The sequence below is a fragment of the Bufo gargarizans genome, chromosome 6 (genome assembly GCF_014858855.1).
Source record: "Bufo gargarizans isolate SCDJY-AF-19 chromosome 6, ASM1485885v1, whole genome shotgun sequence".
In the NCBI taxonomy this organism is placed as follows: domain Eukaryota; kingdom Metazoa; phylum Chordata; class Amphibia; order Anura; family Bufonidae; genus Bufo; species Bufo gargarizans.
In genome coordinates, this window is record NC_058085.1 from 245,070,753 (window position 1) to 245,121,274 (window position 50,522).

A 50,522-nucleotide genomic window follows, 5' to 3' on the forward strand; every position below is an offset into this window, starting at 1 on the left:
CTGGCCTGATAAATTTTTCCATCACATTATATACTGGTCGTATACAGGGGTTATGACCACCCTGCAATCCATCAGTGGTGGTCGTGCTTGCACACTACAGAAGAAAGAACGCTGAATCGGTGACCATAATCCTTGAGAACAATGTGATGGAAAAATGAATCAAACCAGCAAAGGAGGCAATTTGGACAATCACAATACATTAGTAGGTGTCTTGTATTAACTTTTTTAATATACAGAATAATGTGTAATTCTGATTATAAACGTGTAAACTATTGAACTGATCCTTTGCTGGGTTCTGGTAGATATAATACAAAGCTCCAAACTCTGAGAGTGGATGTTATACTGAGGACTTTTAGCGATGACTCTTGGTCACCATTCTATGGCAATATTGCCAACCCTGTATTTGGCATTACATTTGGAACCAATGGAGGTCATATTTAAAAAAAAAAAAAAAAACTATTGTGATTTTTACGGCCTGTTTGTTTGCAGAATTTTATACATGCGAGTCCGCCATCAGAGAATTGAAACTTTATAAAACTGAACAGTGGTTGCAATAAAATTGTCTTATATTGAAATAAGGCAATAAAGAGTTTAGACAGAAGTTATAAAGCAGAAATATACAATATTCATTGTGCTTAACCATACTTTTTTACACTGCAAGAATTTTAGGATGTTACATTAAAATAAAATCTGACCTCTTTCTTCTTGCATGTGTCAAATTATAATTGACTAATTTGTGTTTGTAAAAGGATCATCTGACATTAGAATATTGATAGCCTATCCTCAGAATAGGTAATCAATATCTGATCGGTGGGTGTCAAACTCCTAGGACTCCGATGATCAGTTGTTTGAAGTGGCTGCAGCTCTCCAGCCTCCTTGAAGTTGACCAAGCACAGTGCCGTACCTTGTATAGTGGCTGTGCTTGGTATTGCAGCTTGGGCCTATTTAATTAATGTGACCAGTGAACGTGATGTCATAACACTCACTGGTTCACCATGACCTCTTCAAACGGCTGATCGGCAGGGGTCCTGGGAGTCGGACCCCCACCGATTGGATATAGATGACCTATCCTGAGGAAAGGCCATCCGTATCAAATATCGGACAAGTCTACAGACAATGGGGAGATTTCTGAAATCCTGTCTCTATTTTCCATAGCAACCAATCACAATACAGCTTATATTTTGCGTTCACTAGAAAAATTAAAGCTGCACTGTGATAGGTTGCTATGGGTAACAGATTTTTTTTAAATAACTTTTTAAAAAATCTGATGGATTCCATGATGAACAGTCTCTTTTTAATACTTTAAAGTCAACTTTTGTGGGAGTTTGAGAGCAAGAGTTTTCACATAGCTGTGTGTGGTCCTTAAAATACAGTTCATGTGATGACCACATTTCCCAGATCAACCACAGCTCACCCGACCCAATCTCACTGCATCATAATGATCTATTCTATTGTAGATACATTGAAACAGCACACCAATCTGAGGTTGTGGTACAACTAGAAGGGTTCTTCAACTTATACGCAAAGAAAGTTCAGTGCTCTCAACTTCCTTTGACTGCAGGTCTAATGTGCCATCCACACCTCAGATGGCATCATTTCACTTTGAGGCAGTAAACCCGCTGTTGGGCTTAGAGTCACATAATTTTGGCGCACTGTGGCCAGTCCAGGAAATGCTGCCATCACATGGACCACACACACTTCTTTTTACAGCACAAATTTGGCACACCTTCCATGCCAAAAAGCTGACATGTTCTTGCCGCTTCGGTTTATAGCCAGGACTGCGTCAAGACACTGTACTTTTCTAGTCTCGGCTAGAGTTGTTGCGATACCAAATTTTTGATTCGGTTGCGATACTCTATACCATTCGATACCACGCGAAAATATAAATTATAAAAAATATATAAATTATATAAAATATAAACCAAAAAAGCCACGTGCATTCTGCATTTTAAAAAATGGCGAATCGCGCAGTTTTTTTTTTTTTTTTTTTTTTCCTGATCCGGCGTTCACCGCATAATTTTTTCAAAATATTTTAATAGTTTGGACTTTTCTGACGCGGTGATATGTTTATTCCTTTTATATGTGAAATTGGGAAAGGGGGTGATTCATACTTAATATTTATTTTATTTTTTTACACTTTTTTTATTTAATAACTATTTCCCCCCTTAGGGGCTTAGTACCTGGGATTTTTTTCATCCCTTGTCCTATTCACCCTGATAGAGCTCTATCAGGGTGAATAGGACTTCACACACTCTCCCTGCTTCCCTGTGCATAGTGCACAGCATCAGGGATGTTAACATGGCAGCCAGGGCTTCAGTAGCGTCCTGGCTGCCATGGTAACCGATCGGAGCCCCAGGATTACACTGCTGGGGCTCCGATCAGAAGCTGCCACTGCACCACCAATGAGGGGGAGGGAAGAGGACCCTGTGGCCACTGCCACCAATGATTTTAATACTGGGGGGAGGGGGTACTGTGCCACCAATGATAATTACCCCTTAATACAGGAGGCGGGTACTGGCAGATCAGCGGCAGTTAACCCGTCAGGTGCCGCACCTGAGAGGGTTACCTGCCGCTGATAGCAGCTCCCTGTCAGAGGCAGGGTGTCGGCACCCGCCTCCTGTATTGTGTGTTAAAGTCTGGACCCAAATAAAGTAGTCTTTAAGTATTAGGCTACACAGAGCTGCGCCCAGAGATGTCCCAGCACTTACTATTATTCCTGGGCGCTGCTCCGTTCGCCCGCTGTGCCCCATTACTGTCTCCTCTCCTGCTCCATATGCCAATTACTATCGGAGCAATGGGGAGGAGACCTCAGCTTCTCTAGTGGGTGTTCCTTCTCCCTGGCCAATCGCAGCGCAGGAAGAAGGAATGCCCACTAGAGAAGCGGAGGTCTCCTCCCCATTGCTCCGATAGTAATTGGCATATGGAGCAGGAGAGGAGACAGTAATGGGGCACAGCAGGCAAACGGAGCGGTGCCCAGGTATAATAGTAAGTGATGGGACATCTCTGGGTGCCGCGCTGTGTAGGAAAAGTCCTATCATTGGTGGCTCAGTGCGCCCGCCCCTCTCTCCGTTCATTGGTGGCAGCAGCAGCACAGGGAGGGAGAGACTGCTTCCTTCTACCCTGTGCTGCTGAGGGAACATGAGCGCGCCGTCAGCAGCGCGCTCATGTTCAGAGATACTAGACTGCGCAGCCCAGTATCGGAAAAATGGAAATCCCGGTATCGTATCGATACCAGGACAAAGGTATCGCAACAACTCTAGTCTCGGCAGTCTGACCTTGTGAGCTTTCTAGATTACCTGTTTGTGGAACCACAGACATTTCTAAGGGAGCTACAGTGCTGCCCATAATTATTCATACCCCTGGCAAATTTTGACTTAAAGTTACTTTTATTCAACCAGCAAGTAATGTTTTGATGGGAAATGACATAGGTGTCTCCCAAAAGATAATAAGACCATATACAAGGCATTATTGTGGGGGGGACATTTCTCAGCTTTTATTTACATTTGAGCAAAAAGTGTCCAGTCCAAAATTTTTCATACCTTTCTCAATAATCAATAGAAAAGCCTTTATTGGCTATTACAGCAATCAAACGCTTCCTATAATTGCAGACCAGCTTTTTGCATGTCTCCACAGGTATTTTTGCCCATCTTTAGCAATGAGCTCCAAATCTTTCAGTTGGAGGGTCTTCTTGCCATCACCCTGATCTTTAGCTCCCTCCACAGATTCTCAATTGGATTCAAGTCTGGACTCTGGCTGGGCCACTCCAAAACGTTAATATTTTTGTCTGCTAACCATTTCTTCACCACTTTTGCTGTGTGTTTTGGGTCATTGTCATGCTAAAATGTCCACTGGTGCCCAAGGCCAAGTTTCTCTGCAGACTGCCTGATGTTGTCGTTGAGAATCCTCATGTATTGCTCTTTTTTCATGGTGCCGTTTACTGAGATTAGGTTCCCTGATCCATTGGCTGAAAAACACCCCAAAGCATTAGGTTCCCACCACCATGTTTGACAGTGGGGATGGTGTTCTTTGGGTTGAAGGCTTCTCCTTTTTTACACCAAATGAAGGAAACATCATTGTGACCAAACAATTCAATTTTTGTTTCATCTGACCATAACACAGAAGACCAGAAGTCTTCTTCTTTGTCCAGATGAGCTTTTGCAAAGGGCAAGCAAGCTTTTGTGTGCCTTATCTGGATAAGTGGAACCCAGCACTGTCCAGTGTCCGTTGGATTGCCTGCCTTGAGACATTGCCACCAGATTCACCAGGATGGCCTTGGAGGTGATCCTTGGATTCTTTTTCACCTCTCTAACTATCCTCCTGGCCAGCACAGATGTCACTTTTGGCTTCTGACCACGTCCTCTGAGATTCTCCACAGTGCGGAACATCTTGTATTTTTTGCTCAAATGTAAATAAAAGCTGAGAAATGGCTTTTTTTCTACAATAATGCCTCTTGTACATCGTTTTATTATCTTTTGGGAGACAGCCATGTCATTTCCTGTCAAAAAATTGCTTGCTGGTTGAATAAAAGTAACTAAGTCAAAATTTCCCAGGATATGAATAATTATGGGCAAAAAATTATTAATGAATAAAATTTTTTAAGCAATTTTACTTTTATTCACATTTTTTGTCCTGCTAGGGGACCACGTGAGTGTTAATACAAAACACTGTGATACTTCTGTAAAGCCTCATAGGCTTCCATAGATAGCAGTTCCAGAGGCCTTTATTAGACCTCTAGCTGCCCTGTCAACCATTGCATCCCCTCAATCATGTGACCCGCAGACAGACCGAGGGAACCTGTCTAACGTCTCAGATAAGGGGGTGGCTACTTTCACACTTGCAGCAGAGTGATCCAGCAAGCAGTTCCGTCACCGGAACTGCCTGCCAGATCAGGCAATCTGCATGCAAACGGACAGCATTTGTAGACTGATCCGGATATGGATCCTTCTCTCTGCATGTCATCCGGGGAAACTGATCCGTTATATACAGTACAGACCAAAACTTTGGACACATCTTCTCAATCAAAAAGTTATCTTTATTTTCATGACTATGAAAATTGTAGATTCACACTGAAGGCAAAAAAGTGTGAAACTGAATATATGTCATATTCTAGGTTCTTCAAAGTAGCCACCTTTTGCTTTGATTACTGCTTTGCACACTCTTGGCATTCTCTTGATGAGCTTCAAGAGGTAGTCACCTGAAATGGTCTTCCAACAGTCTTGAAGGAGTTCCCAGAGATGCTTAGCACTTGTTGGCCCTTTTGCCTTCACTCTGCGGTCCAGCTCACCCCAAACCATCTCAAATGGGTTCAGGTCCGGAGACTGTGGAGGCCAGGTCATCTGGCGCAGCACCCCATCACTCTCCTTCATGGTCAAATAGCCCTTACACAGCCTGGAGGTGTGTTTGGGGTCATTGTCCTGTTGAAAAATAAATGATGGTCCATTTATTTTTCAACAGGACAATGAAAAATGTCCATTCTTTGTGTTCTTTAGCCCAAACAAGTCTCTTCTGCTTGTTGCCTGTCCTTAGCAGTGGTTTCCTAGCAGATATTCTACCATGAAGGCCTGATTCACACAGTCTCCTCTTAACAGTTGTTCTAGAGATGTGTCTGCTGCTAGAACTCTGTGTGGCATTGACCTGGTCTCTAATCTGAGCTTCTGTTAACCTGCGATTTCTGAGGCTGGTGACTCGGATGAACTTATCCTCCGCAGCAGAGGTGACTCTTGGTCTTCCTCTGCTGGGGCGGTCCGCATGTGAGACAGTTTCTTTGTAGCGCTTGGTGGTTTTTGTGACTGCACTTGGGGACACTTTCAAAGTTTTCCCAATTTTTCGGACTGACTGACCTTCATTTCTTAAAGTAATTATGGCCACTTGTTTTTCTTTACTTAGCTGCTTTTTTCTTGCCATAATACAAATTCTCGATGTGCAGGGAGAAAGATAATAGAGTTGCGGCACTCACCAGGATGTAAGCAGGTATCTTTATTCAGGCTTCCTTAGAAGTCGATACATTAGGGATTCAGGGGCGGACACAGTGTTGCAAGCGGCAATATAATACAAATTCTAACAGTCTAGTTAGCTGTGTATCCACCTGACTTCTCCACAACGCAACTGATGGTCCCAACCCCATTTATAAGGCAAGAAATCCCACTTATTAAACCTGACAGGGCACACCTGTGAAGTGAAAACCATTCCAGGTGACTACCTCTTGAAGCTCATCAAGAGTGTGCAAAGCAGTAATCAAAGCAAAAGGTGGCTACTTTGAAGAACCTAGAATATGACATATTTTCAGTTGTTTCACACTTTTTTGTGCTGTAGATAATTCCACATGTGTTAATTCATAGTTTTGATGCCTTCAGTGTGAATCTACAATTTTCATAGTCATGAAAATAAAGAACCTCTTTGAAGGAGAAGGTGTGTCCAAACTTTTGGTCTGTACTGTATATATATATTTTTTTCAATTTTTACCGGTCTGTGCATACGTAGTCCTGTAGGACGGAGTCGGCATTGCAGTATTTTTAATGCTGGATCCGGCACTAATACATTTCAATGTAAATTAATGCCAGCACCTGATCCAGAATTTGGGACGGAGATAATACCCCAGTATGCTGCGGTATTTCCTCCGTCCAAAACGCCGTTCAGTGACTAAACTGAAGACATCCTGACCTGATTTCTCTCCATTCAGAATGCATGGGGATGAAACTGATCAGTTCTTTTCTGGTATTGAGCGCCTAGGATGGAACAAAGTGCCGAAAAGAAAAATGCTAGTGTGAAAGTACCCTAAAACTGCATAGATAGGAGTCATCTCCAGCCCTAGCAGCTGTGGTAGGAGTCCAGCTATGTGTACCAGCTCTGTTCCTGCTGCTGATCTCTTTGGTACAGTGGTAGTACCCACAAGATCACGCTGATGTATATACACTCATTGACAAAAAGTGATTACAATATTAGAGCAAAAGGAGAAGTTTATTGTGGCTCCGCAGATCATCACACCAGCGGTTGAGGCAGTGTGTCCCTCCACAGCAAAGGCAGGATTGAGGCGCTCACCAGGTCTCCATACTCAAACCCAACCGTCACAAAAGACGATATGGTGTAGCAGTCCAGATTTCTCATTCGTGACACCACTGCAAACTAAGGAAATGGTGGCTGGCTGTTAATGGCAGGACACATATCGGGCACCGAGCTCAGAAAAAACTGGCACTCCCTTCTTCTTTATAGATTTCCACAAGTTTATTGCAGCATCAATATGTGATACGTTTCGGCTCAGACGCAAATCTTTTTCAAACATATGTATGTAAGTTTGAAAAGGGCTCATGCCTGAGCCAAAACGCATCTTATATTGATGCTGCAATAACCTTGTGAAAATCTACAAAGAAGGGAGTGCAAGTTTGGTGCCTAATATGTGTCTGGAGGCTGTTCGCCGTGTGTGCATGCCATCATGTAACCACTGCTCCCAACAGCTAGGTCAGAACGAGCTTATTGGCGAGCAACACTTCTGCTTCTCTAAGTGTACTTTCACACTTGCGTCAGAGGATTCCAGCAGGCAGTTCCGTTGCCAGAACTGCCGGCCGGATCCGGCAATACGGATGCATTTGTCAGACTGATCCGGATGCGGATCCGTCTGACAAATGCATTAAAATACCGGATCCGTCTCTCCAGTGTCATCCGGAAAAACGGATCCGGTATTTATTTATTTTTTCACAGATCTAAAGCATGCTCAGGCCGGAAGTACGGATCCGGTAATGCGGCAATTTTAATGCTATCATACGCTAATGCATTTCAATGGAAATTAATGCCGGATCCAGCATGCTGCGGTATTTTCTCCGGCCAAAAAACGTAAGAGGGACTGAAGTGATGCATCCTGAACGGATTGCTCTCCATTCAGAATGCATTAGGATAAAATTGCTCAGTTTTTTCCGGTATTGAGCCCCTAGGATGGAACTCTATGCCGGAAAAGAAAAACGCTAGTGTGAAAGTACCCTATGTCCCTGTCTGTCAACTGGGTAAAATGCAGCGAGGAAGCACTTTTATGTCAGCGTCTGCTCCGAACTTACCTCACTGTTGGGCCACCAATTCCACTATCTCTGCTGTGCCCTTGTGATGGCTGGGACTGGATGTGGGATGTGGATCTGTGTGCTGGCCACTGTTAAAGGGTTTCTACCACTTGCTGTGGACACATTTTGTTTTCAGACACTAGCGATCCGCTAGTGTCTGATGTACCATACAAGCCAAGTATTATATTCCTCCGTTCCACCGTTTTCTTTAAAAAAGCTCTTTTATATTTATGCAAATGAGCCTCTAGGTGCTATGTGGGCGTCTTTTCAGCACCTAGAGGCTCCGTCTACCTTCATAAACTGCCGCCCAGCTCCTCGCTCCAGCACGCCCATCTCCTAGTGAAATCGATCCTCCCCCTGCTTCTGGCGTCCGAAATCTCGCGCCTGCGCCGTTCGTCTCTGCGTTCGGCGCAGGCACAGTCAATGTCTGAGCGCTCAGACATTGACTGCGCCGAATGCAGAGACGAACGGCGCAGGTGCGAGATTTCGGACGCCAGAAGCAGGGGGAGGATCGATTTCACTAGGAGCTGGGCGGCAGTTTATGAAGGTAGACGGAGCCTCTAGGTGCTGAAAAGACACCCACATAGCACCTAGAGGCTCATTTGCATAAATATAAAAGAGCTTTTTTAAAGAAAACGGCAGAACGGAGGAATATAATACTTGGCTTGTATGGTACATCAGACACTAGCGGATCGCTAGTGTCTGAAAACGAAATGTGTCCACAGCAAGTGGTAGAAACCCTTTAAAACAGCACATAGATGGGAAATACATTCATATGAAGGCCTAAAAATACAGTGAGGTGCTGTGGGTGTGTGCATAACGCATACAGTGCAGAGCGGTGTGTGCATAACGCATACAGTGCAGAGCGGTGTGTGCATAACGCATACAGTGCAGAGCGGTGTGTGCATAACGCATACAGTGCAGAGCGGTGTGTGCATAACGCATACAGTGCAGAGCGGTGTGTGCATAACGCATACAGTGCAGAGCGGTGTGTGCATAACGCATACAGTGCAGAGCGGTGTGTGCATAACGCATACAGTGCAGAGCGGTGTGTGCATAACGCATACAGTGCAGAGCGGTGTGTGCATAACGCATACAGTGCAGAGCGGTGTGTGCATAACGCATACAGTGCAGAGCGGTGTGTGCATAACGCATACAGTGCAGAGCGGTGTGTGCATAACGCATACAGTGCAGAGCGGTGTGTGCATAACGCATACAGTGCAGAGCGGTGTGTGCATAACGCATACAGTGCAGAGCGGTGTGTGCATAACGCATACAGTGCAGAGCGGTGTGTGCATAACGCATACAGTGCAGAGCTCTGTGTGCATAACGCATATAGTGCAGTGCGGTGTGTGTGTGTGTGTGTAAAGCATATAGGGGGTCATTTATCAAACTGGTGTAAAGTAGAACTGGCTTAGTTGCCCTTAGTAACCAATCAGATTCTCCTTTTATTTTCCAAAGGAGCTGTCCAAAATGAAATGAGGAATCTGATTGGTCACTATGGGCAACTATTTTACACCAGTTTAATAACTGACACCTAAGTGTCTATTAAGTTAATAGTGTTAAAGGGAAGTTGTCACGAATGTAGTGCTGTCCTATCTGAGGGCAGCATAAATTGATGACAGATACCCTGTGCAAAATGTTGGCTTCCTTCTGTTGAGCTTGAGGAGCCCTGACTGCTGGAGAAGGTGTGCGGGCCGCTGGGAGATGCAGTGGTTTCTGCGTAAGGCTGTACAGCTACATTAGCGCCACTGTGTGATGACACTCCTGGGGTGGACATACCACTGCTGTGTCCTGACTTGAGTGCTGCCAGCATTACTGCAGAGGTTAAAGGGGTGGGGGGTATACGTATAAGTGCTGCCAGCATTACTGCAGAGGTTAAAGGGGTGGGGGGGGTAGACGTACGAGTGCTGCCAGCATTACTGCAGAGGTTAAAGGGGTATACGTATAAGTGCTGCCAGCATTACTGCAGAGGTTAAAGGGGTGGGGTGGGGTGGGGGGGGTAGACATATGAGTGCTGCCAGCATTATTGCAGAGGTTAAAGGGGTGGGGGGGGGGGGGTAGACGTATGAGTGCTGCCAGCATTACTGCAGAGGTTAAAGGGGTGGGGGGTAGACGTATGAGTGCTGTCAGCATTACTGCAGAGGTTATGTTATGTTACTAAGTCCTTGTATAGCGCTCTAGAGGAACTCAATCCGATCGAAGCGCTTGTCGACGGCTATATTGGTGGGCCCCTCGTCATCCTACACAAAAAGCCAGGTCTTAACCAACTTCCTAAATTCCAGGTAGTTTGATGTTGTTCTAATGTGTTCTGGGAGGGAGTTCCAGATCTTGGGGGCCAATACTGAGAAACGTCTGTCCCCCCCTTGTCTTGAGGCGGGTTCTTGGCACCGACAGAAGGGAGGCTGAGGTGGATCTCAGTTCTCTAGGAGGATGGTGACGTGTTATCTTTTTTTGCAGGTAGATGGGACCTGTTTTGTAGAGAGCTTTGTGTGTTAAGCAGCACAGCTTAAAGTGCACTCTCTCTTTCACTGGGAGCCAGTGGAGTTCCCTGCGTGCTTTTGTGACCGAATCTGTCCAGTTTAGTTTCTTGATGAGCCGGATGACGTATGAGTGCTGCCAGCATTACTGCAGAGGTTAAAGGGGTGGGGGGGTATAGGTATGAGTGCGGCCAGCATTACTGCAGAGGTTAAAGGGGTGGGGGGGTCAGCCTGTCAGTGCTCACACCATACACCGGTCTGCATGGTGGTCGTCCCAGAAGGAAGCCTTTTCTAAAGATGATTTTCACTTAGGGGTGCACTCACTTTTGTTTCCAGCGGTTTAGACATTAACCCCTTAAGGACCAGGCCATTTTTTGCAAATCTGACCAGTATCACTTGAAGTGCTGATAACTTTAAAACACTCTGACTTATCCAGGCCGTTCTGAGATTGTTTATTCGTCACATATTGTACTTCATGACACTGGTAAAATGAAGTTAAAAAAAAATCTTTTTTATTTATAAAAAAACAATTTTACCAAAAATTTGTAAAAATAAAATACCAAATTTCCAAGTTTCAATTTCTCTTCTTGTGTAATACATAGTAATACCTCCAAAAATAGTTATTACTTTACACTGCCATCATAGCGCCGGAGCCTTGACACGCAAAAGTGTGGGGCCTTTTTTCCTCTACAGGCTTACCTTATTGAGAGACTTTCGCTCCTGATGACACGGGCAGATTATGTCACGTTGAAATGCATTGAACCGGTGATCTCTATCCAGGACACGGCTCTATAGGCAGGGTGCATACTAAGTGTCAGGCAGCGCACCCGCTGACCTGGTAGTGTGAATGCAGTCTGATACTTAGACCCAGTGCTGTTTCACATGAATAGGTAGGCAGCTGAGTGAGCATCTATGGAATCACTCAACACTGTGTGGATGCTGTATGCTGGAATGCCCTGATAGGGTGTGTGATGTATTTCACATACTAAGGCCTCATGCACACGACCGTTGTGTGCATCCATGGCCATTGTGCAGTTTTCCATTTTTTTTCGCGGACCCATTGACTTTCAATGGGTCCGTGGAAAAATCGGAAAATGCACCGTTTTGCAGCCGAGGCCGTGATCCGTGTATCCTGTCCTATTTTTTTGACGGACAACGGATCACGGACCCATTCAAGTCAATGGGTCCGTGAAAGAACACGGATGCACACAAGATTGGCATCCATGGCCGTAGGTTACTTTCATACAGACGGATCCGAAGATCCGTCTGCATAAAAGCTTTTTCAGATCTAAGTTTTCACTTCGTGAAAACTCATTTCCGACAGTATATTCTAACACAGAGGCGTTCCCATGGTGATGGGACGCTTCTAGTTAGAATACACTACAAACTGTGTACAAGACTGCCCCCTGCTGCCTGGCAGCACCCGATCTCTTACAGGGGGCCGTGATAAGCACAATTAACCGCTTCAGGTGCGGCACCTGAAGGGGTTAATTGTACTATCATATCCCCCTGTAAGAGATCAGGGCTGCCAGGCAGCAGGGGGCAGACCCCTCCCCCCTCCCCAGTTTGAATATCATTGGTGGCCAGTGCGCCCCCCCCCCCCCCCCCCCTCTATTGTAATAATTCGTTGGTGGCACAGTGTGCACCCCCCATCGGACCCCCCCTTCCTCCCTGTATTGTAATAATTATTCGTTGGTGGCACAGTGTGCGCCCCCCATCGCCCCCACCCCCCCCCCCCCCGATCATTGGTGGCAGCGGAGTTCCGATCGGAGTCCCAGTTTAATCGCTGGGGCTCCGATCGGTAACCATGGCAACTAGGACGCTACTGCAGCCCTGGTTGCCCTGGTTACTTAGCAATAGTACAATAGTAAAAGATTCATACTTACCTGGGAGCTGCGATGTCTGTGTCCGGCCGGGAGCTCTACCTACTGGTAAGTGACAGCAATGCGCCGCACAGACCTGTCACTTACCAGTAGGAGGAGCTCCCGGCCGGACACAGACATCGCAGCTCCCAGGTAAGTATGAATCTTTTACTATTGTACTATTGCTAAGTAACCATGGCAACCAGGGCTGCAGTACGGTCCTGGTTGCCATGGTTACCGATCGGAGCCCCAGCGATTAAACTGGGACTCCGATCGGAACTCCGCTGCCACCAATGATGGGGGGGGGGAGATGGGAGGCCGCACACTGGCCACCACCAATGTTGTTAATGCTATAGAGGGAGGGGGGGGGCCGATGGGGGGCACACACTGTGCCACCAACGAATAATTATTACAATACAGGGAGGAAGGGGGGGGCGCACACTGTGCCACCAACAAATTATTACAATAGAGGGAGGGGGGGGGGGCGGCCGCACTGGCCACCAATGATATTCAAACTGGGGGTGGGGGGCTGCCCCCTGCTGCCTGGCAGCCCTGATCTCTTACAGGGGGATATGATAGTACAATTAACCCCTTCAGGTGCGGCACGTGAGCAGCAGGGGGCAGTCATGTACACAGTTTGTAGTATATTCTAACTAGAAGCGTCCCCATCACCATGGGAACGCCTCTGTGTTAGAATATACTGTCAGAAATGAGTTTTCACGATGTAACTCATATCCGACAGTATATTCTAACATAGAGGCGTTCCCATGGTGATGGGGACGCTTCAAGTTAAAATATACCATCGGATTGGAGAAAACTCAGATCAGATGGTATAAAACGGACTCCAGACTTTACATTGAAAGTCAATGGGGACGGATCCATTTGAAATGGCACCATATTGTGTCAACGTCAAACGGATCCGTCCCCATTGACTTGCATTGTAATTCAGGACGGATCCGTTTGGCTCCACACGGCCAGGCGGACACCAAAACGTTTTTCATGTCCGTGGATCCTCCAAAAATCAAGGAAGACCCACGGACGAAAAAACGGTCACGGATCACGGACCGTGAAAAAATACTGTCGTGTGCATGAGGCCTAACAGTCTGAGATTGGAACACAACACTGATTCCACTCATGACAGGGCCTCCAGCTTTTTATTCGCTATCAGCTGCTCTGCTGGTTAATGCTAGGTAGGACTGCAAATGAACGCACCTGTGCCGTGTCCTGATTCCTTCTCCAGCAAACGTTCCAGCAGGATTAGGATTTAGTCCAGACTGTACGTTATGTAGTGGGTCTATTACCTTCCTGAACTACATTACTTCAGTCTGGAGCCGGAAATTCACGAAAGTGATGTACAGTTATTTCACGTTTTAACTAGATATTAATAAAAATACTTTATTATTTTCTTTTAAATACGTTCTTCAGGCAGTGTGATATAATTACTTTACATTCTCCATATGTCTACATCATGTTTGGATTATTTTGGGAATGATATTTTATTTTTTTGGGGATGTTGCAAGGCTTAGAAGTTTAGAAGCAAATCTTGAAATTTTTCAGAAATGTTCAAAAACCCAATTTTTAGGGACCAGTTCAGGTCTGAAGTCACTTTGTGAGGCTTACATAATAGAAACCACCCAAAAATTACCTCATTCTATAAACTACACCCCTCAAGGTATTCAAAACTGATTTTACAAACTTTGTTAACCCTTTAGGTGTTCCACATGAATTAATGGAAAATCCAAAATTTCACTTTTTTAGCAGATTTTCCATTTTAATTTTTTTTTTTTCCAGTTACAAAGCAAGGGTTAACAGCCAAACCAAACTCAATATTTATGGCCCTATTCTGTAGTTTACAGAAACACCCCATATGTGGTCGTAAACCGCTGTACGGGCACACGGCAGGGCGCAGAAGGAAAAGAATGCCATGCGGTTTTTGGAAGGCAGGTTTTGCTGGACTGTTTTTTTTTTTTACACCATGTCCCATTTGAAGCCCCCCTGATGCACCCCTAGAGTAGAAACTCCATAAAAGTGACCCCATTTTAGAAACTACGGGATAGGGTGGCAGTTTTGTTGGTACTAGTTTAGGGTACATATGATTTTTGGTTGCTTTATATTACACTTTTTGTGAGGCAAGGTAACAAGAAATAGCTGTTTTGGCGCCGTTTTTATTTTTTGTTATTTACAACATTCATCTGACAAGTTAGATTATGAGATATTTTTATAGACCAGGTTGTCACAGATGCGGCGATACCTAATATGTATACTTTTTTTAAAAATGTATGTACGTTTTACACAATGATTTTATTTTTGAAGCAAAAAAAATCATGTTTTAGTGTTTCCATAGATGTAAGGTGACAAAAAATGGTTTATTTAGCACAGTTTTTATTTTTTACGGTGTTCATCTGAGAGGTTAGGTCATGTGATATTTTTATAGAGCCGGTCGATACGGACGTGGCAATACCAAATATGTATACTTTTTATTTATTTATGCAAGTTTTACACAATAACAGCATTTTTCAAACAAAAAAAATGATGTTTTAGTGTCTCCATATTCTGAGCCATAGTTTTTTTATTTTTTGGGCAATTGTCTCAGGTAAGGGCTCATTTTTTGCGGGATGAGGTGACGGTTAGATTGGTACTATTTTGGTGGGCAAACGCCTTTTTGATCGCTTGCTGTTGTACTTTTTGTGATTTTATTTTTTACGGTGTTCATCTGAGGGGGTTAGTTCATGTGATATGTTTATAGAGCCGGTCGATACGGATGCGGGGATACCTAATATGTATACTTTTTTTCCCCCCTATTTTTTACCAATTATTTTTTAACTTTACTTGGGGAAAATTACGTTTTTATTTTTACTTGAAAATTTTAATTTTTGGGGAGGAAACTTTTTTTTTGTCCCACTTTGGGAATTGAATTTTTGGGGGTATATTCCTTTACAATGCATTCCAATACTTGTGTATTGGAATGCATTGGCTGTATGAGTAATACTGTGTGTATTACTCATACAGCTTCCGGGGCCTGTGAGATCCAGGGGGCTGGATCTCACATGCTCTTCACTGGAAGGCAGTGCAGATGCCTCAGGAAGGCATTGCGCTGCCTTCCATGCCATCGGGTCCCCCCCACAGCCCCATGGGAACCCGATGGCACCACCGCCGCACCAGATAAAAGCCGCAAACCGCAGGTCTGAATTGACTTGCGGTTTGCAGCAATCGCCGACACTGGGGGGTTACGGGACCCTCCTGCGCATTTAGCCGAGGTGCCTGCTCAATGATTTGAGCAGGCACCTTGTTACGATCACTGCCCGCCGGGCGGCGGTGATCGGAACAACACGTGACGTACCGGTAATGGCTGTGTGTTGAGGGCACACCAAATGTACACTGCTATACAAGCCGCACACGGACTGCTTTACACTGTATCACAGTGTCAGATCTTCAGTGCTGTCCCATGAAAAGATGAAATAAAATATTTACAAAAATGTGAGGGGTGTAGTCACTTTTGCGAGATACTGTAAATCGTGCTGTGGTGCTTGTAATGTATACGGTGCAGAGCTGTGTGTGTAATGTATACGGTGCAGAGCTGTGTGTGTAATGTATACGGTGCAGAGCTGTGTGTGTAATGTATACGGTGCAGGGCTGTGTGTGTAATGTATACGGTCAGTGCTGTGTGTGTAATGTATACGGTGCAGGGCTGTGTGTGTAATGTATACGGTGCAGAGCTGTGTGTGTAATGTATACGGCGCAGAGCTGTGTGTGTAATGTATACGGTGCAGGGCTGTGTGTGTAATGTATACGGTGCAGAGCTGTGTGTAATGTATACGGTGCAGGGCTGTGTGTGTAATGTATACGGTGCAGGGCTGTGTGTGTAATGTATACGGTGCAGGGCTGTGTGTGTAATGTATACGGCGGAGAGCTGTGTGTAATGTATACGGCGCAGAGCTGTGTGTGTAATGTATACGGCGCAGAGCTGTGTGTAATGTATACGGCGCAGAGCTGTGTGTAATGTATACGGCGCAGAGCTGTGTGTGTAATGTATACGGCGCAGAGCTGTGTGTAATGTATACGGCGCAGAGCTGTGTGTGTAATGTATACGGCGCAGAGCTGTGTGTAATGTATACGGCGCAGAGCTGTGTGTGTAATGTATACGGCGCAGAGCTGTGTGTAATGTATACGGTGCAGGGCTGTGTGTGTAATGTATACGGTGCAGGGCTGTGTGTGTAATGTATACGGTGCAGAGCTCTCTGTGTAATGTATACGGCGCAGAGCTGTGTGTGTGTAATGTATACGGTGCAGAGCTGTGTGTGTAATGTATACGGCGCAGAGCTGTGTGTGTGTAATGTATACGGCGCAGGGCTGTGTGTGTAATGTATACGGTGCAGAGCTCTCTGTGTAATGTATACGGTGCAGAGCTGTGTGTGTAATGTATACGGCGCAGAGCTGTGTGTAATGTATACGGTGCAGAGCTGTGTGTAATGTATACGGTGCAGAGCTGTGTGTGTAATGTATACGGCGCAGAGCTGTGTGTGTAATGTATACGGCGCAGAGCTGTGTGTGTAATGTATACGGCGCAGAGCTGTGTGTGTGTGTGTAATGTACCTCCCATACATGTGACCGATCACATGCTCATGACGTCATCAAAGGTCCTTGACCCCCACCAGGATTTAGTCTCTAATGTCAGGGTTTGCGCCTAGAATGTATGGGCTTCTGAGCGAATGCAGCCCCGCCCACAAATCGCTGTAAGAACTCGCGTCCACCACCATAACAAGCCTCACTCTAAACCTAGTTCAGACACACACAAAAAACCGCACAGAACATCTAGAAAAAGTCCCACAGCTCTTAAAAAACAGAACATTCACCTAAACCCTACTTTTTACCTCCACCTATCTCAGTCACATGATCTCGTCATGTGACCTAAACCTCACAGGAACCCATACACACTAGGCTTTTGTGATATTGAGGCTTGGAACCCAGACAGGAAGTTTGTGATAAGCTAATATCCGGTGTGTAAGTTCTGTCAGAAGCTGGGGCTTCCATTTCTCGATTAAATGTCTCCTTTGTCCAGGGCACCCTAAAGACTGGCGCGTACAGGTGAGAGCCGCCGCTGTCTACAGTAGACGGGGTGCTGTACACGTGTACTGGGCAGGAGGCCGTCACATCGACGGGCCAGTCCATTCTAGCAGCGCCTAATGACTGGTATCAGTGCTTGTAGGAGGCACCATTATGTGTGGGATAGGGTCCTGTGCGACTGGGGAGGGCAAGTGTTTTATTACATTCATTATAATGTTATCTATATGGGTGTATATTATATTGGTATAGATGGGTGTCTGTATATTATATTGGTGTATAGATGGGTGTCTTTATATTATATTGGTGTATAGATGGGCGTCTGTATATTATATTGGTGTATAGATGGGTGTCTTTATATTATATTGGTGTATAGATGGGTGTCTGTATATTATATTGGTGTATAGATATATTATGGTGTATAGATGGGCGTCTGTATATTATATTGGTGTATAGATGGGCGTCTGTATATTATATTGGTGTATAGATGGGCGTCTGTATATTATATTGGTGTATAGATGGGCGTCTGTATATTATATTGGTGTATAGATGGGTGTCTGTATATTATATTGGTGTATAGATGGGTGTCTGTATATTATATTGGTGTATAGATGGGTGTCTGTATATTATATTGGTGTATAGATGGGTGTCTGTATATTATATTGGTGTATAGATGGGTGTCTGTATATTATATTGGTGTATAGATGGGTGTCTGTCTATTATACAATTTATTTTATGCACTTATATAGCGCTGACATATTCTGCCACGCTTTACAGACATTTATAGGTTAATGTGTTGTATATTGTATAGATGTATATAGCTGTGTGTATATTATATTGTGGTATATGGGTGTATATTACATCGCTTTATACTGGTGTGTGTGCATATATACACAAACACATTATATTGGTATTTGTATCATTGTTCTGTAGGTGTGTGTGTATATCATTACATATAGGTCCTAGGAGCATATTAGAAATGGGGTCTGTATGTTTTTACATATCTGTAAATGAATCGGGTGGAGGTTGTGTGTTTTGTTACATATATGGGTGTTTGTATATTATATTATTGCATATAGGTGTTAATTCCATGTTGGAAATAGGATCTCTAGGGTTCTTACATATATTTGTAAATAAATGATAAATGGCATTTGTGCGTTATTAGAAATTGGATCACAATGTTTGTGTTTATTATTAGTATAGTATATTATTATATGGCATTGTGTATTTGTTACATACAGATGTCAGTGTGCGGGTGTTGATATCGTTGTATATAGGTATGAATGATAGGTATTACCAGTGGAATGTGTATATTAGTGTGTCATACAGTAACATGACTGCACATGGGTGCCTGTCATGTAACTATTATATATTGCTGTGAATTATTATAACTTGTGTGTGTATTCTATTACTTATGATCCCTCCCAGCGAGGCCTGTGCAGAGAGCCACACTTGCCTGCTCCCAGCCGCTCCTTTCAGGCTCTGTGGCTCCCAGGTCATCTTCACAGAAATTCCTGTCCCTACATGTAATCTTCCTGCATGGACAGGGTCACGTGCTGCTGCAGCCATGATTGGCCTAAGCGGTGACATATCCCCAAAGGATGTTGTCACGTACCACTTTGGAACAGGTCACTGCTGAGGCCACTCATTGGGTGCAGTGGCGCTCCTGATTCATTCTGTGTTGGAAGATTACATGCGGGAGTCAGAAGTCTGGTGAAGACAACCTGGGAGCCACAGAACCTGAACTGAGTTGTGGGGAGCAGGTAAGTATAGCTTTCTGCACAGGTCTCGCTAGAAGTGGGGAGAACATTATAAAAATATAATTCCCGAATAAGTCCTTTAAGGCTTCCAAGCGTTCTCGTACAGGCTTTCTGTATCTACTATATCTTCTACCTCTTTGGTCCGTGAGGGAATAAATGTATTTCTGAATTTACGGGAGGCCAAGGTTCTCATTAGACCCAGAATACGTTGGGGGTCATATAAGTCACTTCCTTTAGATTGGGATGGGGTTATTTACGTCACTTCCTTTCTGGCACCCGCACCCTCAACCCACTAAATCTGGTTCCAACAGGAACATCTCCGTCTGAAGGTGAGATATTCGGTCCTACCACGATGGGGTCAGGCTCATTGTCTTTTGAGATTTTTGGATCTCCCGCATCACAAGCACTTAGGTCAGCAAAGTAGTATCTTGAAGCTAAAACAGTGTCTGCTGTGAGGTCTTGTGGCTTCTCTAAATGTGTTATCAGAACCATGCAGGTCTTTTTTCCACTATTAGTTTTTTAGGTTCAGGATCTGAGACTTCGAAGGTCTCAGGCCTCTGTATCCTATTTTCAGAATCCTTTTACCACTAAGCCTGCCATCCATGATGTTTTTTTCAGAGAGTCGCCATTGCGGCTCCTTATCATTTTCTAACATCTCAGTGGGACCTCAAACTGGTTCTGGGAACCATGCAGTCTGCTAATTTTGAATCTCTACAAGAAGGGTGGCTGTTGTTTTGTCCTTTGCATTCCCATCATGTCTACGTCCTGCTCCATTAATTATAATGGGGACTGGCGGAGATCCATCTGCATTCAGGCAAATATGCCGAGAATAATCCGGAAGAAAACCTGACTGCAGCCGGATCTCCACCGATACCCATTATAGTTAATGGGGCTGGACAGAGACTTCTGAACTTCCATCAATGTTGGAATGCACAGAGATGTGTCAGGCTGTTCCCTGCCGGATCTCAAGCACTAGTGTAAGACTAGCCTAACACTTCCAGACACAGACCCTTTGATTTGGTTGTGGTAGGACTTCCGTGGTATAGAAGAGCTCCCTTCGCCATCACTGTAACAACAGTTTTGGGCAACACAAAATTTTCTTGATGCATATTTCCAATGGAATGAAAAAACGGTATGTGAACACGGGCCTTTAGTGTATTGTCTGTCATTCTGCTCCTGTCTGATCCTCTTATTCTCCCGGGAGATAAGCCGTGGCTTTCTCCCCTCTCCCCAGCTGAACGTGTATGGGGAGTCGGTAGAGATGTCCGTCGGTTGAACATTCATTCAGCAGAGAGCTTCTGAATGTGTGTCAGTGGTCTTAGATTGTATTTGGTGGTGGTGCACCTGACAGCAGGATGAATCCTAGTAAGCCAGGTTTACTACCTGGTAGGGTTGATACTGCTGATTAAAAGGATACCTGTCCTGTGAAAACCTATTGTGGTTTTCCTGAGAAAAACATTTCAATTCATTATGCATATAAGAGCTTCAGTGCACCAAGGGGTGGCGTCTAGCCCCTCAGCTTTCCAGTACTAACAGGCCACTTGGTGCACTTTAAGCCCTCATTTACGTAAAAAATTTTCAGGAATGCCACAAACAATTTTCACAAGACGGGTATCATTTAATCAGCAGGATCAACCCGACATTGCAGCATGTCTGGTTTAATAGGGTTGATCCGGCTGACTGGTGCTCTTTAACCCCCCTTCCCTTTGTTCTGTAATCTCTTATTGGTTTACTTACGCGGAAGGTAGTGTTTTTACAGTAGGTAAGGTTGCATCAAATAAATGTTCCTTCACACATTTTTGTGACCACAAACAAAATTTAATTATCTGCTTTACGATGCGAGTGTTCATCCTTATGTGACGTGTCTGTTCATAGGGGTCATCTTGAAGGCCACTCAAGGTGCTTCTTGAAAACATCCCGTGTGCTCACTGATGATGGACAAGGACAGGGATCATGTGGCTAAGAGGATATTAAAGCTTACCTTGGAGATCATCTATCTGTTGACCGGTGAGGTGCGTGATTCTGTCAGTGTCACAGTGATGTCACCTACCTCGTTCAGTATGTCACTATCCAAGCATAATTAGAATTTTAGTGAATTGTAGTTTCCTCGCTTTTCATCTGTTTATAGGAATATGGGCCTGTAAAGAAGATGGGAGAGTATACATCACTTAAGTCCATCATGGATCTTCAGTTCCCATCATGGGCACTTGAGGAGGAGCAGAAAGATGAGAAGATCCTAGATCTCACCAATAAGATAATTCGGCTGCTGACTGGAAAGGTGAGCGCTGCTGGGATTGCTGGGACATTATATAGTAATACCAAGAGAGGATTCTTGAAATTGCATTTTTTTTATGTGGCAGGTTCCGATAACATATGAGGACATCATGGTTAGTTTCACCATGGAGGAGTGGGAGTATGTAGAAGGACACAAGGATCTCTACAAGGACATCATAATGCAAGATCCTCAATCTTTCTCGTCTCCTGGTAATTTTGTGCCCTTGTTAGGTCTTGAAATTAAAGCTTGTAAAACAAAATTTCATAAAGGTGAAGGAGTTTAGCAGTCTGACTATATCCCTTTTTAAATAATCTGCTGGGGCATGTGTAGTTGAGAGGTCTAGAACCTCTATCAGGCTATACCCAATGGGGCTCCTAATCTAAGGTTCCTATCAATATGTCTTTGGAGTGTGGGAGGAAACCCACGCTAACACAAGGAGAACATACAAACTTTGTTATTAAATTAAATTGATGGCTATACCGTCAACTGCTGCAGCAATATATTAGTCCTTTTTATTTATGCAAATGACCTAGTTGGAGCACAGAGGGGCTGGCAGTAGAGCTTCGAGCACTACTTTGGCCTCTCGGTGCCCTATACACCCCTCTGCACTTTGATTGACAGGGTTAATAGCCCTGTCTTCTTGTGCCTTCACTGTGACTCGCAAATAATCGTTGGTGGTCCAGCTTAATATGTTCTATCTTCTATAGGTGGCAGTGTGTACTACATGCACTAGGAATGCATGATTTTGCTAATGCTCTATGTCAGGGGTAATCATCCTTTGGCACTCCAGCAGTTCTGAAACTACAACTCACAGAATTCTCCTTTCACTTCTGTGGGAGTTACAAGAACAGCCAAGCGGGTGTGCATGCTGGGAGTTGTAGTCTTCACATAGAGTGGAGCAGCTGGGAGCATCACAAGGTAAGTATCCTCTTGTCCCCACACAGTACTCTGTCCCTTCTGCAGAGGCTCTGCTACCACCAGTGACACGCAGATATAAGCCACAGCATATTAGGAAAATCATGCATTCCTGTATTTTATAATACTCACTGCCACCAATGACTGGACCAGTAATGGTTATTTGTGAGTCACAGTGCTATTAGCCCTGTCAATCAAAGGGGAGGGGGGAGTATATAGAGCACAAAGGGGCATGGCTGTAACAGTCCTCTTAGCACTACTGCCAGCCCCTTGGTGCTCCAACTGAGTTGTATGCATAAATATAAATACTAATCTATTGCTGCAGTTAATCATATAGCCATAACTCGGATATCAACTTAATAAGCATGATCAACCCTACTTGACAATGGTTTTATAGGGTTGATCATGCTGACAGGTGCTCTTTAAGGGTAGACACACACTAACATATTGAATGTGATAAACTCGCAGCGTGTGTCCATAAGAGGTCTTGTTCCAGCCTCTACTCCTCTGAGCATACCATAGCATTTTACTGATTTATAATGCCGTGCAACCCTTAGGCCCCTTTCACACGAGCAAGTTTTCCACGCAGGTGCGATGCGTGAAGTGAACAATTTTTTTTTCGCGCATCAGTTCTGCGTTGCGTGAGAATCGCAGCATGTTCTATATTCTTCGTTTTTCCCGCAGCCCTGACCCCATAGAAGTTAATGGGGCTTAAGTGAAATACACATTGCATCCGTAAGCAAGTGCGGATGTAATCCGTTTTTCACTGATGGTTGATAAGAGATGTTTGTATACCTTCAGTTTTTTATCACGAGCGTGAAAAACGTATTGCACTCGCACACAAAAAACTAAAACACTGAATGCAATCGCAGATAAAACTGACTGAGGCCTCTTTCACACTTGCGTTGTCCGGATCCGGCGTGTACTCCACTTGCCGGAATTACACGCCGGATCCGGAAAAATGCAAGTGTACTGAAAGCATTTGAAGACGGACGTCTTCAAAATGCTTTCAGTGTTACTATGGCACCCAGGACGCTATTAAAGTCCTGGTTGCCATAGTAGGAGCGGGGGAGCGGTATACTTGCCATCCGTGCGGCTCCCGGGGCGCTCCAGAGTGACGTCAGAGCGCCCCATGCGCATGGATGACGTGCCATGCGATCACGTGATCCATGCGCTTTGGGCGCCCTGACGTCACTCTGGAGCACCCCGGGAGCCACACGGACGGTAAGTATACTGCTTCCCCGCTCCCCACTACACTTTACCATGGCTGCCAGGACTTTAGCGTCCCGGCAGCCATGGTAACCACTCTAAAAAAGCTAAACGTCGGATCCGGCAATGCGCCGAAACGACGTTTAGTTTAGTCCGGATCAATGCTTTTCAATGGGCATTCATTCCGGATCCGGCCTTGCGGCAAGTCTTCAGTTTTTTTGGCCGGAGCAAAAAGCGCAGCATGCTGCGGTATTTTCTCCGGTCAAAAAACGTTCCGTTCCGGAACGGAAGACATCCTGATGCATCCTGAACTGATTTCACTCCATTCAGAATGCATTAGGATAATTCTGATCAGGATTCTTCTGGCATAGAGCCCCGACGACAGAACTCTATGCCGGAAGACAATAACGCAGGTGTGAAAGAGCCCTGAACTTGCTTGCGAAATGGTGGGATTTTCACTGAACGCACCCTGAGCCAATCTGTTACGGTCATGTAAAATCGGCCTTAGAACAGGCGAAAAGTTCTCCATTCTTGGTTTCCTCAAACCAGAGAATCCGGTTTCTCACAGTCTGAGTCCTTTCAGTGCTTTTTTTTCAAACTCCAGGCAGGCTTTTATGTATCTTTTACTGAGGAGACCTTTCATTCTGGCCAGTCTGCTATAAAGCCCAGATTGGTGGAGTGCTATGGTGATTGCTGACCTTCTGGAAGTTTCTCCCATCTGCACACAGGATCTTTGGAGCTCAGCCAGAGCGGTGTTTGGGTTCTTGGTCACCTCTCTGACCAAGGCCCATCTCCTCTCGTTACTTAGTTTAGTGGAGCGGCCAGCTCTAGGAGGAGTTCTGGTTGTTCCAAACTTCTGTGATTTAAGAAATGGAGGCCATTGTGCTCTTGGGAATTTCCAGTGCAGCAGAACATTTAGTATCCTTCTCCAGATCTGTGCCTCCACACTGTGCTGTCTCTGGGCTCTACAGGCAGATCTTTCCTCCTCATGGCTCGGTTTTTGCTCTGATACGCATTATCCACCGTGAGACATTATATAGACAGGGGTGTATCTTTCCAGATCATGTTCATTCAATTGAATTTACCACTGGTGGACACTAATCAAGGTGTAGAAACATCTCAAAGATGATCAAGAGAAATGGAAGACCCCCCCCCCCCCCCACCCCCCAGAGCTAAATTTCATAGCAAAGGGTCTGAATACTGATGTTCTTGCAAAATGTGTTTCCTTTTTAATAAATTAGCAAAAATTTCTACCCTTCTGTTAACACTTTCTCATTATGGGGTATTGCGTGAAGTGATGGGAAAACTTGATATTAAAAATAAATAAATAAATTTTTTAGCCCAAGGCCGCAGCATAACAATGTACAAAAAATAAAATGAAAGGGTCTGAAGACTTTCTAAATGTATTGTGCAACCTATGAACATACTATACCTGTGCATTGCATAGGGGTGCTCCATTGAAATCTGCAGTCACTGTAGGCACAATCCTTTATTTCTATCAATGTTTTGTGTCTTATTAGTGGACATCGTGACAACTGCGGAGACTGATTCTTCTGTAGCACTGAAATCTGTTCTTCCATGCACGAGTATTGATTACAGTGATTGCCCTGCCATAGACGGTAAGAGTCTTCAACAAAGCCAGATTTAATATCATTGTATCTGGTGGGCAAGTACCAGGAGGAACTATTCTCATCTTGTGCATCTTCTCAACTCACCCCATAGTCATGAAACCTTGATGATTTATTTCTTGATCATATAGATCAGGCATCCTCAAACTGCGGCCCTCCAGCTGTTGCAAAACTACAAGTCCCAACATGCCCAAACAGCCTACAGGTATCAGCCTACAGCAAGGCATTGTGGGAGTTGTAGTTTTACAACAGCTGGAGGGCCGCAGTTTGAGGATGCCTGATATAAATCTTGCCCTGTTTGGCTGCAGGGCCATCCCATACTAGCCAGAAGTGCATACATATACATATACATTAGTGCTCTTTGAGACTCTTCCTCTTGTCTGACTGAGATGTATGACGTCAAACTGTCAAAAAAAAACCACCAGGAACTTTACTGCTAAGATCTGAATTACCAAATATTTTGGCGTTAATTGGCAAGGAGTTTCTCGTACTGTACCACCATATCATTTTTTATTTTTATTTTTTTTTATTTTTTTTTGGTATTAACAATTTTTATTGTTTTTTCAAGGGTCAGATACATAATGATAATGTGAATATAAATGTAATAAGTAACAATTAGTTATTTTGCTAACAATATTAAAACGGAGTCCAATTAAATACTGTAAGCCTAAGTAGCAGAGGAAGTAAACTAATCATGTTAGGCTCGAGTAGACCTGTAAATAAGGTGAGTTGAAGAACAAAAATATATTTCATAGTAAAGTACAACCATATCTTAAAATGTATTTAACGCTGTAGCACAGCATCTGTTTTACATCAAATGAATGGACTGGCTATTCCAAACTCCTAATATCTTCTAGGTATTCAGTCATTGTGGCAGCTCGGTTTCGACATTTGTTGTCATCCAACTGGATGAACAATTAAGTTGGAGCATGTGCTTCCGTCTCAATGAGCAGGACCGAGGAATTAGAAAATGAGCAAGCAGCAGGTGGCGCTATACAGATGGATTTTAGTGACTATAATACATTTTTAGTTGTATTTGGATCCAGGTGCTGGTTTGACAACCCCTTTAATCACTCTGCAGACCTGTAAACAGTACACAGTCCCGGTATTCTTTTGTCAAAGCATGATGTTCTGTGCACCAGGCTACAGGAGCTCTGCCATAGTTGTTGGTTAATGGGGTCCATTTTATAGACCTCCAGACATATAACCCCTCCTCATCTTATCTTCTGTAGAAAGTAGTGGTCCCAGTGGCAGCTAAGGTTCCCTGTCTGCATCATATGGCAGTCCTCTCTGAGCAGCCAACAGGGTTTAGAAAGCAGCAGAGTGCATGTTGGCCATAATTAAGACTTTTGACATCCCAAAAATGATGGCATATTGCTAGGATATGCCATTGCTCTCCGATCGTTGAAGATCCTTTTGCATCCACCCTTAGAATGAACATGCCCCTTGACAGTATTTCCCTGCAAAATGCTTCTCTCATTGAGTTTTTACTTTTTCTACAGATGGATCAATGAACACAAGTATCTCAGATGGATATGAGAGTCCTTCGTATTCACTGGATTGTACAGAGGAGGACTTTGAAATATCACAAGATGGCAATGAAAAATACAGCAATCTACAATCAAACCAAGAAGATGATGAAGACGATAAGATGGAAAATGAGAGAGATGAAAATGACCCAGTGTCACAACAGGATATGGAGGAGGATAACTATATCTCAGATGATAGCAGAGAGGATGAGACAGTTTCTCATGACTGGAAACTGGAAGCTGATTATATCTCAAAGGACTGTAAACAGGAAATGGAAGACCTGCCTAAGGACTGTAAACAGGAAATGGAGGATGCGGTAAAGGACTGTAAACGGGAAAATGAGGATTCGCCAAAGGACTGTAAACAGGAAACTGAGGATCCGCCAAAGGACTGTAAACAGGAATCTGAGGATCTGCCAAAGGACTGTAAACGGGAAATTGAGGATCCGCCAAAGGACTGTAAACAGGAAGAAGCCAAAAAATTTAAGGATTGTAAATATGAAGATGATGTGGTTGAACGGTGCTATGAGGTAGAGAAAACGGTAGTGTCTTGGGGGTGGGGGGGGGGGGGGGCATTGAACCTATCCTTTCAAAAAGTGATTTCATACCCCTTGTGACCACCTTTTTTTTTTTAAACGGCACTTTATGGAATAGGGTGCAGCTGGGCTCTGGGTGCCGATCTCTGCCCTTTTCTATAACCATTCCATAATCTGGTGCCAGTCTGTGTCACCAATGTGGGCTTAACAACATGAATAAATATATATTTTCTTTTTTTTCTTAAACCATGTCGGCAGCTTAATGTCAAAACGTGTTCTTCTGTAGCGTCCATTAAAATGCCTTTCATGGCATAGGGGAAGAGGCGTCAGTAAATGCGACTGTAGATCTAATAATCTACTTTATGCTTATTAGGACGATCTGCTAAAAGATGTGAAAATTGAGGTTGTATCCGATAATGAATGGGAGGAAGAGATGTCTTTCTGGGGTGAACAAGGAAGACACATATTTGATGAGGAAATTCCTGGAGACTTCAGTTCAGGTAAGTGTCAAACTTAGTATTAAACTTGTATGTTACAGTATGTATTCCCATGAGCCTTTCTGATAAATAGCTCGGCAAGAAGAGGAGATTAGAGCGGAGTGAATACAGTTTCAGCAATTCTGCTATATTAAAGGGGTTCTCCAGAATATAGTAATTGATGACCTATCCCCAGGAGAGGTCATCAATATTAGATCAGTGGGGATTCAACACTCCCAAACCCCCCTCTTCCCCCCCCCCCCCCCCCCCCCCCCCTTTCCATTCAGATGTTTGAAAGTAGCTCCGGCACCGGATCTACACAGTGTGTCCATGTCTATTTTAATAGTTATTACAGATAGTGATGCTGCTGTTGAACTGTGCAGTAACATGATCAAGTCAAATAGTCACCAGTGAAAATAATAAGTTATTTTTTTTCCCCTTTTTTAATACAGATATATCCAATAACAGAATGACTGTAGAGAGGTGCCCACATGCATTTTATCCACATTGTAAAAAAGGAGATGGCGGTGTATCTCAGGATTATCAGGTGAACCACCTACTATGAAAGCATATGTGATAACATTACTAGGGTGACTGTGTACCAGTACCATCTTACATGAGGCATTTTCTCTATACAGTATAATGTAAAACAAAAGCTTCTCTGCTCTTTATGGCAGCTGCAATGAATGGTAGGATACATTTTTCAGGACTATTGTAGATGGAGTACAGCCTCCCGCGGATGGGAGCTGCATACGAGCCTTTTCTATGTGTGAAGTATTTCTAGTTTGCCTTATGTAAGGGTCCTTTTACCCTGCAGTGAGCGCCGATCACATTAAACAGGGCAGTAATTAGGCATCCAAGTGTATGGAGATGAATGATCGTTAATATTCTTGTTTTTCCCCATTCAGTTTTCCTTATCAAGCTGCTGACAGTAGATTATATATGAACGTAAAAAGATGCAGTCAGCTAATATTTTCTCGGCAGCCATTTTTACACAAGGCAATTTTCGGGAACAAATGTTTGCAAGAACGTTTGTTTACCCAGTTATCAGTCTGTGTAACGAGGGCCTTGTAGAGGAGCAGTCACCACTCCTAACATGTCTGTTTAGTCAGTAATTGTATTGCACATCAATAATTTTGGAGCATCAGTTCTTAAAGGGAGTCTTTCACCGAATATGACCATTACAGACCACTCAGATCAGGTTCTCCATTACTTTCCCTAGATTACTATGGTACCTTTCATATTGCAATCCATCGCCGATTTGCTCCAAAAAACACTTTTATACCATATGGTAATTAGGTTCTGAAGGTGCCCAGGGGCGGCGTTCATGCGGCCGGTGCCCAGGCCCCTGGGCGATTTGCTTCCCAAACCCCTCCTCTTTCACCCCTCTGGCCCGCCCTTGTTTAATCTGATTTCCTCTCCGTCTGAAATCCCGTGCCTCCGCCGGCTGGATCAGCTGGCGCATGCACATGGAAAGTCCCTGTTCCTCTGCACATAATAGGCAATGCAGTGCGCACGCGCCGGGAATGTGTGGAGCGGCGAGGACGCGGGATTTCAGACAGAGAGAAGGAGGTAATCAGATTAAACAAGGGCGGGCCAGAGGGGTCAAAGAGGAGGGGTTTGGTAAGCAAAGCGCCCAGGGGTCTGGGCACCAGCCGCATGAACGCCGCCCCTGAGCACCTTCAGAACCTAATTACCATATGGTAGAAAAGTGGTTTTTTGAGCAAATCGGCGATGGATGCAATATGAAAGGTACCATAGTAATCTAGGGAAAGTAATGGAGAACCTGATCTGAGTGGTTGGTAATGGTCATATTCGGTGAAAGACTCCCTTTAAGAACTGATGCTCCAAAATTATTGATGTGCAATACAATTACTGACTAAACAGACATCAATAATTTTGGTGTTCATGCAGCTGGTGCCCAGACCCCTGGGCGCTTTGCTTACCAAACCCCTCCTCTTTGACCCCTCTGGCCCGCCCTTGTTTAATCTGATTACCTCCTTCTCTCTGTCTGAAATCCTGCGTCCTCGCCGCTCCACACATTCCCGGCATGTGCGCACTGCATAGCCCATTATGTGCAGAGGAACAGGGACTTTCAATGTGCATGCGCCAGCCGATCCAGCTGGCGGAGGCACGGGATTTCAGACGGAGAGGAAGAGGTAATCAGATTAAACAAGGGCGCGCCAGAGGGGTGAAAGAGGAGGGGTTTGGTAAGCAAAGCGCCCAGGGGCCTGGGCACCGGCCGCATGAACGCCGCCCCTGGGCACCTTCAGAACCTAATTACCATATGGTATAAAAGTGTTTTTTGGAGCAAATCGGCGATGGATTGCAATATGAAAGGTAGCATAGTAATGTGGGGAAAGTAATGGAGAACCTGATCTGAGTGGTCTGTAATGGTCATATTTGGTGAAGACTCCCTTTAAGATGCTCCATTCCTCTGTCATTTCTACCAAACATTTATGAATAAATTACTAACTGGATGTCACAAGTTGGGGTTTGTTGATGCACAGCCTGACACTGTCCAGTCAGTGCTGTGAGGGCCAGAGGTTGCTTAAGCTGCAGAAAACAAGAAATAGCAGCCTACTTTTGATGGAACTATAACCTTCATAATTTTTATAACATTTATAAACTACTTTTTGTTTCTGACAGCCACCAATTCCGCCTGGAGAAATCGCAAGTAACAGCAATCCACAAGCTATGCCGAATTGTCACGTCGGTAACAGAACAGCAACACTAAATAACATTAATGCAAAAAATTGTGTTAGAACTTTTCCTCCTACTCATCAAATTGAACGGATGCCACAGGTTAGCTTACCTGCCACCCAAGACCATGCCCAAATGGGACAGCAACAAAAAAATATTAACACCGCCAGGAAAACTACCTCAGATATTCAAACACTGCAAAACTTTATGAGTGAAATGAATGAAAATAGGAAAGTTGAAGAAATACCTCACACGGAGCTGGACACTCTGCTCTCAAAGTTTATTCTGCTGGTAAAGCGCAAAGATGGCAATGAGTATGAGCCCCACACCCTGCGCTGCATGGTGGGAAGTATTGACCGCTTCTTGAAGGAACACAGCTACCACCACACAATCATTTATGGGAACAGCAAAGACTTTCCACTTACAAAACAGTCGCTAAATGCGAAAATCAAATTCCTCAAAAAAATCGCTGAAAGCAACCCACCAATCAGGCCGGAGGCATTAACGGATGATGATATTGAGAACCTCTACAAGGCTGGGACGCTGTCCTTAGATAATCCAACAAGCTTACTGAACTTGGTGTTCTTCAATAACGGTATTCACTTTGCATTACGAACAAAGGAACAGTACAGCCTCCAGTGGGGCGATATCAAGTTAAAAATTGACCCAAGGGGGAATCAATACTTAGAATATTCCGATCGACAAAGCGAAGCGTTAGAAAATCGCAAGAACATAAGGCAAATGAAGCCCAGGATATACGCAATGCCACATGTACCAGACAGAGACCCAGTAACGGCATACTTAAAATATCAAAGCTTCAGGCCTAGTGCCATGATGGCACCAGACTCTCCGTTTTATTTGGCCCCAAATGTGAACTACAATCCAGCGTTCTCGGAATGGTACCGATCGACAAAAATAGGAATACAAAAAATTAGAGCCATGATGACCACTATGAAGATAAGGGCTTCATTGCCAGAATCGAAAAGGAAAGTTAGTTACATAACAAAAAGGAGACTAGTGGAAAGGCTGCCACAGCACACGCTAGCTGCCTCTGGGGCAATGGTGCCAACAGCCCAGCAACATCATTTACAGAACTTCGCCAGCAAGTCCACTATCATGGAGATGAAGCAGCGAAAGTCAGGAATTATTATAAATAATTTACACACAACCTTGGCACGCCCGTCACAAGAAAGACTACCCACTACCAGCAGCATCCAACCCCACCCTTCAACCAGCAGATATGGGGAACTACCTATTCACAAAAGAAGCTTCTTGGCAACAGACTTTGCCCAACAGCGTAACTCAAACATGTTTCTAAACAGCTACCGGTACCTGACTTCAGAGGAACCTGCTAAAAAACACAAGCCTGTTTATGACTTTAAAACAGAATAAAGTCCCTTCTGTTGTACTGTAATGCAAGCCGTCGGCACACCCAATCTTCAAAAGGCACTTTTTGAAAAAGTTACCTGGACTTAAGTTGACTTTTCTATTTTTAGTCTTTACTTGTTTTTACTTAACTCTCTTTTAAGCTTCTATTTATTCAACTTTTTAACTAAGTTGTTCAGTGTTTATTTAAAAGAAATTTGATTATTTCTACACATTTTTCTGAGTTTTTATTTAATGTAATTGAAAATTGTAAATTTTGTTCTTGCATTTCTAATGCTCTTTTTTTCATTGTAATGCGAGTTGACAAAAGAAATTTAAGAATCTCTAGAATTTTTTTTGTCCCATAATTGCGACTTGAGGTAAGAACTGCCCTGTATGAACTGAATAAATCAGTGTCTAATGGACTATGGCATGGTAAAGGGATTTTCCAGGAGTAAAAAAAAAAAATCATAATACAATAAAAGGACAACTGGTAATGTGACATAGAGTGGAGGAAGATTTGGCAACGTGGCTTCCTTTCAGAATTCTATATGTGGTTGCATTTTATATTTGAGGGACAAACATGGTGTGGGTCAGTCACGGAGAATGGGGGGGGATTTATCAAAACTGGTGCAAATGAAAACTCGCATTCGTCCTTTCATTTTCCAAAGGAGCTCCGAAAAATAAAAGGTTGAGTCATATTGGTCGCTATGGACAACTGAGCCAGTTTTTCTTTGCTCCAATTTTGATAAATACCCCCCTTTCTTCACAAAGGGGTTATGCCATGATTAATGTAAAAAAATCTCAGTCTAACAAAGCTAGAACCAGCCCTGTACCTCATGTGGCTCCCCATTCATTGCTCCAAGGGAGCTGGAGTAGATTTAAGGCTGTTGTGTGTCGGCAGTGGATGCACCTAACATAAGTTAGGTGCATCAAGTGCCAGCGTAGTGTTTAGACCGGCGTATAAAATGCCGGTCCTAATAAATGACTCTATTATTTTTTGTTACTTCTTGTCACAAGAAAGCATATTTAACCTCATTACATGTACGGCGCTTGGTACTGGGTTTTAATCCGGTGCAGCGTGCATGTACAGGACAGGATTAAAGCTCCTCTGGTCCCAGTCACTGACAGCCAAGGACCCAGAGGAGTAGACATAAACCGTTTATTACCACTTCTGCCTTCTCCTTTCCTAGGTGCATAGTGCTCAGTGGGTGCTATGGAGGGAGCTGATTTCACCTGGAATAATGCAAAAAAAAGTTTGTCCCCCAGAGGTCTGTCCAGGGAGAGCCGAGGTATGTCCTGCTCTCAACTTGAGCCTCCATCTGCCTCGGAAATACGCCTAATATAGGTGTATTTCAGTATAATAAATGACCCCCTTTGTTTTTTATTTTATTAATAGAGGTGCTACTACTGAAAGGGGAGACATAATGTGGACCTAACTACTGAAAGGGGCAGCACAATGGATATATAACTTCTGTATGGGAACACTAAAGGGACTGGGTGGGTATAGATATGTATTGTGTGGAGTTGGTGGCATGCAAAGGAATGGACAGTCCCAATAGTGACTGGTTTTCTTATGGGAGGGCCATCATTATGATGTCACTGACTGCCATGATGTCATGGACTGTGATGATATCATGTACTCGTGTTATTTATTGATAATTTAATATACGTGTGGTCTAGTAGAAAATTGTAGGCAGTCCCTTTTTAATAAAATGTAGGTATGTTGGAGTGGTGATGAGTCTTTTTAGCACATTTTCAAAGAAAATATGGATATAGAAATGACCTACATAAATGGTGAATAGATGTTTTGAATAAAAATGTAAACAATTCTAAAAAAATTGAGAAAAAAAGAGGGTTCAGTCCTTCAAATGCAGATAAAAAAATCTTTCAGATGCAGATAAAAAAGTTGTCTAAAAAGGGTGTTCATAAAGTCTTGCATATAATAATCACTGATCAGGATAAGTGATCATTCACTGTTACACAGGGTTGTTATCCAGTGATGCCCCTTAAAATATAACAGATTGCCGTTCTGTATAGGATCAAAGATGCGCCTTTTAGAGACTAAATCTGTGTATAACCGTTTATAACTGGTGGTAATTCTCTTCGTATGGTGCGCTGTGGAAGAAAGTGGTGCTCTGTGCCTAGGTGCGGCGTCCCGCACTGTCCCTGGCTACAGAGATCACTTACCCTTCCCGGCGCTTGATCTCCTGGGTTCTCTGGTGATGGTCTGCTGTTCCTGGGAGGCTCCTACGATCCAGTCCGGTTCTCCAGAGACAGCGGCGTGCCTCGTCTTACCAGGGACGCCGGGGGGCGTCCCTGGTAAGACGAGGCACGCCGCTGTCTCTGGAGACGAGGCACGCCGCTGTCTCTGGAGAACCGGACTGGATCGTAGGAGCCTCCCAGGAACAGCAGACCATCACCAGAGAACCCAGGAGATCAAGCGCCGGGAAGGGTAAGTGATCTCTGTAGCCAGGGACAGTGCGGGACGCCGCACCTAGGCACAGAGCACCACTTTCTTCCACAGCGCACCATACGAAGAGAATTACCACCAGTTATAAACTGTTATACACAGATTTAGTCTCTAACAGGCGCATCTTTGATCCTATACAGAACGGCAATCTGTTATATTTTAAGGGGCATCACTGGATAACAACCCTGTGTAACAGTGAATGATCACTTATCCTGATCAGTGATTATTATATGCAAGACTTTATGAACATATACCCTTTTTCGACAACTTTTTTATCTGCATCTGAAAGATTTTTTTTATCTGCATTTGAAAGACTGTAAACCCTCTTTCTCAATTTTTTAGAATTGTTTACATTTTTATTCAAAACATCTATTCACCATTTATGTAGGTCATTTCTATATCCATATTTTCTTTGAAAATGTGCTAAAAAGACTCATCACCACTCCAACATACCTACATTTTATTAAAAAGGGACTGCCTACAATTTTCTACTAGACCACACGTATATTAAATTATCAATAAATAACACCTATACCCAAATAAGAGTGTGCCTGCTTATCTCTTATTCATTTGCAATTTCATATTTCTGACTGGGTGAGTCAGACCAAGCAGCTCTGCACCTCTACCATTTATCTGAGCAGTAGAGCCGTCTATTCCACTTCTCTATCTTGATATCATGTACTCATTTGCATATGCAGCTGCCATAGTGTGGAAAGCCCCTTTAATTGCATCCCAGACTAAAAAAAACTTCCCTCCCACCGTAACTTGCGGACACAACATGAAAACAGCCAAAAGATGAGCTATTATCTACTAGAGAGGTGTCTGTAATAAAGTAGCCAGTCTACCTCATATCTGTTATACAATAAATGATCAGAAAAAACAATGCTCATGTTATAATACTGAACAGAAAAATCACGCAAAAGGGGCTGATAGGGCTGCAAAGGCAAATGAGTGTGAAAGAAAAAGAAAACTGTTCACGGACGAAATAAGGAAAGACCCAAACAACATATAAGACGATCAAGGTGGGGGGGGGGGGGGATTCTCTCTCAGAATGGTGATACTAACTGGTTATAATGAAATGTGTGGGCATATTCTCAATGACCTTTTCCGCTGGTTAGAATGGAAGTAGCTCATCTAAGGAACCCAGATCTCCAAGGATTTGTCATAATGATCTGCTATTATAAGAAGTGAGCATCTTCTATACTCTAGTCGCCTCTTGAATTCAAAGAAGTCCGCTTCCAGGCCTTGGCGTGTCTTAGTATTTTTCTTTTCATAGCATCATCACGACGGCATACAAGGAGAATGACCCCTGACCTCTGTAGGGGCAGGAACAGAGAAAGGTTAAATACTCCCCTCCCATCACCAACACCAGTGTTTCCTGTCCCTACAGAGGACAGGGCAGAGAAAGGTCTCCCTGTATGCAGGGAGATGAAGCTAGGAACCAGGAATTTTTTTTTTTTTTTTTTTTTATTACCTGGAGAAAATCGCTGGCATCCTGCATGGCGTTCCCCTGCCCTCACAGTACTAACACTGGGCAGGCGTGTGTGGGGTATACTCACTCCGGTTGATCCAGGGCCTGGTCCCAGGGCGAGGACTCCCTCCTGAGGTTTCAGCAGGGTTGCGCGTACGTGTGACATCATGTCCAGCGCTCCGGAAGTAACGTAGGTGGCTTCCGGCCCGGCTCAAAGCCAAGTCCTTGACATTCAATGGATGCCTCTATGGTGTCTGTAGCCCCTCACCTGTTCTGAGAGGGCGAAAGCATCCAGCAGCGATGTCTGGAACAGAGGCACGATCCCCTAGAGAATCCGAACCACCGCTGCCGCCATCCGCGAGTCCCCTCTTTTTTTATTGCTTGGTCAGGGAGTCTACTGATCCCCCCCCCCCTCTCCTGCAACAAGAAGGGGGGAGAGATTATTTGATCCCCCTCTTTAAGGCTTCTGTTAGTCTGCTTAACACTAAGAATGCTACGGGTTTCCTCTCTATCTCTTGAGAGGTCCCTTTTTTGTGCAAATCTTACTTTGTGGGAGTTTCTTTCTCAGCTCTGGCTCCAGTGTAGACCTCTCTGGATCCTTACCCCCCATCCCCTCTATTTCCTCCGACCATCTCCTTATAGCTACCTTCTCCTCCTTTCAGGTGTCCAAAGAAACTCAAAAAAAAAAAGATCAAGAGATCCCTCAGATGTATCTCCTGTAATGGCAAACTTCCTGACAGTTATCCCAAAAAACTTTGCAAAAATTGTACATGACGAAGCACCATCTCTGAAGGAAGAACTTAAATCTATGATACAGGAGGAAATTCATTCATCTCTAGCCCATCTATCTGCTAATCCCCCCCCCCGATTTACCGCAACCCAAGAGGAAGCGTGCTAGGTCACCTTCCTCTTTGACTCTGAAGCCATAGCAGACGAGAGCGTCCACTCAGCCAAGTCATGGGGAGAGGGGGAAAGAGTCCGATTCGGACTCAGTGGATAGTGGCCGTAGATTCTATTTTTCTATGGAAGATATGGCCGACCTATTAAGAGTGGTCAGATCCACAATAAATGTGGAGGAAGTACAACGAACCCATTCCGTACAGGAAGAGATGTTTAGAGGGTTCAGAGTAAAAAAAAAAACACCTGTGTTTCCCATAAACGAGAGTATTAGAGATATGGTTCTAGAAGAATGGGCAGACCCTGAAAGACGTCTGGGAGTCTCTACTTCCTTTAAAAATAGGCTACTATTTGATCCCGAAGAATCCAAGGTTTTCAACGAGATCCCCAAGATAGATGTTCAGGTTGCTAAAGTGAACAAAAAGACATCCCTCCCATTTGAGGATGCCTCCCAACTCAAGGATTCCATGGATCGCAAAGCAGACAGCCACCTCAGGAAGTCTTGGGAGACTGCCATATTAAAACTAACATTGCAGCTACCTCAGTCGCTAGATCCATGTTTCTTTGGCTGGGAGAACTAGAAGACCATATAAAAAATAAAACGTCTAGAGAAGAAATCCTCAGTTCCCTTCCCCTCTTAAAATCTGCTACTGCCTTCCTGGCGGATGCTTCGGCTGAGTCGGTCCGATTCTCCGCCAGAGCTGCGGCACTTTCCAACTCGCCCAGACGGGCACTTTGGATGAAGTGCTGGTCTGGGGACAAGACTTCAAAATTAAAACTTTGCTCTATACCCTTTTCCGGGGAGTACGTTTTCGGCCCAGTCCTAGATAAAATTTTCGAATAAAACGCGGACAAAAAGAAAGGGTTTCCGGAGGATCGTCCCTTCAGGCGCCAATTTCCCTTTTGTTCTTCCTCTGGTCAAGAGAAAAGTTACAGGGGGTAAGGGAGGTTGGGGCGCTGAAGTTACACCAAAGGGGGAAGAGGAAAAGGTCAATCCTCCCACCAGAAACTGTCCGACAAGCAATGACGCCGGAGTGGGGGGGAAGACTCTCCAATTTCCCGGAGGAATGGGAATCTATTTCCCAAAATCCCTGGGTCTCCAAAATAGTCGGCACAGGCTATCAAATAGAGTGGTCTTCAAAACCCCCCAAACAAATTTTTGCTGACACGATTTCAACCCAACCTTTGGCAGGGAGTACAGAATCTTCATCGGATGAAAGTAATCACCCCAGTTCCACCTCCAGAAAGAGGCCGGGGATACTATTCAACATTATTCCTAGTCAGGAAAAAAGAAGGCACTTTTCAAACAATCATAAACCCGAAACCATTAAACAAGTTTATTCTTTACCGGAAACCCTTGCATCTACGATACCACTCTTAAGCAAAGACGTCTTCATGTGTACAATAGACCTGCAAGATGCTTACTATCATATTCCGATTCACAGAGTTTTCTCCGGGTTGCAATCCAGGATGTAACGGGGAAAATTCATCATTATCAGTTCAAAGCCCTCCCCTTCGGGATCTCATTGGCCCCGAGGATCTTTACCAAGGTGGTGGTAGTAGAGATGGTTGCCTTCGTCGGGAGAAAGGGGCTTATGGTAGTACCCTACTTGGACGACTTTCTTCTGATCAGCGAAGATCTCTATCAGATCAACTCAGATCTGAAATATTTTTTCTCCATCCTCAACAACCTCGGGTGGATTTTAAACTAAAACAAGTCCATCCTCACCCCTCTTAAGAAAAGTCCGTTTTTTGGGCATGATTCTGGACGTCCGAAGGCAAGCGGTATTCCTACCCCAAGACAAGATCTCGACTATTCAGCAAAAAATCTGATCTTTTCAGAGGAGAAAGTCATGCTCAATCAGAGAGGCGATGAGTATGTTAGATATCTGTAAAGAATAAATCAAGGCAACTGGACATACTGTAGATTTCTTGAAAACGTTTCACTCGTTCTTCCAACAAGCTTTCTCAATTCTGAGTGATTGTACAAAAATTCTGGGAATAAATATGTAACTGAATCCACATCTGGTAATTATACCCAGCATTGGGTCAAAGGTGTTGATTCCATTATCCTAATTGGAGTCAGTAGGTGATAAAGACTTCCCAGAAAAAGGTGTCAAGACAGCATTGTATGTGGCAGACAATAGATGTCTAACCCCCCCACCTCTATTCAAGCTTGGCTTCTCCATTTTTACGTAGATGGCCTCCTTCACGCCTCGTTTGTACCAATCGGCCTCCTTATCCAAAACACGTACTTGACTGTCTTCAAAGGTGTGACCTGTTCCTTTTAGATGTAAGTACACAGCTGAATCTTGACCAGAGGTTTTGGCTCTTCTATGCTGAGCCATACACTGATGTAGTTGTTGTTTTGTTTCGCCAATATACAGTTCTGAGCATTCCTCATTGCACTGGACTGCGTACACAATGTTGTCCATCTTGTGTTTAGGCGTTGGGTCTTTGGGGTGAACCAGTTGTTGCCTCAGTGTGTTGCTGGGTTTAAAGCAAACAGGAATGTGATGTTTATTAAAAATCCTTTTGAGTTTCTCAGACACCCCAGCTACATATGGGATAACCATATTCTTGCGTCTGTCATGCTTCTCGCCCTCACTGGTAGTCTTGGTGGTCTTTCTTCTCCTTCCTTCTGTTTTGACAAAGGCCCAAACTGGATACCCACAAGTTTTAAGTGCCCCTCTGAGGTGTTTGAGTTCCTTCGCCTTGGCCTCTGTGCTGGTGGGGATTTTCTCTGCCCGGTGGTGTAGAGTCTGGATGACTCCCAGTCTGTGGTGTAGAGGATGGTGGGAATCAAATAGCAGGTACTGGTCTGTGTGTGTTGGTTTTCGATAGACCTCTATTCCCAGCTTCCTTCCCTCTTCCACTGTTATAAGACAGTCCAGAAACACCAGTTTGTTGTTCTGCATATCTTCCCGCGTGAAATTGATGTTATGATCCACTGAGTTGATGTGGTCGGTGAAAGCCTGTAACTCTTGTTTAGGAATTTTAACCCAAGTGTCATCCACATATCTGAACCAATGACTCGGTGTAATTCCCTTGAAAGTGGTCAGGGCTTTCCTTTCTACTTCCTCCATATACAGGTTCGCTACAATAGGCGAGACTGGCGATCCCATAGCACAGCCATGTTTTTGCTTGTAGAACTTGTCCTTATATTTGAAGTAGGTGGTACTCAGACAAAGGTCCAGTAAGGACATCCAGTTGCCTTGATTTATTCTTTACAGATATATACCATGGCCTGGATAAATGAGAACCTTCACAGAAAATGAGTCTGTTAGGTCTGTTAACATCCTGTATCCCTGCAGTTCCCTGGTGCCAGATTCACTTCAGACCTCTTCAGTCTTGGATCCTGGGTGTCTGGAACAGGCGTCAATCCTCCCTGGATCATCGAGTGATCCTACCAATTCAAGTACTTTAGTCTCTAAACTGGTGGAAGAACCACAAAAACTTATCCAAGGGGACTCCCTGGCAGAAAACTCCCCTAATACAGATAGTAACGGATGCAAGTCTGTCCGGCTGGGGCGCAAATGTAGGAGAGCATCTTTTTTTAGGGCACCTGGCCACAATCAATCAAATCCCAGTCGTCAAATTTAAGGGAACTGAGAGCAGTTTGGGAAGCATTGAAGGCAGCAGAGGGAATACTATGTCTTCACCATATAAGAGTGCTATCAGACAACACTACTGCCATCGCTTATCTCTCTCATCAAGGGAGAACGCGGTCAACAATTCTTCAAACGCTGACAACAAAAAAAAAATCATGGGCGGAGCAGAAAGTGGCATCCATCTCTGCAATTCATCTGAAAGGAACGCTGAATCGGGAAGCGGATTTCCTCAGCCGCCACAAGATCGATCATACAGAATGGTCCCAAAGCTCAGAGACATTCAGGTTGGTGGTAGAAAAGTGGGGGATGCCCGACGTGGATCTATTTGCCACCAGGGTAAAATCCAAAGGTGGAGACATTCTGTTCCTTAAACCCCACGGACAGACCTCATGCCTTGGACACCTTCGCCATCCGTTGGCATTGGAAACTATGCTATGCCTTCCCTCCGCCTCCTTTAATTCCGAAGGTAATCCATAAAATTTGCTAGGACAAGGCCACAGTGATCGCTCCCCTATGGCCGAAGAGGAGCTGGTTCACATATCTCCAGAGATACTCCCTCCAGTATCCCTGTCCCCTTCCTATGCGGGGGGATCTACTCCATCAGGGTCCGGTTCTACACCCAAACCCATAACTTCTGAAATTGGCAGCATGGATCCTGAGATCCAGACTCTAAAACGACATGGCTTGTCAGATAAAGTTATAACTACCATGAAAGCCTCCAGGAAGAAGGTGACATCCGCAATCTACCTTAAAATCTGGAAGCGCTTCTGTTCCTGGAGTGGCGACAAGTCTCCACACCTGCATAGATCCAACATACAAAGAATCCTGGATTTCCTGCAACAGCGTCTCAACCTGGGGCTTAGACCCTCTACCCTGAAGGTCCAAATCTCAGCTCTAAGTTGTTGTTTTTTTACCAAGATATAGCTAGTCATCATTGGGTCAGAAGATTCATTAGAGCAGCTACCATACTCTATCCAACAATCACCTCCCGTGTCCCCTGCTGGGATTTAAATATTGTTGTTACGGGTCTCACTCTACCACCATTTGAACCCATTACCGATTGTCCATTTAAATTACTGTCCTTAAATGCCGCCTTCCTAATTGCAATAACCTCGGCCCGCAAATTAGGCGAGTTGCAGGCTCTATCCGTTAGGGAACCCTAGCTTCGTGTCCTAGATGATAGGATCATTCTCCGACTTGACCCTGGTTTTCTCCCTAAAGTTGTATCCAGCTTTCATCGGAGCCAGGAAATTACCCTGCCTTCCTTTTGTCAACACCCCTCTAATGACAGAGAGTCTTCCTTCCACTCTCTGGATGTTAGACGGGCAGTTCTAAACTATATTTCTGCTACCGGAAAGTTCAGTAAATCCGACAACTTGCTAGTACTGTTTGGAGGAAGGTACAAGGGCCAGAAAGCCTCCCGGTCTTCTATCACTAGATGGATCAAGGAAACTATTTTCCTGTGTTACCAAATTCAAAATCTTCCATGTCCAGTCAACATCAAGGCCCATTCCACTAGGGCCATGTCTTCCTCTCAGGCAGAGAGAGCTAGCGCCTCCCTGGAAGAAATATGTCGAGCTGCCACTTGGTCCAGCATCCATACATTTATAAAACACTACCGCTTGGATCTTTCCAGATCCTCTGATCTGTCCTTCGGATGGAAAGTCCTCCAGGTCGTAGCCCCCCCCCCCCCCCCCCCTAACTGATATATTTTTTATATCTCCTTGTATGCCGTCGTGATGATGCTATGGAAAAAACGGAATTAGACTTACCGGTAATTCTGTTTCCATGAGATCATTACGACAGCACGTTATTCCCTCCCTACATATATTTCTAAATTTTTAACTTTGGAGGGTCTCCTGAAAGTATGAAGTAATACCTTTATTTACTGTTTGTTTTTGTCACCACTGGGTTACTCTGTGTGATTTTGGAAACACTGGTGTTGGTGGTGGGAGTGGGGTATTTAACCTTTCTCTGTTCCTGCCCCTACAGAGGTCAGGGATCAATCTCCTTGTATGCCGTCGTGCTGATCTCATGGAAACAGAATTACCGGTAATTGAATCAGGATATAGGCCTCTATCTTCCACTCTCAAAGGGTTCGATCCTCCTCAGACCGCCTCCTCTGTATTTCACTATATGCCAGACAATCGGCATATAGTGAAATACCCTCTTAGTTGTTATTATAAAAGGTTTCTATTTTACTCACAAACAATGGTAGACAATCAGCGTTTCACAGTAATAAAAGCAATAGCGTTCCTGCCCGACCCGGGTTTCGCTCTCTGGCTTCCTCAGGGGTGACAAAATCTCAAGCAGCGCGGTTTCAAATTTTTGCCATATGACTTTCCAGTGTGAATTACCCACCACACTACATCGGAACCTGCAGCGCAAGTAACTGTCTGTGTTTTGGGACACAGGACTGACATTTTTCTACTTTATTTTAGAATTACCGGTAAGTTTACCATCACATTTGGTGCTCCAAATCCCCAACTTATCGCCTCGTTATCTGTCATCCTTTTTCTGAACTCCACCTCTAATTCTGCCCCTGTCCTAAATGAGTGAGGTCTATCACCATTCTTTCCAGTCCCACTGCTACTACAGCTTTCCTGAGGACCACATTTAACTGGAACCTTGACGTTGCAGTCCCTTCTGTAGCACCTTCAAACTGCAAAAATTCCATATACTTCCCCGTTTCTTACTGCTACATTCTACCTGACCATAGCTTATACCTCAAAATCAGATCAATTCAAGGTGGATGGCTAGGTGATGCCACCCATTCGCTGATGTGTTTGAGACCTCTTGTCTCAAACTCGAGGGGCAGAATACTTGAACTGAGAGACCTTGGTTAATAAGTCAGGCAGATCCATACGCACCTAGGCTGAGATATCAGCAATATTCAATGTTGGGAGTCCAAGTGGTTGAGAGAACAAAAAAATGAAATGACAAGGTGCACAGAGACGAAACCCCTGCACAGACTGATCATCTGATTAGAAGAATGGCATTCTGTACTTAAAGTAAAAAAGGATGTCGCATTCCAATCCTAGGGTAGCAAACAGTGTCTACACAAACCATCAGAAGGTGTTTGAACAACGTCGGGCTACAAGCCAGCTGTTCAGCTACAGGTGTTCTAGTGACCTCACACCACCCCTCTAAAAGGCTATCATGGTGCACAGCAAGATGGCAATGGAGGATTGAATGGAAGTCTATGTTCTTCAGCGACGAGTCCCTCTTTTGTCTCTTATGTAATTATAACCAGGTTTTCGTCTGGGGACCACATGGGTAACGCCATGAAGAGGCAAGGAAACATCATACCAGTCATACTTCCAGGATTATGGTGTGGGTGGCATAATGTACAATAGCTGGAACCCTCTACTCTTCATTTCAGGTACACTAACAGTTTGGCATTACATAGATTTATTCATGGAACCAATGTGTCCCAGGAGCTGTTTTTCAACAGGACAACCCCAGGTTGCAAGTTGCTCATGCTACTGTGACCATTCTGTATGGCATAATCATGCTACTATGGCCTGCAGCGTCTCAGGACTTGTCTGCCATTGAGCACCTCTGAGACATCAGTTCTCAGCAATTTGCAGATCTTAAATGGGTTGTCCGGGTTCAGAGCTGAACCCGGACATACCCATCTTTTCCCCCAGGCAGCCCCACTAATATGGACATCGGAGCATTTCATGGTCCGATGCTCTCCCTTGCTCTGTACTGTATCGTGCAGGGCAAGGGCTTCCGCCCAGCAGTGTATTCGGTGACATCACTGGATCTGATGGGCAGGCTTTAGCGTTGCCCTAGCCATTTTACAAGCTAGGGCAGCGCTAAAGCCCACCCATCAGTGCCGGTGATGGCACCAGGCTCACTGCTGTGCGGAAGCTTTCGCAGTTTCTATGGAAAGCCCAGTATATCACTGGATCTCCATAAAATGCCTTTGCCCTGCACAATTCAAACGGCAGCATCCAAGCATGAAATACTGATATCAAGGGGCCTGCCTTGGTGAAAATGTGGGTATGTCCAGGTTAAGCTAATGATTTGTGTGCCCAAATGCATTTATTGTGGCAGAACATTCTGCAATTATTAATAACCTCAGTGATCACATGTGAAGGCATGTACCGTAAGTGTGTGTATTTCTGCGTGTGGAGTTTATACTCTATACTGAATAAATCAAGATTTCTTGTGAATTGCATTGGAGGACACAGCATCATGGGTATATGCCCAGCTGCCACTAGAAGGAAAAGTTTTGGCTCCACCCAGCTGGGCTATACCCTCTGCACAGACATTAAACTAACTGGTTTTAGTCTAGTGTCCATAGAAGGCAGACATGAACTGCTCTGTTTTTCTGCAGGTCTAGCTGCTTTTTAATGTTTTATTCTTTTATATAATGTTTATTTTTTTTCTGTAGGCCTTTGCCTGCTGCAGGAAGGGGGTTCATCATGGACATCCACCTTAGTATCACCCCCTGCGGGCGCGTACTTTGGTCCCCCAGTCCCCCATTACTGCATCCGCAGTGGCATGCCGGCAATCCCGCATATGTACGAGCTTGCCGAAGAGGTGACCCTGCGGTGCCTTAAGACGTCGGCTTGGACTAGGTCTCATTTTTCTATGGCCTGTCCCTGGGTCCCGTGTGCGTCACCTTCCCTTAGGGGGTCCCTGGTTTCCCGCAGTGCCTACCCGCCAACAGCGCGCCTTTTTCGGCCGCCATATAATTTGAGGCCCCGACTTCTCCTCCGCCTAGGCTGCATCTTTCTCCTGCCCTAAACCCAACCCCCCCCCCCCCCCTACACACACACACACACACACTTCCCGGGCTATTATCCCAGTGAAGTGAGGGATTTTGCCTGGGGGGCGGAGTTTTCACTTGTCTTCAGCTCCTGGGGCCTCCATCTTGCCAGCACTCATGAATCTCTCCTGCAAGCCTTCCTACATTCTTGTGCGGCTGCTAGGCCAGCCGCTGCCTGTCTGTTTGCTTTTTCAGACTCCAATTCCCAGCCTCCCCTCGGGGTCGCCATGTATTTTACGAGCGCCCATTGCAATAAAAAAAAAAATGCCATGCGGCTAGCTTGAATCTGTTTGTGCACAGTGCCTTGTCTTGAGGCCCCCTCAGGACACACTGTTCCCCCCCCTTGGGCTTCAGTCCCTCCTGAATGGGTCTCCTTCCTGTCCCAGGCCATAGGGAAACTTGCCCGACTCCCAATCCATGGTGGAGTCGCTGGCTGCTTGATCCATCCTGGGCCGGATGATTGCCGCCTTGGAGGCTACTCCTTATGACCAATTCTACACCCGGTACCTCCCGCTCTCAATTCTCGCCCGGTTGAACAAGTCTCTATTAGGCCTCGATCGCCTGATCCGCCTTTCCCCCCAGGTCAGGACTTGCTTTCGTGGCTGAACCCGCAAACCATCTCCCATGGCAGATAGTTCCTCCCCCTCCATTGGGGATCTCCACCGATGCCAGCCAGACAGGTTGGGGGGGCAGTCTTCTGGTCTCTCACAGCCCAGGGTCAGTGGTCGACACTTTCACTGCGGTACAGATTCCCGGGCTTGCCAATTGGCCAGCCAACTTCCTCAGTCGCCAACACCTCGATCCAGGCTAGTGGTCTCTCCATCCAGAGGTGTTTCAACAGCTCTGTCAGCGTTGGGGCATCCCAGACATGGATCTTTTTGCCCCTGTCTGAATCACAAACTTCAACTTTATGTCGACAGGCTCTTGCACTGGATGCCCTGGTGCTCCCGTGGTCCCAATTCAATCTCCTGTATCTATTCCCCCCCCTTCCACTCAGGTCTGGGCAATCTTGGTGGCTCCAGACTGGCCCTGCAGGGTGTGGTACACAGAGCTAGTCTTCCTGCTCGCCAATGCTCCATGATGTCTACCACTGCGTCCCCACCTCCTTTCGCAGGGTTCACTGTTCCACCCGAGTTTACCTCGGCTTCATTTAACTGTGTGGCTGTTGAAACCGTAGTTCTGCGACCTCTCCAAATCTGTCATCCAAACCATGCTTCACGCTCGTTCTGACTCTTTTTGTCGTCGCTGAGGGCTCACGTAAGGGCTTACAAGCCTCCAAGGCCACCATCTTCCGTTGGATCCGGTCGGCTGTCAATGAAGCCTATGTGGCTAAGGGTCGCGTTCCCCCTTTCAGGTTGCCCGCTCACTCCACTAGGGCGGTCAGGGTATCCTGGGTGGTCTGGCATCTGGCTTCTGCTTCCCAGGTCTGCAAGGACGCCACCTAGGCCTCAGTACACACCTTCTCCAGGTTTTACCACATCCATTCTTTGCCTCTGCTGACACCAGTTTGGGTTACAAGGTTCTGCAAGCGGCAGTGCGTTAGGTTTTTCGCATGGCTGTCTCTTCCCACCCTCGGGGACTACTTTGGGATGTCCCATGGTGCTGTGTCCCCCAATGCCAAGAAATCCGAGAAAACTGGATTTTTGTACCTACCGTAAAATCCTTTTCTCGTTGGATGCATTGGGGGACACAGATCCCCCTTTTCTCGTTGGATGCATTGGGGGACCGCTGCCCCCTTGACTTCAAGCCTGACTCAGATAGCGCCAACCGACATGAAAACAGCGTTTTTAACAAGTATGAAGAAACACAAAGAGGAAAGAAAAACATGATTAGCAACACACTGGGGGATACTGTAAGGTACTGTGGTTGGTTTAATATGCGTTTTGCAGGTGACAGGTTCCCTTTAATACTACATAATGGTGAATAAAACCTTTAATGGCAACTAGATAAGTGTTTGTTAAAGCAAGTCACCAAACATTTTTCCTGCCAGTTAAAACCAAATATACTAAACCAAAATTGTAAACCACATATACCTTTTTATCTGTATTTATTTTCTGATAACGTGTAACGTGATCTGTACAGCCAAGAAGTGCCAACTATTATTAGGCTTAGTGACCAGAGCAGAAACTGCAGGATTTTAGTATTTATTTATTTTTCTCATAGTTGACACTAGAGATGAGCGAATCGACTTCGGATGAAATTTCATAAACTAATTTCTACTGTAAAAAACGATTTCCCAAACTCGTGGTACCTTGGGACCAAACCAGAGTTCGGGAATAACTTTGGCTCATCTTAACTAATACATTCTTATACTGTAAGGAGCGCTTGGTCCGTACAGTACTGAAACAAAGTATTATGCAAATCGACTTCAGATGTTTCATCCAAAGTCGATTCGCTCATCCCTAGTTGACACTTTATAGTTCTGCCATGGGAGCAGCTTAGTGTTTTTTTCCCAAAGTTTTGTAGTCAAAGAATCTTAAGGTTCTTCAAGGTGGGGGCCTGTCAGAAGGTTCAAATTAATTTAGATGTTAGTTCATGGGTTAAGGGCTGACTGCCCTTCTGTTTGTTGGAAATTGGCCGCAGTAACTCAAAACTTCTTGAGAAGATTATTTTGTTTATTCCAAGACAAGAGCAGCAAGACAGCATTGAAATAAATATAAAAAGTCAGGCAGAATATGGCATGGTGTAGATGGAGGTGTGAAGCAGCAGTAGAAAAATGGCAGTGCTGTGTGTGTTTCTGTCCCCAAATACGCATTTTTTTTTTATACCCCAGAGAACAAAGCAATAATTAGTATTATAATACAGGCTTGTCACAGTGTACCACAATCCATAACCCTGGGTTCACACCTGAGCGTTCGCGATGGAGCGCTCTGTATGCGCATACAGAGACAAGTGAACGCCCATTGTCGCGCGTTCCCGAAAGTCTATGTACGGGAACGCGCGACAAAACGCCCCAAATAAGCTCAAGAACTTTTTGGAGCGTAGGGCGTTTTTCAGCACGTTCAAACGCGCTGTAAAACGCTCAAGTGTGAACCAGGGCCATAGGGAAGCATTGGTTTTCATGTGTTGAGCGTTTTACAGCGCGTTTGAACGCGCTTTAAAACGCTCAGGTGTGAACCCAGCGTAAGAGTGAATGGTGACACACCTAAATTACATCAGTACATCATTATTATACATAACATGTGACCTCACAGATACTTTACTATTCATAACCAATGACATATATAAGTTGTACCTCCATCATCAATATGCATAAGGAAGACTTGCGCCTCTTTATACTTCATAATAGTTAATTGGCAAAAAAAATTCTAACAAGTATGAGAATGAATATCTGATGTATCTTTAACCTTTGATCCCTCGTCCTCTGAGTCCATTATCCTTGAAAGTGTTTGTTTGCTAAAAAATAATGAAGCTATGGAGGACATAAATATGTCACTAAGACTCCATGATCTCATAACTAGATCTTTCTAAACAGAGAACATATGTTTTAATCGATCACCTAAGGACCTCTATTTTCATAGCAACAGTACATCAGTATTCAAGGTGACTATCTAAGCTTTAAGGTAGAAATATAAGATGTCTGACTAAGACAACATGGCGGACATTAAGAACTAATCCTGATTCTCCAACAAGGTTGGGTTCATATCACGTTTTTGCCCTATGTTTAACGCATGTGTTGGGGGAAAAAAAGGATACAAAAGTGTAGTACACCATGTATTTCCATCCTGCAGAGTCTTGAAAAAAAAAATGTATACGTTAACATATACTTTTTTACAGTGGAACTCTATGGCGGGCATCTGTTTAAAGTATACGTTAAACGTAACACAAAAACGTGATGTGAACCCTTACGTGTCTGTATTGTGGTCCACCCACAAAATACTTTTTTCTCACATCCATTACTATAAATTACTATTCTTGTCTGCAATAGGGACAAGAATAGGACAGGGGGGGAGTTGGGAGCTCCACACACATTAGTGTGTCTACCAAACCCATCCTTCTCCACAGGTTCGGCTGACAAAAGTATAATGTGTATGGCCTGCTTAAAGCTCTTTGCCAATGAGTGTCCATTTACCATACGTCCAGGAAAAATCCATCTCCCATGTTAAATAAACGTATACCATGTAGTATCTTTTTTTTTTTTATTGGACACATATGCTTAAAACAGCGTTGTCTGCTTTAAGTTATTCAGTGTGTGGTGGATGGTTAGGGCTGTAGGGAATGCCCAAACTATAGCAACGGGTCGGGCTTAGCAGGGGGCATGGCCTCCCATTATTTACTATAATTTATGGCAGAAACTGGTGTAAATAATGCCAGCTTATAGCTAGCATAAATTTGACTTTTTTGGCACACCGAGAGCCAAAGATGAGCCCCATTTATTAGGAGTCTCTTAATAAATTAGGCACATTTTGCTCCAGTGAAAAGTAGAGATGCCAGTCTTGATACATTTCCCAGTTGTCTTGCTTCTTAGAGTAATATTGTGTCAAATAACTTAATTTAAAAGGTTTAATAAAAGGTCATCCTTGTCCCAGCTAGGAAGATTACCTATTGGTGTGGAGGAGCACTGGTGTGGCCTAGATCCACTGGTCCTTGGCAAGAGGAAGGAAATATAAAAAGCAAATAAACCTGTTAACAGTTATTAGTAACAATACAGTAGACAAAATTAGCAAGCCAGTCTTGAAGGTCAAAGGAGGAAAGATCCTTGGTAATAATCTCAGTGCACCTCTGCAAATCAGGGACAACAGTAACAGGAATTATATGATTTATTTCAGGCTTAACATGATTACCAGCTTGGTATATATAGGTCGTCAAATGTCATGCTGCTGTTGTCAATAGTGACTTAAAGGGGTATTCCAGTTGTGAAAGGTTATCCCCTATCTACAGACTAGGAGATAACTATTAAATTGGTGGGGGTCCTACTGCTGGTAACCCCACAATCATGATAAAGGGAACCCTCTACCTGTTGGAGCTCCCTGAAATGACCAGAATGGCAGGTTGGGCATGATTAATAGAGTGGCAGTGCGCATACCGAACCTGCTGCTCTGTTCATTTTGGGGAGCTCCGACAGATACAGGGTACCCATTCTCTTGACTGGTCTGGGTACCAGCAGCACAAATTACACCGATCTAGAAAGTTATCACCTATCCTGTGGATAGGAGATAACCTATAAAAACTTGAATATGTGTCTTTTTGTTGGAGAGATTTGCAAATGTCCCGATCTGTTGACACAATCAGTGGGCTCGATAGATCAAACTGAAAGTAGTAATGGTGCCTTTTTTTTTTTTTTTTTTTTTTTTACCAATTCCAGAATATCTAGAAACTGTAGATTGTTCTGCCTGCACTTGTTTTATCTTGTATTTTTTGTAGCGAGTCTAAATGACATGATATGTTTGGTGTAAGGCTACCACAATGAGAAAATTAAGATGGACATTTTCTAATAGCAGGTAGG

The 50,522-nt window shown here is 44.4% G+C and overlaps 1 protein-coding gene across 1 annotated transcript; it reads left to right on the forward strand.

Moving 5' to 3' along the window:
* Positions 1-17,362: 17,362 nt before the first annotated feature.
* LOC122940791 lies at positions 17,363-32,263 on the forward strand. Its single transcript, XM_044297552.1, has 9 exons — positions 17,363-17,472; positions 21,084-21,220; positions 21,337-21,486; positions 21,569-21,692; positions 25,128-25,226; positions 26,738-27,294; positions 27,674-27,800; positions 28,229-28,323; positions 30,426-32,263. The coding sequence occupies exons 2-9, from the start codon at positions 21,140-21,142 to the stop codon at positions 31,869-31,871; spliced, it is 2,679 nt and encodes an 892-aa protein (XP_044153487.1). The 5' UTR covers positions 17,363-17,472; positions 21,084-21,139; the 3' UTR covers positions 31,872-32,263.
* Positions 32,264-50,522: the final 18,259 nt, after the last annotated feature.

Excerpts from the sequence above, each read along its gene's own strand:
- LOC122940791 (XM_044297552.1), top strand. The coding sequence starts at position 21,140 with ATGATGGACAAGGACAGGGATCATGTGGCTAAGAGGATATTAAAGCTT. Across the intron at positions 21,221-21,336 it reads TCTATCTGTTGACCGGTGAG|GAATATGGGCCTGTAAAGAA; the intron begins GTGCGTGATTCT and ends ATCTGTTTATAG. Across the intron at positions 27,801-28,228 it reads TCCTGGAGACTTCAGTTCAG|ATATATCCAATAACAGAATG; the intron begins GTAAGTGTCAAA and ends TTTTTAATACAG.